We start from the raw sequence: 72,089 nt of genomic DNA on the forward strand, positions 1-72,089 counted from the left end.
CTGTTCACTAACGGTTTCTCCAGTTCCAATAGGCTTTGAAAGCGAACAGCATGGATCCTGGCCAGACTGCGCGGATGCGCAGGCTGGTCTGGATCCATGCTGGTCGCAAACCCACTATGTTAGTTTTCCCATGACACGGCTCATAAAATAAATATCAAAAGAAAATTGCAACAACCTTACACAGTATTACAGGCAAAGCAGGCTTAAAATATATTCGTGGTAGTAGTGGACCCCCTTCTTCCACAAACATGGTAGTGGGATTCACATCTTTGAAAAGTGGCACAAGTGGTTGCAAAATAAACCTTTCTCAACTGTTTGGTGAAAACTTTGGCGCATAATTCTCTATAAATAATAATATTATCCGTACCAAATTTATCTGTGATAAAAGAGATGGTTTTCATTTTAGTATATTTAGCTTAGGACATACCTCTTACAAGACATTAACGGATGCCAGTCAAAGAAAAGTGCAACACCCCTAACACCCCTAAACATCAGCATTTATTAGCAGATATCGCAAAGGAGAAGCGGTAATAACAATATGTCAGTCAAAAGAACCAGAATTAAGTCATATCTGGTTATTTTTATTCAAAATCTCAGATTACGAGTGTGATGAATTCTCTTTAGGGAAAGATCAAATTTCAAATAAATGACAAGATATTAAAAGTGCGCATCATAAATTGTTTAGATATTTTCTGTTGGAAAAATCCATAAGAAAACATTCTTGTAAGCAGAGAACAGAACGAAACTTACCAAGATAATAGCAGACTCGGTTTAAGTGAGTACGTCCATCAGAGGTTATGAAATATGCAACACGTCTGAAGCTGATCACAAAGCTCCATGCCGAAGTCACAGAGGAATAACATACTATTCTAAATATAATAAGGCAGTTACAGAATACGAACATTTCATGCATTGTTTTTGCTAATATATTTGAACTATTTATCACATGATTTTGTACTCCAGATTTATTTCTATGCCAACTAGCTAACAAAACAAAGAGATATATTGTATTGATTTTAAGCAGCACATGCACGTTAATTTTTGCTTTTATTTATTGAGAATACAAAGACTTAAATAGCCAAGTGGGATATAAAAGGAGGATAATAAAGTATGGGTGGTTTTTAAATCATTTCAGGTCAGGTGTATTTTTCAGAATTAGCACAACAAATTTATATATATTTCTTTCAATGAAAGCATAAGGAACTAGACCCGTAATAGTGTACCTCCTTTGGAAGAGTATTCAAGTCCTACCATAAACGCGTAAGTTCAAGCCCCACTAGGACCAAACTTTTTTTTCTTTATTTTCTTTTTCTACTAAGTTAAACTGTTTTTAATACTTATTATTGATTCATTGTACAAAAACGGATGTTTTTATTTGATGAGCAATTTCTTGCTGTTTAAAGTGCATTTTACCTCAGATACAGAAGGGTGCAGGGTAAGTCATCTTTGAAAACACTGAGTTACATGGGGTAAAAGGTCTTTATTTCACCTTTTCTCTTTAGTTTACATATTGTGAAAGAAATGTAGGACAGTCTCACAGGACTCGGCCATAATATTTTAGTACTTGGGCTAAATTTCTGTCTGATTAAATCCTTTTACTTGAGGCTCCCTTGAAAACATGTTCTCGACAGTTTAACTTTGTGTTTTTTAATTGTTCACCAATACTTTGAGGTTTCTTTTATAAAAAATATTGGTAAAATGAATTCTCTGTGAACGTTTTGTACAGTGGTTATCACTTTGAAATTTGTCTCTTTTTGAGTTGAGGAAATATCATATACATGTATTATACAAAAGTTATACAAACCGACACGGTAAAAGTTGTTTAAAAGCTACAACACAGTGCGAAACAATATTAACTTTAAGACTGTATCAACATGATCAAGTTAATGCAACTTTTTAAACATTACTATTATGGGTCCACTACCTTAAAACTACAGATTTTAAGTGCTGTCTGATGGTTGTAAAAGTTTTCCAGTACATTTGTACTTGGACTATGTGTTGTTATATTTTCTGTCCCTTCATGTACTTCAGTCAATGTTTCTATACTAGTGTTGCCCTTAAACAAATGGAAGGTGGGGGCGGGGTGTGTCGCGTCAAAGGTGTTGCATGTTTCATTAACTCTCATGAACAGATTCAATCAAACCAACATTCAGGCCTTCGTGGATGAGTGATTAAGGTCGCTGACGTCCTGATTACAATAACGTACTAATCTAATTTCCTAGTGTATTTTTGAATTGATTTTAAGATTTTTTATACTAACAGAATCTTAAAAATACGCTTTTTCAATAGTTTGAGTGTAGATGAAGCCTAGATAAAGAAGGAAGTTGAAAAATTCCATAACACAAGTAAGAAGGGTAACAAAGGATGTATTTGCCTGTCCTATAAACGTAAATAATTTTATCCATATGTTATGCAGTGCAAGATACTGATATTTACGACGTTTCGTATGATTTGTTTCTGTTTACATCTGTAATTTAACGATAGAGTCTCTGATCTAAGACAGACTGCCCGCAAATATCTATACATACATACAAAACAATCAAGTGCACAAACGTATACGCTTTATTTGTCGAACTTTCTAAGTATGTACTGAAGTTTTGAAAAGAAAGAGTTTAATCAAATTCTACATCGTAGAATTGTGTATCCAAACGTGCAGAACTACCATAAGCCTCTATGATGTGTATTGCACGTTTCATTGCCTTTTATGATTCTGCGTCAAACTCAGACTTTTAACATAATTTTGCTTAGGTGCGCACTACAAAAGGATTTCGCTTTTTTATTCTTTTAGACAAACCTGAACAATGTCACAAATAATGTATATTTTAATCAAAATCATTCGTGCTTTGTGTTTAATTCATCAGCAAATGGAAATGTCGCTAATATGCCTGTCAATGCATATAACGTGACGCAAGATTTATCTACCAAGTATTACTTTATTAGGTATGTTCATGATTATATCTTGGCATTATCCGAATACACAAATTTTCATCCAGACTGACGGTACAACCATTGATTTGACAATACTGTAACGTAGAAAAGATCACGATGTTACCATGTAAGAACTGGGCTTCGTACCAATATGGAAACTACTACACTATTGTTTATTTCTTGAAAACGAATTACTCTCCTCGGTTTCGCTTTCTGAAAGAGAAGTAATACTGGTGTCATATTTAGGAAGTAAAGACGTCAACCTTGGCAAGGTAGAGCGGTCGACTCATTATCAGCTAGACCACAGTTCCCATAATCCAGGTCAGAGGAATACCCTGAAATCCCGAAAATAAGCCGGTTTTGAAAATAAGCCGGTCTCGAAAATAAGCCATAATTTCACTACAGACAGAAAGGGCTCATAAAGTAGCCTCACTCAAAAATAAGCCGTCCATTTTTTTGGTATCAGAAATGTGCAGGTGAAACAGGATGGTTATATGCGTCAAATGTTTTTACTACCAACCTACTGACTTGTTTTAAATGAAAAGTGCATCTTGTAAAAAATCTTTGAAAGTTTTCAATTTATGCAATTACGCATAACTTGTTTGTTCACGCCTAGTCAATCGTTGGGCGATTAAATCATAGGTGTATTTGTTTGTTGGGCCAGACAAAACTTTTTAATGGGCAATTATGTCTCCCACCACACAGTGGTGTGAGAGACATATTGATTTACTCCTGTCTGCGTGTCTGTCTGTCTGTCTGTCACAAAACTTGTCCGCACTCTAAGTCGAACATTTCTCATCCGATCTTCACCAAACTTGAACAAAATGTGTTTCGCAAAAGGTCCTCGGCCAAGTTCGATAACTAGCCATGCACTTTGGAATTATGGCCCATGAAACTTGTTTTTGATAATCAAAGCACTGTGTATGGTTGACCAATATACTACTATTCAGATGATTGGGCAGTTGTGGGAGACATGCGCTTTTCTCAAAAGCAGTTCTAGTTATCTGTTAGCATCAGAATATTTTCATTAAGACATTGGAACAAAACAGGTTCGTCAGAAATATAAGTATTTACCGATGTCGATGGTTTTAGTAAAAGGCAAAATCTATGACATCCGTATCTGCAGAATTTTGATACTAGAAAATATGCCGGTTTTAAACCGTTACCGGATATATCTATTCAAAAGTTCGCCAGACTCAAAAATAAGCCGGTCTCGAAAATAAGCCACCAATTCCTTTCGAAGAATTTAAAAAAAAAACGCGGCTTATTTTTGAGATTTCAGAATATTAATTTAGTGCATGTACGTTCATTCGTGGTCTCTGATTATTGGGATAGCATGCAAAAATTCCATTTAAATAATAAACTCTGAGAGAAGATCTTTTGGATGCACAGAACCATTCCCCCCCCCCCCCCCCCCCACACACACGCTATAAAAACAAACAAAATATTAACAGACCCGGGTTGATTGAGTCTGTTCAAGAGAGCTAAAGAAATTTGAAACACACCCCATCCTCCCTAGCACCAGATTAAACGGAATTCTATTGTTTTAAAGTGCTTTCAATGATCCCACGCGCCAAAAATATACAACACTGAGTCCAAGTCCGGGTAAACTATATAGATCCGCCACACATACTGCTGTTGTGATGGTTAAGGGATCCTCGCAACCAGACATTATTAGCAGAATCGGACTGATTGAGACTCTCCTTTGGAAGCATTGACCACGACCAAGCAAAACAACTGCAGACTAGATTTGATCAAGTCTAAAGCCAGATTTTACTTATTAATGTATGCCTTGTTGTTTTGATCACAGAGACATATGAGGAAATTTGACAACAAAATTCAACAAAAAGATTCATTTTAGTATCATACGAGGCTCTTTTGTATATGTGAATTAATTTGTATGTAGTTTTTTATTTGGTTATTCGTCAGGTTCTTTAAAGGTATACTAGACCAAAAATTGGTGTTCAAAATATGAACAGTTTTTACATATATAAATTTATTTATTTTATTTTTAAAGATCTAGAAGCATCCATGCACGAAACAGGAATGTCTAGATTATTCGGGATATAAGATTTTTTATTTTTGTATATGAAACCACATAATTTATTTTGTAATAAAGTAGGTTTCTGAAAAAAAGAAACTATTTCTGCGAACTCATTAGATTGTGCAAGTCGGGGCCTTATATATGTCAAAATGTCAGCCTTCGTTTTGAGTCGGCCCTATGTAACTAGTTTCCATTGCAAATCGACCTTCATCATAGATTTAAGATTGAATCATGTCTGAATGCAATGCATTTCCCGTTTATTGAAATAAGGCATAAAATTATTACAGAAAGTATAGAATCAACTCACGCCATTTCCTTGTAATTAGCGCCATCTCGGAAGTATCACTGACTCCTTCTTCAACTCCAAAACAGAAGTGGAGCCAGTGTTTATAGGTGGTGATATTAAGTTTGCATTGAACTGTTTATTGAAGTCGGATTCCGATTCATTTTTGTTTCAGCGGTTCCTTTTGACAAAATGGAAAAATGATACCAAATCAATATGACGAATCTGAATGCTGTACACGTGTCGCTTGTGCTGTAACTCACGTCATACAAAATAAACTGCGCATATTTACAAAAAAACTATTATTAAGTCAAACAACCGTCATTTTCATTTTTTTCAACTTTTATTAAATTAGAAATCAGGATTTATTCTTCTTAAAATTAGGCGTTCCTCAAAGTCTTTTACTGAAACACTTTAAACCCACGATTTTTAGTACCACCTAGTTAAACCATTATGGAAATTCACAGAAATTATCCTGGAAGGCTGCGGCTGTTGGGTTACACATTTAACACCACCACCGCGTGAACGTTTTAAATTACGTCAAAGTGATCTGCATAAAATTGTCAATATACCTATGGTGTAACGACATAAAAGATATTCAATATTCTTTTCGACAACGCCAACAGAGTCTCTGTATATCCGAATAAAACCAATCCGAATATGAGGTTAATGAGCGGTTGATACGCTTCGTTTAGAACATAAAAATTACTACCTTAATTACCTTATCTGTTATACATGTATTTCATAAATATATATTATTATGCATTAAATCAATGAGAATAAAAGGTGATTCAGTAGTCACTACATACATGTATTTCTTGTTTATGACCATTTTGACTATTCGATGTTTTTAAAGGACAAGGATATTTGAGGTCGTGCCAACTTGATTAGTAGTTCTTCGGAACGATATCATCAAATATTTTTATGAAGAAAATCGAGCAGACCTGTTCTGGAATAGTCACCATATTTCAACAGTCAAGAAGATTGTATTTTATGGAGTTTGTACTGTATGAAACATCTGAAGAACCATTGATCAATTTATAATGGCCTATGTGAGTCATCGAAGCATGATTTTAGATCCGGTTTCCATTCCGGGTAAATCAAACGCACCCGTGGGAGGTTTATGTTCATAATCTTATCCAACATTTTCGTTATCATTGCTTGTTTAGATACTTAGCAGAATGGACCAGATTTTACGGCGAGTAGTGATTTTCTTATGCTGGACTTTTATTTTGTTTGAAGTCGCTGTGAGTACAACTTTTTAAATCAATAAGTGTTATGTTAGCATACGTAAAATAAATTGCGTTTCTTATCACGCATTACTGTATCACACAGGTCATGCCGATGTTATCACGGTTGAATATTTAATTTATGTGATAAAAATATGTAAATTTACAAAATCCACCCGCATGTATTAATGCCAGAATTTTTATTCTATATGGTCCGACTGACCATCCGTCCGTTGTCTACAATTGCAATATAGGATGTCTCCCCGTAACCCACTCAGTCAATTTCAGCCAAGCTTCACAGAAATGTGTCTTGGTTGGCCTGCTTTCCGGATCACTTTAAAGCTAGGTCATCTGTTGATAACTCTGGTTGTCATAGTAAGCGAAAAGCAAACATTAAAAATCTCCTCATCTGAAACCGTTGGCCATATTTCAAGATATTCTTTGGTGTGTGGGTGTGTGGGAGGAACGGGGTGGGGAGGGTTCGTGGGGGAGGGGGGTATATCAGTGAATGTAAATGCGATAAGTGTGAAACATATAAAATGAAACATTGGAAAGTTGGAATGTATGTAAGCAAGGAATACATTTTTATTGTGGTGAGGTGCAACGGGACACAAGTTAAGATTGGGGGAGAAGTGGAAGGTGGTGGAAAGAGTGGATAAGGGCATCTAAGTAATAAGATGTAAAATAAATATGTGTAAGAAATGTCAAAACACTTTTTGATGTGTGTGTCTGTGTGTGCAGGTGGGGCTGGGGAGAGAGGGAGAGAAGGTAGGTGAAATAGGGTGTAAATAGATTTATTTCTGCATTATATGCACACCAATATGGTAATAATAACAGAAATAGAAATAAGATTAAAGCAACAAGTATATGAATCAATAAAAATACATGGATGAATAAAAATTGACCACTTAAAGGCCTTGATTTTGACAGTGGGCCAAGGGATTTCTGTCTTCACCAGCACAGTTGGGGGCTAATGACCATCACAGTATGGTTCCAATTAACAAGGGTCAATGTTTATTGGAGAGTCAGTCTACCTTTCAAGTGTATCAATTAGTGAGAAGGGGAAACAATGTTATTTATCTTAAATTGATATATAATTGATAACTTGTTATACTAGTTTTTTTTTTTGGCATTTCTATGTAAAGAAAAATATTTGTTGATCAAACACAATAATAAGATAATCGGAAACTTATTTTCACAATAATGAAATAATGATAAACTTACTTAAAGAATATAAGTCTGTCTAGAGAATTGTGATATTTCAGAAAATTGCCACTTTCACTCATCTAAAGCTTGCAGAATACTGTAAATAACATTTGTCTAAAAATTGAAAACAGAATGTGCATTTCAAAGTAACAAAGCAAAGCATGAAAAAAAGTCACTTTTGGCAACATACTGAAAATGAAAATTCAGTATAGATGGAACACAATAATTTTAAGTTCAAATAATGTTGATTACATGAATACAAGAAACCCAGTTTCCAATTAGAAAAATATTGTTTGTCAGCACAAGGAACTCCTGAAGTTTTCACTATACTTGTGTTTTATTATCATTATTATTTTCAATATTATTACTGTATCTTTAATCATTCTTTATGTAATATAATAATAATAATAATAATAATGATAATAATAATAATAATTACTATTATTATGATTATTCTTATTCTTATTATTATTATTATCATTATTATAACATTAAAGTAATACTTATTATCATCTATATAATATCAAAATAATAATTAATATTATTATCGTTCCACATTCACTGAAGAAAAATTAATTTCTTTCAACTCCACTGCACACATCTTCATGGTCTAGTTGGGGTCCCTGCTGTGCTAATTGGCTTCTAATCAGTTACGGTTACATAATCGCTGATAAGCAGCAGATAAGATGGGAGTTGTATATTGGATTTTTTTTGGGGGGTTGGGGGGGGGGGTGACACTTATATAGTAGTAAATCTAGGCCTTTAAAGTTTCATAAGGCTTTTAATTTCCAAACAGAGACTTCACATAATTGAATACATGTAGTTAGAAAAACACTACTTTCAATACTACACATAAAAGTATGAAGTCATGGTCATAAAGAGAAATAATCAAAACAATGCATTATAATGTACTTTCTATTATGTTAATCATATAGTCAAACCTATGACAAGTACATGAGAAAACATTTATCAAAGATTGGATTAAACAAGAAAACAACATAATTATTTTCTGTTCATAACAAGAATCTGGCAGCCAGATTTTAATCAAAGACATTATGACCCTTTAATTAGAAGGATTACTGAATCTTAAAATAATATGCATAATAGAAGACTTATGTCTACCGCATATCAAATAAAGTATTACACAAAAAAGAGGTACAAATCTCTTATTTCCATTAAGGTCCTTAACAATTTAGTGGACCTCACATAGAAAACAAGGACAAATATCAAACAGGGAAAGTCATGTAATAGAAAAATGATATCATAGCTAAGATTTGTAAGACTAAAATTACAAGAAAATTACATCAGTTTTAAATTAACTGGGGTACTACTGGTTCTAGAAATCATGAAGAAAAGAGCGTCAGTCTTAAAACATTAAGTTAGCAAAACAGTTTCCACTGATATCTTAAAATTTCTTCATTTGCTAAAGAGTCTGACTGAAGAAGGCATTTTTTTCCACAGAATACTGCCAAGAAAAGCAAAATACTTACACTAAAACATTTAACTTTTAGGGATAGAGACAGATCCCTGTTCACTGAATCTGGTCTTATAGGAATGAATGGCGTTTTGAGGTATAAAATATCATCCATAAATTCAAGGGCTACAGTATTTTTTTATTTTGAAAACATAACATAAATCTGTCTGATAAGAAAATGTACAAAAAAAAATTAAATAGTCAGAATGAGTCGATTTATTTATTTATTTTGTTGGGTTCAACGTCGCATCGACACAGTTTTATGTCATATGGCGACTTTCCATCTTTTATGGTGGAGGAAGACCCCAGGTGCCCCCTCTGTGCATTATTTCATCACGAGCGGGCACCTGGGTGGAGAATCGAACCCACATCGATGGGGTTGGGGGGGGGTGGGTAGTGATTTGAAGTCGGCGACCTGAACCACTCGGCCACGGAGGCCCCCAAAATGAGTCGAGGGTCCAGATTCAAGACAAACCTAATTAATTTATTTTGGGTAATCTGGTGTTTTTTGTTTAAGATTTTATGTAAGACCATGGTACCAAAAGAGCATGCATGGTCAAAATGGCAATAAAAAGGGTAATAACTGAATGTTTCTTAGTATGAAGGGCAATGCATTCACGTTTCCTAAAATGAATGTTAAGCGGGCCTTAGCCTTATTGATAACAGACAAATTTTGATCTAATGTAGCTCTAAGGTATTTGACATGATGTTGATTGAATATCAGCGCCATCAATACTATGTTTAAAGAATAATTTGTCCTAAGGTTTGATTTAATTTATTTATTTATTTGGGTTTAACGGCGCACCAACACAGTATAGGTTATATGGCGTCAAACAGTACTACACAGTTTGGTTCCAAATCTCATTTACATCGAAATAAAAAAGTAGTAACTCTATGTAAAGGTAATATATAATTATGATTGCCTAATTAGAGATCTTCTGTCAGCTCATTTTCTATGTTCACCTGTTCTTACTAGCTACAACAATGGCAGAATCATCAGCATATTACTACAAAACCAGATCAGTGAAGATTAGGAATTTGTTTAAGGTATTTATTTTTAATAAAAACAAGGAAGAATATCCAACAGGGAAAGCCACGTTCTAAAAACGCAGCCTCCACAAACGCAAACCGGACGGGAAACATGAACAACACACACACACACCCACGCACACCACACATACACACAAAGCAAACACACACGGACAAAACAAACAAATAAAGGAACACAATGGGGCACCGCCTTGGAACGGTCAGTGGCAAAACCACCACTGGGGAGCTTAAACCGGTTTATGGTGCACCTAACCTCACTCTTACCCCCATCATGTTCCAAAGTAACAGGACAGTGTAAAAAAGTAATCCCCGCCAGGTGAAACCCTAACATACGCTAAGGCAACAAAAGGCATGTAATGTAAAACACAAAGATGCTCTTGTATGTTTTTCTTTTTTATTTATTATATACTTGTCCAGGAGTATCTTTTAATATTTTCTATTATATATATATATATATATATATATATATATATATATATATATATATATATATATATATATATATATATATATATATATATATATACAATCCTTAAGAATTTAAAACGCATGTACTCAGTGCCTTTGCTGAAGACAGAGCAACAAGGGAAACGCCCCTAAGGGCCCGACGAAACAGGCCAGGAGACGAAATCAAAATAGCTCAGTCCTGGTGGGATTTAAGAACTATTTATCATAGAGTCATCCACCTGTTCCGCCGGACACAATCAAAGAGGAACTGCGAAAGGCCTGAACATCAAGCATGCGGTGTGTCTCAAAATCGTCTCAAAACCTAGTCACGTCTGGCTTGTAACAAAGCTATCAAAAGATGACCACCAGGGGTCGTCGCTACTTTTCCTACATGTCTATACAGAAAAAGAGAGCGATCTACAGTTATCATGGCCCTGTTGTTTAATATTCCTTTGGATATCGAAGACTTTGGACAAACATTTTAAATTTTCTAAAGCCGTATTTTTCGTTACATTGAATACATGAATATTACTAACAGAAATGATTTTAAAGGTGTTTACATAATTATATGAAAGTAATTGCCTGTGAAATATTACCTTGGTTGTCACAACCCGTTTTGATATAAGTAGCATTCACCAGGTGTACTCATAAAACATTTTAATAAACAGGTAGGACCGGTAATAATCTTGTTTTCATGCATTTACTTAATGGGTTATAAAATATACTGTGCAGACGGGATTATCACATTTACTTTATAATTGGCTTTGTCCAAACGAATTAATTTAATTTTCCTCTTATCAAGTAATTCAGAATAAGTTACAACAACAGTGACATAGGACTGGGCAATTGCATTCTTATTTCAAGTTAAACAAAGAGCGAGCATGTTTTGAAAATCGTTTGTGCAAAGTAGCACATACAATAGGGTTATTATATTTTGCAAGATTGGAAACGCCGAGTGTGATCCACGAGAGCCAAATACAAAATCACAGATCTAGCTACTGTTATGATGACCCTTTTATACGTAAATTTACCTTTTTGTTTGTTGTTTTGTTATCGAACACTATCTTCCCTTTTTGTCGATGTTAGAATAGAGGGAAGTTTTTACGTGCGCTATTTATTGAACTGTGTCAAGTCATGCATATTAATTTAAAGTAGTCCGATAGCATACAATACAAAAGGTACAATCCGGATTTTTTTCTGCCTGTTCATATTAACTTGTGAAATACAAGCCGCATTTTGTCAGAATATATATAGATATATAATAAAATGAATTATTACAGCTTTAACTTACAGTGATATTCTTAGGATACGGGTAGCAACTATACCATTTAAATTTACATATTTTATGATCTGATCACATCCTTGATCGGCGCAAAACTTGTCGCAAAACAACATGCATATCCTGTAGGTATGATTATAAAGTACGAATTAACAAGAAATATCTTTAAAAATGATGGTCGGCGAATTGTAATAAGGTAAGAAGTTTATGAATTTTTCATCTAACATTCATCTTTCATCTAACAATTTTCAAATTGCAAAACTAAACATCGCACTTAAACAATTTAAATGGTTCTCTTTTATTTTTTCGCAAAGGTTTCGTAGGGTTGCAATTTTGTTTCGTTTATCCTTAGACGAATAATTACAGCAGTAGTTTGATGAAGATTCATGAAGCGGTTCATGAGAAGAGGTCATTAAACGTGTTTATATTTTTAGCTAAATTGATCCCTGTCCCCATTTGTAACAAAATAGCAGGAGACCTTACGATATTGTTACACATCGGGTTTGATAAAAATCCATTACATTTTAGTGGTTAATGCGAAGAAAGGCATATCTACTTTTAGCTATAGTGGTCCCTAATAGGGCCCAAGTTTCTATATAAATAAATTTGGAAGAGGACCTTATAATGATGCTCCAGACCAAGTATGACAAAGATCCACCAAGCTGTTCATGAGACGCTGTATAAAGGCATTTCTAGTTTTAGCTCTAGCAGCCCCTAAAAGGGGTTAAATGTCCCAGCTGAACAAAGTTGGCTGCGGGACTAATAAAGATGCTACAAATCAAGATTGATTAGAATACATGAGAAAAAAATCAAAGGATTTTTTTATTTATTATTTTTATTTTTTTCTAAAATAGACCAACTGATCCCGCTTTAACAAATGCATATTCGCTATTCATGAATATTTGGACAATGACGTCACACCTAAAAAAGTGAAGGTCAAGCAAAACATACAATAGTAATTATTTCAATATTTCTGTTTCAGATGCAAAGTTTGACCGTAGTCATATCACATAGATAAACTGTATGCAGTGAACCTTCATTTCAGTGTAATGAGATTCAATCATTATATAGCATATATATAATAAAACAGATTTCAACTGAGTTCAATATTTGCATACCATACTAAAGAAAAATATTCATATATAATAAATCAGTTAAATAATTTATAACAAATATATCAAAGCAAACAAGTATTCATTTTAATATGCTATCTGAATAAGTCACAAATGCAAGAAACCTTTTCATATACAGACGATAATTGTAACAAGGAAAATCTTTTAAAAGGCACTTCTCTACATAAGAGACTCTTATCACACCCTTATTCATGTGATACGCAGACCGCATTCAGCTCTTTCTTTAATTTGATATATGTTGGTATTTGAACAGGTTTTTATCATATTTATTAAACTTACTTATCATTTTGAGATATATCAATATCCTTGCTAAATATACTGAGCCAAAGTTAGCTTTAAAACTGTGAACAGCGTCATTTAGGATAAACGCTTTGTCTACATTTCACTCAGCGTAGCACAATCAACAGAGTGAAAGAAATTGACACTCTCGTCCAATCAGGTAGAGTGTTGCATAAATCTTCCATTTTGATAAATTATCTATAATGCGTTATCAAGTAGTTTGATTTGCAACTGAAGTCACGTGGTATAGGTAACGAAAACGAATTTAGACGTCGTCGCCGAAAAAAAAAAATCAGTCAATTCACATCCGTATATACACGTGTATCCGTTTAACGTTGCATATCCGGGTTAAAACGCATCTTCACTATGGATTCATAAAAAACTAAAACCCACGCAATATTTATATCACGTTGTAAAACTTTAAACAGTTCATGTTAAGAAAAGAGTCGTGCGCAAACCCCATGTTCTTATCACAAAGGTCAAGGTCACAGTTGGAGGTCAAAGGTCAAATTGAAGTTTGTCCTGAGCATTTCTTCTTCATGCATGGTGGGATTTTGATGTAACTTGGCATGAATGTTCACCATTATGAGAAGGAGTGTCCTGCGCAAGAACCAGGTCCCTAGGTCTAAAGTCAAGGTCACACTTGACAGCTGGCGGGCTCGACATTCTGCCCGTGGGCATACTTGTTTAAAAAACTTATAAAACTAGCTGACGGAAGAATGGTTTTAGATCGACCAGATCGTGCGGGTACCTCATTTTTACTCCGAACAGTATCAGTAAGAAAAACTAGTCTGTTTTTGTAGCCTTCATAGGTCCGAAGAACTGTTTTGATTTAATAGACAGAAATGCTGTTATACAAATTATGACCTTGTTCAAGAAATTAATGACCTTAATACTAGAATACAAATGGAAGATGTTAAGGTGTCACTCTTCTATATGCCGACGAAATAGTGTCAATAGCAGACAGATGATAATACACAATCAATGCTTAACACACTTCACCAATGGTGTAAGCGTTGGAGATTTATAATTATTACCAACAAATCGTTGATTACAGGAAACAGAAACTGTATTAATAATTGAGATATTGTGTTAGAAACAGTAAGTAAATGCGAACACCGATTTTTAAACGGTATATAAACTGAAAACTTACAAGACTTTCAGTGTGAACAGTATGTCCTCATGAGCAGATATGAAAGATTAATGCTATGTCAATTTAGGTGTGGGATCCAGAAACAAGCAGATACGTTGGCAAAACAGAAAACTTAAGACTTTGTACTTTTTGCTCACTTGGTGCTATTGAAGATGAAACACACTTTTTGCTTGAATGTAAAGTGTATCATGACTTGAGAGCTAATGTGGTCGAACATATAATCTCATGTGATTTATATTCAAGGTTATCTAGCGTGTGCCCGCCCGCTTAGCTCAATAGGGAGAGCGCAGACCTACGCATCTCAGGGTCGTGAGTTCCAGCCCTGGGCGAGGCGTATGTTCTCCGTGACGATTTGATAAAAGACATTGTGCCGTAAATCATTCGTCCTCCACCTCTGATTCATGTGTGGAAGTTGGTAGTTACTTGCGGAGAACAGGTTTGTACTGGTACAGAATCCAGGAACACTGTTAGGTTAACTGCCCGCCGTTACATAACTGAAATACTGTTGAAAAACGGCGTTAAACCCAAAACAAACAAATTATCTAGCGTGCAGAAACTTTCTTTCTTGTAAAATGAATCCCAAGAAAAGTATCAAAATTTAAACTTCAAGCCTACCAGATCAGGAAGACTGTTTTATATTAGTGAGGTTAAACTTTAGTGCATATTAATGATATTTCATATATGCCTCGTTCTCGTAATTCCGAGCCAGTTAGTACTTGCAGGTATTTCCTGTTTCTAAATTTTATGCATGTTGTGCCAAACGATGTCATTTAATGCTTCGAAGTGTAAGGTTGTTCGCTTCACCAGGAAGACATATCCTACCAAGGCGGCCTATTTCATCCATGGTAGCGAACTCCAAGTCGTCAAGGAAGGCAAGTACCTAGGCGTGTATCTTGATGAGAAACTCTCAATGAACACACATGTCGCAACCACTGCTAGAAAGGCGAACAACAGCCTCGCCTTCCTCAGGAGAAACCTGACGAGTTGCCCACAGGAAGTCAAGGCCCAGTGTTACCAGACCCTCGTCAGGTCTATCCTTGAGTATGCCAGCACTGCATGGGATCCGCACACTCAGACCAACATCGACCGACTTGAGGCTGTCCAGCGACATGCAGCACGCTTCGTTAAGGGTGACTTCCGCACTACCAGCAGCACAAGTCAGATGAATGCAGACATCGGTTGGCAACCCCTTCTCAATCGTCGCTCCAACGCCAAGCTGGTCATGACGTACAGAATCGTCCACTGCCTCGTCGATAACACACCACCAGTTTGGTTTTTCAATCCTACCTCGATCAACACCCGTGACCACTCCATGAAGTTCTATCTTCCGTTTTGTGGCAAAGATCCATCCGCCTCCAGACTATGGAACCAGCTCCCAGAAGAAGCCATCATGTCTGACAGCGTCGAGGCCTTCAAGAGGAGCCTGGTGACAGGGTCCCACTAGTTCAGCACTTCGTTTTTTATCTGCTTTTAACTCTGCACTATAAATGTTTGAGCGCCGCACACACCACCTTTTACATACACCACTGTACGACGTTGCCCCAGAGTGGGACCTGCACACAAATGGAAGAAGAAGAAGAAGAAGAAGAAGAAGAAGAAGAAGAAACCATTTACAGTTTAAAAGGAATAAAGAGGAAATAGTATTATTCATATGAAAATAGAAATACGCACAACAGAATATTCTGGCACAAAATTCGTAGCCGGCCAAAACATGTTGGAGTTCGAAATAGCTTCGTACAAAACACATCTGTGTCTTGACATTACACGTTTGATTTATTCTTCATTGATAATTTCTTAACTAAATAATTATTATGTTAGAGTGATGCGGTTATGATGAGTCAGTGTATGTAAAGCATCAATGCTTGCTTCATTTATAATATATAATAACAAAGCGTTTCATCTTATATACCGCACATTGTCGTGTTTTGCTAGATTAAATATTGTATGCACAGTTAACTACAGTACATTTAATGTTTGGTTCTTAAAATTTGCTTTTTATATAATTATACAGGAGCATTTTTGTGTTTTACATGCCATGCCTTTAGTTTCCATTATTTACACTATCCCATGACTTTGGAACATGATAGGGGTAAGAGTGAGGTTGGTTGGTTGCGCACCATCAACCGGTTTAAGCTCCTCAGTGGTGGTTCTGCCACTGCCCGTTCCAGGACGGTGCCCCACTGTGTTCCTTTATTTGTTTGTTTTGTCCTCGTGTGTTTGCTTTGTATATGGGTGTAGGTGTTAGAAGTGTGCACGTCTGTAGTAGACACATAGCGATCTGACCAGAGGGACAGAGTGAGATAAAGCCCTCAGAACAGATAGAGATCCTTTGTAGGCCTGTCCGGCTAACTTATCCTAGCTCTTTGCGAATAGACAGTCTGGTTCTTTAACGTGCCCGGTGTATAGCACCGATACACGCGAAGCCAGCCGTCTTTCCTGGGAAGAACCAGTACAGGTCTCTAGTTTGGTGGGAGACACTCAAGAGCATCTCAGAAATTTCCAGTGCCTGGACCGGGATTCGAACCCCGGACCTCTGGATTGACAGTCAAGCGTGTTACCACTAGACCACCGGCCCACCTATCAAATATTTATCCTTGTTTTTACATACTTCATCAAACAGCCTTAAAAAGCTAATATACCAGCGACCGATGATGTTCCTTTTATGCTTGCATCGCATACATTCTTATTAGCTTTCAACCCAGCGATTCATCCGTTGCACTGGACTTTTTTCCTGCTGGGAATATTTACAAATATTAACATTCACTATATCCGAGGGGCGATCGGAAAATATCCGGACATTCTTCTCTTTCTCAAATACCGTTCAATATTTTTCAATAATTACTTTTATTGTTCTTCAAAGTATTCCCAACCTCCGTTTATGCACTTTTGCCATTTTCGCCATATTCTCTCAGCAAACCGTGAAGTAAACCTAGTGCTTAGGTACCGATTTACAGCTTACAAGCCACCTTGGTCTCTTATTTGTTTCCATTGAGCCGTTAATTTTGTTCCGGAAACAAAAAACAACAATTGCCACTTGATGGAGTTAAGGAGTTAATACGTTCTATTGTAGATGTTTTTTGGTGGGTAGGGGGTGGGGGAGGGGGTGGGGTTAACGCCGTTTTTCAACAGTATTTCAGTCATGTAACGGCGGGCAGTTAACCTAACCAGTGTTCCTGGATTCTGTACCAGTAAAAACCTGTTTTCCGCAAGTAACTGCCAACTTCCCCACATGAATTATCAGAGGTTGAGGACGAATGATTTCAGGCACAATGTCTTGTATCAAATCGTCACGGAGAACATACGCCCCGCCCGTGGACTGAACTCGCGACCCCGTGATCCGTAGACCAACGCTCTCCATACTGAGCTAAGCGGGCGGGTTTTTCTACTGTAGATGAGGCAGTACGAGAGGGGACATTGTCATGCAAAAGAAGAACATTTTTCATGCAAAAGAAGAACATTTTTTCTGGGCTAGCCTTGGACGCAACTTTTTCAGTTTTTCTTGCAGTGTTTTCAAAATTACTTCTGAATATTATCTAGCAGTCACAGTTTGACCTTTTAGCACCATATGAGTCAGTCATATTTCATGTGAATCCCAAAAAGCAACCGACAAAACCTTACCAGCAGAGGGAGATATCTTAAACTTCTTGGGAGGAGGGGGGTGGGGGGGGGGGGGGGGCTGGGGGTCAGCTTGATTGAGCTTTTGTTTCAGGTTCAGCATAATGAACTTATATTTCATCCCCAGTGGTAAAACAGTCACCCTCGATGCCTTTTGGTCTTACTTATGCCAGCTGTTTTGGCACTCACCTCATACTTACCTTGCCCATACCTAGTTTTGCGTGTAAAATCTGATGTGCAGACGTCATACCCATCCTCAACTGATTAGATACCTCCTGCAATGTCACTGTGCAATCTTTGTTGACAAAAACATCATCATTCGCCGCCGTTGTAAGGATCATTACCTCAGCGGGCCTCCCTGACCTAGGCTTGCCCCTCACGCTTGTCCTGTCCTCCCGAAGCTGTGAAACAAAGATTTAAAAGGTTCAATTGGATATGCAGGATTAAGAAAAACGTTTTAGATACCTTTGAAAATGTGACAAGATTTTTCACCCTCTAAAGGCAAGATTTTTTACAGATCTCTGTTCCTCCAGCTTAGTGTCAATGGTAGCCCTAACATCTTTTTTAAACGCTCAAAAATTAGATTATATACACTTCTCAATCAAAATAAACTGGCCCATCTATAGGCGACGATAAAAGGTAGTTTGCGCTTATGTATAATATGTGTAGGTAGCTGCATGTGAAAAGGCAGGGACATGAAATATTTTGGATATTTTCTGGCCGCCCTTCGTATTTTGTATAAAAAGAAGAAAAAACGTTTATTTTCTTTTAAACAATTTCGGCTCTTTCGCGCAATCTGACGTCATTCACAAAAGTACGTGGACATAATGGCGACATTTGAAAAATTCTTTCGAACCTTGACGCCAAACTTTCAAAGCAGTAAATTATAGAGATCAAAACTGAATCGACACGACTATATGGTTTTACACTTGTTTTAACGATATTTTAGATAAAATCCAGGGACTGTATTTTTTTTGGAGTTCCAGTTACAATTGAACGTGGTCAGGTTCATTTGGTTGGCTGTTCTATTTAGATGTTCAAACGATCGATATCCTTACATATACTTTGATTTTCAGGTATCCCCCTGGAAAGCACACATTTTTGTAGCAAGTTACTGTAAAATGTAAACATAAGAACTAAATTTCTATTTTTGTACGTTTACACGGGTATAAACCACACTGGGAAGTTTTGACAATCCATATAGATCTACACCGGACATATAGATCTACACCGGATCCTGGAAAAGGGCTTTCATTAATCTATTCCGTGGTTTTATTAAAGTCTGTTTGACACTGTCCATTAAGAATATGTATTAAGGTGACCGCGGATCTATAAAACTCTATAAAACAGTCTCCATTTGATTCGTTAACGCTTACGTCATCAGGTAGCGCCTACGTCACCAGAGTCCGACGTTTCCTCCTCATTATTAATAGAAACTATTACTCCCTCTGTTTTAAGTGTCTGGTTTGTTTCTTTGAAATCGACGAACTAATAAAGGTTAACAATGGTCATGTTTTTGTTTTGACAGTTGGTCAATATATGTCGTTGCCTTTTTCGCCTCATAGCTATACAGACATAGAAGAATTCCTTTTTTCCTCAGTTTATGTTTTAGACAAAATCTGTAAGAGGAAAGAAACAAATTGTTTAAACTTGCATTCTTTTCGATCTCTCAAATCTGAAAAAATAAGAAAATTTCGAATGTTATAAAATATTTATTGAAAACTTCAAACTTAATGTCGGGCTTGACGTAACCTTCGTGTTGTATGCTGTCAAGATACAAGTTATATGACCCAGGGAAGTGCCTACGCCTTAGGTATCTTGAACAATGTAATGGGTCCAATCGCTAAGGTAAATACGTGTTAGACTAGCTGATAAACAATATAGAATGTCCTTTGTTAAAACGTTTAGCTGGCGAGACCAAATATCTCATACATAAATTTTCCTCTGGCTACCTTGCCTAAATGATTCGTGTACCAGTTATTCGTAAATGAGTTCAATTATGAGCTAGATAATTTCAGGGATCAGGCAAATCGCTAAATGTTTCAAACTAAAAAATCTCCAGTTAATAACAATTAGCTCAAACTCCTATAGACTGGAGACTCTAAACTTAATTGGTCTCTTTGTTGAAGTTCCCGTCAGACTATGTCTTTGAACTACAACGTACGAGTCCTATCGCATAGATGCTCAGCCTAGTATGTCCTCTTAATTGAAGCTGTAACTCAATATGATTGCCCTGTCTCCTACATGCCCTGTGCCTATATGCTATCACTTATAGCATTCAACTACCGTGTAGGTATAACCCCGCTGCCTTGGCTGTACTTCGCCAATAACGCTGAACCGTCTATAAGCTGGAACTCTCCTACTATCTCAGTAGATTACCAAACTCTGGGTCTCTGTCTCAGCTTTCCGATGCTCAGTATATATGTGCTATCGTCTATAGCATTCAACTACTCTTAAGGTAGTTATGCACGTTTGATAAACCGGAAGTGATGGCGTAACGTCATTTATCCGGAAAACGCAGAATAAAGCCTGGATTCGGCGTACGGAAATCAAAATCAGTTTATGAATTAATGGCAACCTTTGTTTAAATTTATAAAATTGTAAAAGTTACTACCTTTCTAAAGTTAAAACATGATATTAAGACATCTGACACGTTAAACAATTCAAAATAATGTCTTAAAATTAGCTTCAAATAGGCTGTTTACTTTAATCATGGCCAAATATCTCAGAAATAAACACACGGACCTATACATTTTATTTCACTATATTATAGGCCATATGTTTATTTACGACTGTGAGAAATTTCATTAAAATCTACATTGTAGAAAAATTTCCATTCGCGAAAATGTTATGAAAATTGCTATTTTCCCATAGACTCCCATTATGAAAAATTGCGCGAGGTCCAAATTTTTCAAATCAGTGTAGTAAAAAATCAACCACACGACCCTATCCTTTTTATTTGCTGAATTATCTAGGTACATTCTGAACTTCTGAAAAATCAGGGTTTAATCAAATTCTACATTGTAGAAAAAAGTTCGATCCAAACGTGCAGAACTACCTTAAGGTAAAACTCCTATGCGCTGGCCCTATAGCTCGAAACCTTGTTGAAATTCTGCAACTCTTCTGTAGCCTATGAACTTCAAACGTCTTCTTTTTGATAATTTATTCGCCCTGACAGGCTAGTTTCAATAACCTCCTTATCAAAGTACCGGGATAAATTTTTAATTGAATCCTCGATGTATCTATCGCTGGATACAGAATGATCTCTCTGTCATCCATCTACCTATTTATACCTTAGCAGAAGTGAGCTTTGATTGGTGCTATTTATAGAACTTGTTTCTGATTGTTCCAAGTCCGTACATAGTATTTCACAATGGGTACTTGTTTTAACAAATAACTGGTTCCTTTTAACTATTTTATATAACATAATGTTTGATGCTGGGCTCCAGCTAACACTATAATCAACCCAAATCGTCTATAAATGATCCAAATCCTATTATTAACAGCAATTCAACAATAATTATAGCAATGTTAGAATGAAAAGGGAGTAAAACACTATCTGTGCTTATGTGTTAGTTATCCATATATCAGATACATAAATTATTCTGACACATGCATATGTGTTACATTCAATTAATATTTACTAAACGGTTAAAGAAGTTCACTAATAGTTTCAGGCAGAGAGTATGTATAGGACTATTGTACATTATAGTTAATTTCTTTATAATAATAAATATAAAAGGTCTGACATTGATGTAATAAATTAAAAAAATATTTTTGCAGTACCTGCCATTTTCAGAAACTTCGAACTGTTTTATAATGATATACTTTAGGAGTAAATAGTTCAAGTGATTTTATTTACAGACAGAAAGGACCCAATAAAATATACAAATGTATTCCTTTTATTTTGCAGAGTTGTCTGACGTGCGGTCAAACAAAATGTTTAGGTAATTAAAGTTTTAGATTTTTAGCTAAACAACGTTTGAAGCCCCTCCATAACTGAATAGGCAGCGTACACACATGTTTTATTTCAAACAGACTTTGTTTTAGAAAGTTATTAAAATTGTTTTCAAAGGTATAATAAGTAATGCAAAATCATTTTTAATCAGAAATCAAATTTCATAACATAACTACACTTTTTCATTTTCTTATCTTATCATTGCATGTAACTGTTGTTGTTGTTTTCTTAAATTGGTAATTCATTAATATACCTTGCCTAGATGGAGAACATTGTTGCAGTTTGAATGGAGGATCAAACAACTGTTGCTGTAAAAAAGACGCCACAGGTTCCACAAGTCGCTGTCATTCCCATTCAGAGACACCTCCAAATGGAAATGGATTTCCAGGGTGTAACTATACAAATGTATAGAAGTATTATTTTTTTTCCTCAGTTGATGTTTTAGACAAAATCATAAAGAGAAAGGAAACTTGCATTCTTTTCAATCTCTCAAATTTGAAAAAAATAAGGAAGTTTCGAATGTTATGGAAAATTAATTGAAAACTTAAAACTTAATGATGGGCTTGACGTAACCATCGTGTTGCATGCATATGTATTACATTCATTTAACTTTTTCTAAACAGTTAAATAAGTTTTCTTATAGTTTCAGGCAGGGAGTATGGGACTATTGTACATTATGGTTAATTTCGTTATAATTATAATTATAAAAGGTCTGTCATTGATTTAATAATTTTAAAACAAATACTGCAGTACCTGCCATTTTCAGAAACTTTAATAATGGTATTCTTTAGAAATAAATAGTTCAAGTGATTTTATTTACAGACAGCGAGGACCCAATAAATTATACAAATGTATTCCTTTTATTTTGCAGAGTTGTCTCACGTGCGGTCAAACAAAATGTTCAGGTAATTAAAGTTTTAGCTTTTTAGCGCCTTTTTATGTCTTTCTGGAATCAACATTTAAAACCCGCTCAAAGCTGAACAGACAGTATACACACATATTATATTTCAAACATATTTTGTTTTTGAAATTTTTAAAATTGTTTATCAGATACGCGTTCAAAAATGCACAAAGTAGGTTTAGAAATTATAGATAAAATACAGATAATAAAATCTGTAAAAAGAAATGTAAGTTATGAAATATTATTAGGTAATTTAACATTGTTCTGTACAATACAGAGATATATTTGGACGAGTACCCAACTGAGAAAACCATATTGGACGAGCCGCTAGGCTGGGTACGAGTCCAAATATATCTCGTATTGTACAGTACAATATGTTAAAAAATAACCTTTTTATTCTATATCTATTTTATTTTAGTTAAAATTAAAATGATTCACTGAATATTGTATTTCTACCTTTTCTAATTTCAAGACGCATAATCAAACTCTGTACATAGAGCGCCAACTTCACCCGATCAAGTTACATTCGGAACATTTTCATGCGTTTCGGACTGAGCCGTCCAAATACGGAAAAAATACAGGTTTATTGTACGCACGTACGTCCAATACGGTAATTTATTCTATATCTATTTTATTTATCCAATCATGAACGTTCATTTGCAACACGTGACCGTACAATATATTACCTTATTGGACGCACGTGCGAACAAAAAAACCTGTATTTTTCCGTATTTGGACGGTTCAAAAAGTCCCATGTTAAACATACGATAAAGCCCGAAACGCGTAAAAATGTTCCGAATGTAAGTAGGCGATCTTTGTTCAGAGTTAGATTATGCGTCTTGAAATGAGGAAGGCAGAAATACAATATTCTGCGAATCATTTTTAATTTAAAATAAAATAAATTAGATATAGAATAAAAAGGTTATTTAACATTGAACTGTACAATACGAGATACATTTGGACTCGTACCCAGCTGGGAAAACCATATTGGACGAGCCGCTAGGCGAGTCCAATATGGTTTTCTCAGCTGGGTACGAGTCCAAATATATTTCCGTATTGTACAGAACAATGTTAAATAACCTAATAATATTGTACGGTCACGTGTCGCAAATAAACGTTCACGATTGGATAAATAAAATAGCTATAAAATAATACAATATACATGCATGAGATGCCATCGTAAAATTGTATTTAATAGTGTATCATAAATGAAAAAGTTAAAGACGGAACTGTTTCCAAATAGACTTGCATCGTTGGCAAAATATTTTTCAAAAGTACAATAAGCAATGCAAAATCATTTTAAATAAGAAATTATGGGGTTCATAGCATAACTACACTTTTTCACTATCTCATCGTATAATTGCATGTAACTGTTTGTTGTTGTTGTGGTTGTTGTTTTGTTAAATTGGTAATTAATGAATATACCTTGCCTAGATGGAGAACACTGTTGCAGTTTGAACGGAGGATCAAACAACTGTTGCTGTAAAAATGACGTCACAGGTTCCACAAGTAGCTGTCATTCCGAGTCAGAGACATCTACAAAATCTACAAATGGAAACGGATTTAATAGATTTCCATGGTGTAAGATCAAAGAGTCTGTAGTTGAAAATTACGTCTTATAAATTGCACTTGATAAAATTGTCTTGTTATATATTTTGATGGCGCATTACAAAATCAATTCTTTCAGTTAAATAGGAATATGTTACAATCTGCTAATGCAGTAAATGATATAGTTTAATAATTTGATGCGTTTGCTATATACACTAACCAAAGAGGTTGGCAAGCATATTGAAAACCTGACGAAAATTACAAACGCGCGTAGAGATGACTGACGTATTAAATTATTTGTTTGTTATTAGCGATACAGCAAAGTATAACCTCCCTGCTTTAGCGTGAGCTTTTACGTCAATTATAAATTATAAACTGCGTATTTACATTTAAAGAAAAAAAAAAGAATTATCAAAAAAAAAAAAAAAAAAAGAAAAACTAATATGCTCGGTATTTATATTTGGAAAATTTGGGATTTTTTGCTAGATTCATTTTTAAACATTTTATTTATTTTGATGTTTCTGCAGGGGGAGCTGTTATCATACTTGTTGTGATAGTTTGTACAGAATAAAGAAATGACAGCCACATCAACAACTGTAGACATGCTTTAGTTGTGATGCACATCCGAATACTTGGACACTATTCTTCAGTGTTTCAACTAACTGAATACAAGATTACTACAAGAATATTTTTTAAAATAGCATTTGGAAAATAACACCTGATATAGCAGATCTCAAATCGTCTAGAAGCCATCATTTTAAGGAAGTTATAGACTTTAATGACATGGAAAAGAATGTCATAATTAAGAAATAATACATCTCAAATAGTAATTTATTGTTGAATAAAGTCATTGTTTGGAGTTCAGATGCGACGAAATTATTTAGTCATCGTGATAGAATAAACATCTGAACGACAACTAGTGATCTTGTTCAAGTGAAGATAACTTTTTGAGATAGTAAAATTTCTTAAGATAAGATTTCTTAATTTCCTCCAAATTTGAAGAGTCACATACAATGTACAAAATGAATACAATGAACTAAGCAGAAAGGAGAAAATATAAATGCAAACATGGTAAATATACAGATATGATTATGATACACGATTATTTAACAAGTGATTAAATGATGTATATATACATATGAACCTTTCATAGTCATACAACGTTTATATTGCATTGAATAAGACTTGATGAAAGCATATCTAAGCATATCATAGAAAACGGTATTTACATTTGTGCAAAAATATTATGATATATTGTATTGAAAATACATGAAAATACAAATGTACATCTTTTGATGGAATCTTAATTATATGGACATCTCTCATTTATCAGTAGGCTTACCGAAACGAAAAGAAAGCATATTGCTGAGGAAAGCCATATAGTAAATGCATTGCGGATAATGTTCGTTTTATGCAAAGTGAAATTAAATATTTATTTTGTAAATCTAAATATTTAAAATATTGCACATAAAACGTAATTGTCTCAGAACCATTTTAAAGGAAGAAATCCCTTTACTGTCTTGCATGTAAAATGATGGTAAACCAGCTAGCAAGTCAATTAATTGTATATCTGGACTTAAGCTACAGAAAACCTCAAATTCTTCTCCTAATATATCATGTAGCGAACACCACAATTTATGACGTATAGCATCTTTTTCATTACAAAACATCGCTAAGTGAGTTGCGATTGGATTAGTTTCTATATAACACTTTTTACACACACATATAAACTGGCACGAGAAAACTATTATTGAAATAGCTGTTATACAGAAATTTACTTGATCTCTGTATTGTGGACAGAATTTCCATACTGCACATGGTACAAATGTACGGTGGATTCTGTTCAGATTCTTATGCTTTCTTCGCATATTTACTTATTTTTATATTCAATTCAATATTTTCATGTTTGGAGGTTGTTATCATTGACTTCCACTGCTTTTTTGTGGGAAATGAAGCATCTTTTATATACGTGTTCAGCACATGGGTTAAATCATACTTTCCCAAAATCCTATATATGTCCTGCATAAAGCCTAACGCTTTTTGGGGGTTCGCCATGAAAGTTAATAGTCTTTGAACAAAACTAAATTTAATGCTTTTTGAATTGTCAAGTGCTGACCAAATATCTGTAATTTTCGCTTGTCCATGAAAGACTCTATGGGATACATTCCGCGTAAGCTCAACGCAACATCAGTTTTAGTATACTTTGGCATACGTTGGATGAACTTAACGCACTGGCGATGAGTCCTCTCCAGGGACTGAAGGTGAGAATATGCCAAACTGATGCAGAGTTCGCACAGAGCTTTTGACAGAACAACAGTTTCATACAGATGTTTTGACGTTAAGTGATGTAAACCGTCACCATGAACACCGCAATCAGCCAAGCTGAAAAATGCTCTGCGCAATTTCGAACAGATCTCATTCACTGCCTTATTCAAATCCATATTATTTGTACATAACACGCCTAGATTTGAATATTCCGATATCTCTATATTGTTTGGTCCAAGATGCCACATAAGTTGAGTATTGTTGTTAATATTATTATTATAAATCATGACTTTTTTTTTCTTTTTGGAATTGTTTCACAAACGTGGAACAACCCGTTTATTTTTTCATTTCAACATATACATTAGTAATAACATACACTGACATTTGAGTATGAGACAATATATGAGATATACATCTGGGCAATACTTTCTTGATTATATAGTAACTTGAATACACAATCACATATTCTTTAAAAAAGCTTTCAGAGTATACGGACTAATATTCCTATTTTCATAATAGTTGATTAAAACTAAAATATCGTAATATAAAATGTTCCAAATGTTTAAAGCTTTTGTTCGTCTTTCGCTCATAAAATAAGTTTTGTATAAGTAATATGAAATACAATTTAGTAATAAATTTATATTGTCATATTCACGGAGTTCTATCTTGTATCCAGTAATCAAACATTTCAGATTCCTAAATAATTTTTAAAACCGCATCTATTAAATGTAACTTCAGTTTTTGACCAGAAGGTATCTAAATATTTACAACCAAGGAAAAAGTGATCAAAGTCTTCAAACTCATTACAATATTTACATATAGAGGATAATTGTTGGTTTCGGTGTAATATCACGTTATAATTTCACCGAGTGGGCACCAGAAGTGATATTTTCACGAGTGGCGCAGCCACGAGTGAAAATAACAACTTTTGGTGTTCACGAGTGAAATTACCGTGATATTACATCGATACCAACAATTTTTCTGTTTATTTTATGTCTAAAACTCTACTTTTGTTGTGTTTATTTCAATAAAATGTCGAAATTTGCGGGAAATTTTATCAGGAAGCATCGCAAAGATGACGTCATTTTAAAGACGTCATCGTCATATTGTTTCCGGCTTTCAGTACGCTCGGTAAACTTTTTGACATTAATCCGGGTATCAGATTTGATAATTTTCACTGAGTGGCCAGTGAATTTATCAGGATATAATTCACCGTTATATTTCGATAAACCACCGAAAAACATAAAATAAAATGGACTATTTTCTATGTTCCAGTTAAATAGATTAGCATTTGTTGCTTTTATTCTATGTATAGTCTTATATTTAAATTGCTTTGTTCGATTATCTACTACAACTTTATTTAATACGTAGTAAAAGGATTCCCATTTGATATTATTTGAAAATAGCTCTTCCCAATATTTGTGAATATACGGTTTGTTAAATTTGGCGTCTAGAAAAGAATTGTATATGTCTTTGTTTACTGTACTTTTGATTAATTTGTGTTTGACGTACGTATTAAAAGATGTTTTTACCTTCGAATTTATTGACTCTTCAAAAGTAAGAATTTCTTTTTCAATGACCAGGAATTGATTTTTTGACTATGCTAATCTCAGCAATCCAGTTGTGTTTGTTTATAAGTTTTCGATATATACTGTTTGTATTAATGTCACCATTGTCAAATATAATATCGTTTATAAATATTAAACCAGAGTCAATCCATGATTGAAATAACAGACATTTTCCATTGTATTTTATATAACGATTCCCCCAAATGATTTGTTTCCTTATGTCATAAAATGTTTTTAGTGTTTTTGTATTTGCTTTGTCGGTTTGTTTTAATTCTATCCAAATTTCAATGAGGTTTTTGTAAAATGATGGTATAGACAAACTTGTTGTTGGTAAGCTTTTAGAAGAATTAGTATTCATATTAAATACTAGGAAATTTTTACCGTATTGGTTTAAGAAAAATTTGGGTATCAGTTTCCAATTTGCATTGTCTAATACTTTTAAGCTTTTAACCCATTTAACTGTTATTGAGTTGTAATAGGAATAAATATCAATCATATCTAGTCCTCCTTCTAATTTATGACCGATTGTTGTTGTTCTTTTGATTTTGTCGTTTTTGCCTTTCCATAGAAACTTGAAAAATAACGAATTGAACTCATTCAAAACAGACTTTGGAGGGATTAGATTTTGCAGTAAATATGTAATTTTGGGTAATAAAATTGATTTAATGATTAAGATTTTACCGTACATAGTCAAATTTCTTTTGTTCCAGACGTTAATAAGAGACTGGCACGCTGCTAACTTTTCGTCCCAATTTAATTTATCACTTTCATTTTTGTCATTTCCAAAATAAATTCCTAAAGCTTTAACATGTAGATTTGTAATTTTTATTTGGTTCAAAGTCTTAATAGTTTTCGTTTTTGACTTCCCTATCCATAGACCAATTGTTTTGTCTTTATTTAGTAGTAACCCAGAATGTTTTCCAAATTCATCAATTACTTGTAAAGCAAGTGAGATATCATTTTCATGTTTTAGAAACAACGCAGTATCGTCTGCTAGTTGTGTTATTTTGATTTTTCTAACATTACCATCATAATTTACAGAAATACCATTAATGTTTTCACAATCACGTACTTATATTGCAAGAATTTCCGATATAATGATGAATAATAGGGCTGATAAGGGACACGCCTGACGAATCCCACGTGATATTTTAAAGAAATTTGATTTCCATTCATTATTTAAGACGTAACTTGAAATATAGGCATAAAGGACATGAACCCAGTGTAAAAAGGAATTTCCAAAGCCAGAACGTTTTAAAATTTTAAACATAAAGCTCCATTCGACCGTGTCAAAAGACTTTTGTTTTTGTAACATCGTAGAAGTACCTGTTTTTCAAAGACATCGTAGCAAATATTTAAGAGTTCTTGTAAATAGAAAAAGTGGAAACTCCACAGGTCGCTCAACACAACAAAAACGAAAATGCTGCAGGCTCGGTTTGATTGAGCCTGTTCATGGACGGTAGTGGAAATGCATGCTACCGTCCACGCCCTCTAGCCCCGGGTTGAGCAGAACTCAACATTTACGCATGTTAAAAGTACAAAAAACAATTTAGAGACATCCGCAAATGTGTTCTTACGGCGGTGCACATGGAACCTTCAATGCTACGCTAGTGTGTAATTCGATGAAAAGCGGCGTATGGTCCCCAGTTAAAATAATGTATTTGCTCTAAACGAGGAAACAATGAGCAGAACTAAACAAACTGGAATTTAGAAAGGGGATCTGAGGTTATGGAGCCTGCATATCACAGGAACTGCCAAAAGACAAAAATTAAAAAGCAGGCGCCATATCCAAGGGGTGAGCCATTTTTGGAAAGTGATAGTAAAACCATATCATCAGCTGAAGTTGGGCATCCAAAACTAGTGTTTTCTATCTTAAGGCTATGTCTATTATTCTCGATGGTATTCATTAAGTCATTTATGGAAATTAGATACATCAATGCACTTGTAACCTGGCCCTGTCTAGCACCTTGTAAAACTGGGAACCAGTCCGATGTAATACCGTGTGATCTGACACAGCTGAAGGCATTCTTCGTTAAATTACTGAATATCTTTAAAATTCCAAAATCAAGTCCAACACTGGAAAGTTTCAACATCAAGATATTATAATTCACTTGATCAAAGGCTTGCTTGACGTTCAAATAGCATGCACAAAGCTTTGAACAATTTTCTCGTGCATAGTAAATACATACTCCAACTGAGAACGATGTCATTAAGCAGTTTACATTTTTCGAAAGCCACCTTGGAGGGGATTTAATTTAACGGGGTTATCAGATTCTATAAAGTTTAAAAGCACCTTTTCATAAATCTTAAGTTGAACACAATGAAATAGCTATGTAACTATTCGATCAGACTTCTTTTTGCTTCCACCTTTATACATAGTTGTAAAAATTCCACGTTTGGGTTCAACAGGTATATGCGCAAGGCGAGCCATGTTTGTAAGGCAGCTCAGAATGAATGAACCTCCGTACATAAGATTTTCATAGTATACGTTGTCAGCCCCACATGTTTTCCGTATATATTCCCGTTTTCTGTCATTCATTTTCAGCATGCCGCTTTGAAGTTTCATGATATGACGTAATAATTGTAATGTAAAAACTGTGATTTGTTTTGCATAATATTGTCACACTTTCAGCTTTCTGTCTTTAGTAGTGAAAAAAATCGGGTCATGTTATAATATGCGTTCGTGTTTTATTACAAATTAAAATATGTGGTTTGGTGACGGGTTTTACTCGTCTGTGCATATATTTGACAATAAATGATTGGAGGGTGGCTTGTTGATTACTTAAATACTGTAAAATACGGACGTTAAATTGAATGATATAACATGTGCATTGGCTCAAACTCCGGTTCTGAGCGCCACCTTCCCGTCGTTTACTACACCTCTTATTTTAAAAAACTTCACCTGTCAAAAAATGCGCACAAACGGGTGGGAAGAGTAAAAACCACATAATCTGTTTTGTAGTTGGTATATATATGATTTTAATTGAAAACATTTATGTTTTTCGTTTGCTTATGTATCAGTTTCTTCGAATTGTTATAGATTTGATGATGTATATTTTTTAATTAGCTATGAGTTTTCCCTATTCTATTTTAGTGCTTATTTGCTGCAAAATAAAAAAAGCATCCTGGTAGTAACTATTTTCCATACTTAGAGCATTATAGAAACTTTCAGTAACTTTCTTTACACAGAGATACATTTAGATAATGAAACATGTAGATATCACTAGTACTATTTTACTTTATATATATGGAAACGCTTTTCTCGTGAATTAAAATCTTTGGTTAAAATGATTGTGTTCTTTTATTATGTATTATTGCTCATTTAAAGTGTTTCTGTCGATTTAACTTTAAGGAACTATATTAAGGAACTATATTAAAGCTATAAAAGCAAGATTAGATAAAAATTCATTCAGTGCTCGGATAGGATATATTTTTATTTTGCATTCTGTAATTTTCATTGAACAAATTTTGTTATAGCTAAAATTTATTGCTGCCTTTATTTCTATGTATCTTTGGCGTGTAGCAGTAATAAAGCATCGTTTTCAAATAATTGATTTTTTTGTGGGGGGAGGGGTTTAACGTCGCACCGGCACAATTATAGGTCATATGGCGACTTTCCAGTATTGATGGTGGAACAAGACCCCAGGTGCCCCTCCGTGCATCATTTCGTCACGGGCAGTTTTCCCAAGGAGTCTATCGACTGTGGGTAAAAGCGTCCTTTAGTTATTTAGCGGAAACCATTATTATAAAAGTTTGACGATTGCAGCTTAAACATTCTTTAGTTAGTGAGCGTAAACCGTTAAGTCTCAAGGTCACCAATATACCACCTCTTCTTTCAAGGGATGCATAATAATATTTAGTTATTTTGAACCATCTCTGCATGTTTCAGTGAAATTAATAGTTTGTGAAAATATGGTTGCAACTTTTATGGTCAAATGTAGAGATGGTACCTAAAAAATTCAGATTCATCTTTATAGGTTTCTTTCAGAGTGAAATGATAGCTAAGTGCACCAATTTTCTAAATATATTTATGGTTTTCCTCTTCTCCATGTCAAAAATAGAAATATTTGATATCTAAAAAATGACTTTCTCAAAATATCTGAAGCAAAATGGACAACTCTTGTATTGACCGTTTTTCAAAGATTTTAGGACTTCCCCAATTATAGTCTATATCAAAAGCTCTCACAGCTAAATAAATTCAATAGAGTATAAGGTAAGTTTACTCTACTTTCAACATTTTGAAAGAGCCTATACTGAACATCCTTTTGTCTTTTAATAAAGTCAAATTCCAAGACTAGCCAAGAGTCTAAAACGCTTAAAAAATTTCTGAGGGAAAGAGAATGACATGCTCTTTATTATAAGCTTACCAATACCATACCAAAATGTACCTTAATAAAGTTATTATAGATTTTATATTGTAAACAAACCCCTACACCATTTTACCATCAATATTTTCCACTCATGAATGCACTCAATTCAGGCGATAATTTTTGATATATATTTGTAAATGAGAGGCCCCAACAAAAACCTTTTTTCAAGTTGTGTAAGCAGTATAAGTTTTAAATTAATGTTGATATCTGAAATTATCCGATTACTTTGTTTTCAACAATAAATAAAACACCATTTAGTTTGTTTAGGGTAGTTGACCTGTAACGAAAATCATCAAATAAAGTAATCTCCATATGCTTTTTCAGCATTTATTCGTTTTTCAAGGAAAGTGATCGTGCTAGTTCCCTCCAGAGAATGTTTAAATTGAGAATTGCTTAAAATACATTACATAGAGTCATTACCTGTCAGCTACCTTAACATGTAGTAATTACAACCACTACCTTAAAACATTGTAATTATATTTGACGACAATGAATTTTTGTGTTACCAATTTAACTTTTTTTTGTTATTTCTCATTGTTTGATACATTTTACATTTTGATATATAAATGTTGTGTAAACCAATGCATCACCATTAAGAACAATAAATAAACAACTTTGGCTAAAAGATCAAAACTTAATAACGTTTCTTAATGTAAGCATTATTTTATATAATCTTCATGCATTACTAAACTTTCTATCGGGGCCTCACTACAACTTACCAAATTACTGTCAGTATAAGTCATGAGAAAAGCGTGCATATTTTGTATATTGAATACAAAGGGATTCAAACAAACGTAGGTCATATTTTGTCTGCCTGATAAGTTGTTTGAAAAAGGACCTATCTGATTTTTCTTTCCCTTTTGATCAATGTTTAATGTTGGCTTCAGTTTATTGATCAATTCAGAGTTGTCCCCCTTTGATTTATTTGGGTAGGTACCATCTCTATCAAATGTAAACGATGAAACATTTTAAAGTGGATCTTTTCTATAAGAGTAGCAATTTAAGTTCGTTTATATGCACAAATACATCCTAAAATTTACGCACACGGTCTCTTTGTGTCAGTCCAAGTTAAGGCATTTGAAATTTCTGAGATGCTCTTGAGTGTCTCCCACCTAACTAAGAGGCCAGAACTGGTTCTTTCCAGGAATGACGGGTTCGCACGTGTCGGTGCTTTACACCGGGCACGTTAAAGAACCAAACTGTCTATTCGCAAAGAGCTAGACAAAGTTAGACAGACAGGTCTATATCTAAAAGGATTTCTCTCTCTCTATCTCTCTCTCTATTTCTCTCTCTCTCTCTCTCTCTCTCTCTCTCTCTCTCTCTCTGTCTCTCTCTGTGTCTACTCTGTCCCTCTGGTCAGATCGCTCTGTGTCTGTACTAGTAAAGGATGAATTTGGCACCTTGAGTGGCTGCCTTTATACTATGTAAAGCGCCTCTGAACGCGTTTATCATGAGAATGGCGCAATATAAATCAAGTATAATATATTAGCCTGACGAAAGTAATCAAATATCTAATACGTTCAGATATATGATACACATTCATAAGCTGGTCGCTTGTTGATTACTTAGGTAATGAAAAACACAGAAATTCAGGTTTGTTTGATGAAGTTAAATTCTTTGAAAACTGTGATGCGTTTTTGTTGTACATGTGTTCATTGCGACACGTTCTGACGCTAAAATAGTCATGGTTATTGAAAACGCAGATTGTTTTTCTTGACAATCAAAACTTTCGGAATAAATTTTTTAAATCTTTTCTAGAAACAAAACGGTTACAAACAAAAAATATGACCTAATTCACTGACCAATGCATTCGGTTTGGATCAGGAATGTAGCAGCCGCAAGCAAAATGTGTAACATTATGCTTTCTTCTATTTAGTTTTTTTTGAATTTTTGAATTTGAATATAAGAATTTGTAGACTGATTATTATTTCAGAAATTCACTATTTTAAAATCTCTTAATGTCCCTATAGCAAAAATCATGTAATTTTACAAATATAATTTAAGTCATATAATGTGATCATTATTTATCCGACATAGTGGTATGCGAAAAATAACGAGAAATTCATCTCTCCAGGAAAATTGTAAATCGAGCCTACATATATGCATTTTTGTGTGTATATTTTCTTTATGTAAACAGTCGTTTAAGTACAATTTGATTGCGTTCTTTACACATGGTTGCTCCGTTTCGAGTTTTATTTTATCCTTGATATTTGTTCCAATAATTAAATTCAAAATATAAGACAATAAAAGTGCTTGCATTAAAAAAACGCTACTGCATATAATAGAAATTAAAAATTAAAATGAAACGAGAACAAGAGATCGTCTTTACATGAGAATTTCATATGTGTATGATTTTGATATTTCAAATACAAAGTGTTTAAATGAAAATTCATATTCTTAGAGACTGGAAAGAGTTTAAAAATAAAAAAACTGAATTCTGCTCAATTATATGCACATACTAGTATCTCATTCGTATATGAAGTTTCTATGTTCGTCATTCTTGCAAACTTCCGCTGAAAATACAAGTAATTCACAGTTAATTGAATCTTGATATAAAGACAACAACATCAACAACAACAATAATTATGATGATAACAATAGATATTAATGCACTGTAATTTACATTTACGACAATCTATGTCACGTAAATAGATTTTGCATTCAGACTTTTAAATGATCGTATTTATGTAAAACATGTGCACATATGTTGCCCCTTTTCCTTGTTCCCTAATTTGTTAAAATACCGATATGCCAAATTAGACCGCTCCATTCTTTAACATTCCTGCGTTTACAACAATATCCAGCTTGTGTAATATTCTGCCAACTTATTTGATCTATTTATCAAACCATTTTGTACTCCAGATATATCTCTATTCAGACAAGAACATGCAACAACGGGGCATTTTCTATTGATTTGAAACAACACCAAATGCCTATTGGGCGCATGCACGTGAATTTGTGTTCTTTATTTAATGGGAATTCTTGTTAAATGACATTTGTTTGTTTGTTTGTTTGTTTTGGGTTTAACGCCGTTTTTCAACCGTATTTCAGTCATGTAACGGCAGGCAGTTAACCTAACCAGTGTTCCTGGATTATGTACCAGTACAAACCTGTTCTCCGCAAGTAACTGCCAACTTTCCCACTTGTATCAGAGGTGGAGGACTAATGATTTCAGACACAATGTCGTTAATCAAATAGTCACGGAGAACATACACCCAGCCCGAGAATCGAACTCACGACCCCGTGATCCTTAGACCGACGCTCTACCAACTGAGCTAAGCGGGCGGGTTAAATGACATTTAAATAGCTAAGGTCTCTTAAAACAAGTCAGCGGGAATTTCATAAATTCAACTGCCTCTTGAGTAGAATTGGGCGTTTGAATTAAACAACGTACGGTATGTATTGCCTGATTAATCTTAATCTATCGCCAGCTATTTTACACTTTATGGATTTATAACACATCAAATTAAAGTTAATGTGCTTGAATGACAAATATGATATACTTTGGTAGTATCAAGATTTACTTTTGTTTGTTATTGTTTTAACTGTGTCTGTCTGTACATTTTTGTACCAGCTATTTCGATATCTAACAAGAGCTGTCACTAATGGTGACAAATGCCCCCGCAGCACCTTGACCTTTGACCTGGTGACCCCAAAGTAAGTAGGGGTGATGTACTCAATAAGTAATATCAGCATGTGAAGTTTGAAGGTCCTGGGTGAAGTGGTTCGCGAGTAAAATGCCTTCATGCAAAAAGTTAACGTTGGCACCTGTGACCTTGACCTTTGACCTGGTGACCCCAAAGTCAGTAAGGTTTGTGTACTCTTAAAGTACTATCAGCATGTAAAGTTTGAAGGTCCTGGTTGAAGTGGTTCGTGAGTAAAGTGGCTTCATGCAAAAAGTTAACGTTGGCCCCTGTGACCTTGACCTTTGACCTGGTGACCCCAAAGTCAGCAGGAGTGGTGTACTCTATAAGTACTATCAGCATGTGAAGTTTGAAGGTCCTTTGGTGGTGAGAGAAATAGAAAAGAAACGGTAACAACAAACAAGACAACACACGCAACACAAAATTCAAGACAGACAGAAAAGAAGTTGAAAATAGGGGCACCGCCTTGGAACGGTCAGTAACTATATAAAAGAAACTGGGGGGTTTAAACGTGTTTAGGGCATGCCAACCTCGCACTTACCGGTTTTTCAACAAGTTAGACAACACAATGTTAATAAAATCATTCCTCGCTGATGAAGGCTCTATCATTGGTGAAAAAATTCCAGATCATATTAAGTTAAACATAAATTATGGTAAAAAAAGGTATAATCACACCAATGTACTCAACAACTTGTCTGAAGTCGGAGCACCAAGAGTCTAACTTTTAAGGGCACGGCGACAAAAGTCCACTCCCTTCTTCCGTTTTATGTTGGATTTAGGAGAAAAGCGTCATGGAGTCTTACACTTTATTAGTCATCGCACCATCAAATAGGAAAGCGTACCAATTAACTGTAAAGTCTATTTAATGGTAAACTCTGAATCCTGAAGTGATTTTAAAAACAGTTATTAGAGAGTACTGGTATAAAATAACGAAATTATGAACAGAGTGTATCTAGCTTTTTTATTTTATAAAATGATTAAGTATTTATATCATCGACCATAAAATGCAGTTATCTGATTTTTGCTCATTGATACTTTTAAGTCAGCGATTTGAGAAGAGGTATGCTTTGTCAATGCTGTTTAAAAATCCATCCACTTTAAACTCGAAATGTAAACATATTTGTTTGCTTTTTTGTTTCAGATAAAATAGAAATGAAAATGATAGGTAGTGTTAAAAGCAGACCCCTGCGAATGTGAATAATCATTCAACAATTCTTAAAGAAAGCAAGCTATGCTTACATGTTGAAACAATTATAGGCAAACGTTCTTGTTGTTTTGCCGTTGACCGTTACAAGGTGGTCCTACAGTGTGTTTGCTTTGTCAAAATAGCTATTGTTTTACTAATGGGTTACTTTTTTTTCGGTCTTCATACATTAGTAAACTTGCCGAATTACGCATACAATGAACAAAGCCCTGAAGTGAACGTACTTCCGCACTGATTCTTTCAACGAATTTGATCTTCGAAAACTACCTTTTATCAAATTTTGGATTGAAACCATGCTCATCGGAAAAGAAAAGATCTAACTAAGAAAATGAGCACTCGCACAAATGTTTTGTTCAGAAATAAGAAAGTAATCGCTGTTTTACAAATATTGCTGAGATTGGTTTTGACACTGACGCAACACTGACATACGCGCATGGATACAAAAGGGAATGAATATTTGCCCCGGTTAAAAACTAGGAAACAAGTAGCGCGTCGTGATTCTTTCAAGTATCTTGAATTTAGTTGAGATCATCCTTTGGAAGCATAAAACACAAACAGGTAAAATAGTAACAGATTCGGTATTATTGAGTCTGTTCCTGAGAGGGAATGAACCTTGCATTACCCCTGACGCCCACGTAACAACGGCTTCAGCGGAATTCCATTACAATAGAACTGAATGGACTCCATGATCCCGAAGGACCAGAAAATATAAAATGACTTTGTTACATTACGAATACATTATCTTGACCTTATCTTCCTGTAATATTCGTTCGAATAAATTCAACCACTAGCATCATTCAGAGCTAGGAAAATTATGCGAATTTATATGATTAATCTACCACATCATTTTGTATTCCAGACTCAATTACTTTACAAATAAATTATCATGACCTTATCTTCCTGTAATGTTCATATGAATAAATAGAACCACCAGCATCATTCAGAGCTAGGCAAATTATGAGAATTTATTTGATTAATCTATCACATCATTTTGTATTCCAGACTTGATCTCTTAAATGTCAAACTGATTTTATAATAATGTGATATGTTTCATTGAGTTTAATCAGTAGCAGGGAAATATTAGTTTAGTTTATTAGACTTGCTTAGCTGGATTGTGAATTTTACGTTAAGCTTATTTGAATCACCCACGATTCTGCTTCCTTAAGAAGGTAATGATTCTAAGCTTGTAATTTCTGGCTACCTGTTTGAACTTTATGAGAACAAGTCTGAAACTGACCGATAGCAAAATTGGATTTTCAGTCTGGTCTCCAAAATTAGTTCTTCTGCAAAAGGGCCGTAAGGGAATTAGGCCGGAGAGAACGGGTCAGTGTTGAGTACTCGATACCTTAAGTTGATCCCTAATGACCACTGGTAATGTCCATTTATTATGTGTTCTATGCTGCGTTTCTTCGAACGACAATGCAGCCCATACGAGCACCTTGCTTTCCGAGCAAATATTACATAATCAAACGGAAATTTCCTAACGTCATTGCGCATCCAGTACATTAAATACTACATGACGACTCCATTGACCCAAACGAATATAAAGTGCATATATGAAATAGCATTTCAAATGGAAAAGAAATAAAAATTAAATCATACATATTCAGTTCTTATCTTTAAATATCACTAAGATAGATACAAAACATAGTAGAAACTCACGGTCGCACTGTCGTGAGTTTGATCCCCGGGCGATCCCCGGGCGATGCGCATGCATGTTCTACGTAACAATTTGATAAAAGAGATTGTATCTGACATTACTCGTCCTCTACCTCTGATTCGTGTAGAGAAGTTGGTAGTTACTTGCGAGGAACATGTTAGAAATAGTATAGAATCAAGGAACAAACTAGTTTATATTATTAACTGAAATACGCTAAATCTAAAACAAAGAAAGAAACAAACAAACATTCAAGTAGAACACAACTGTTTCATTGGAATAATTTCTCATCGTTAGGTTTGTATCTCTGTAATGTGGCTGATGTATGTGCGTAAATCGTTGTATGCTTTCCTTATCAAGATTATTGATACTGGTCACACTACAATAAATAATATTTCCTATATTTTCTATATAAAACTGACATTTTTAAAGAGCTATCAAACATAGCTAGACCCATTTCAGAGAACAAATCCTTACCTCATTTTAAAGAGTTATGATAAAACTGATATAAAATGAAGAAAAAAGTAGGGGTCGTATATCTTCTAAGAGAGAGTTCTTTTGTCACATATTACTGTAAAATCACATCAAAAATCACACTGCTATGACCTGGAAGTACTACTCATACTAAAATTGAGTTTCACTTCCCAATTACAACTTGCTCACCCATTTTTTTCTACCAAAATGTCAAAATTACATTTACTATGAAATTTAAACAGAAAACAGTTTTAATTTAGACCTCTGTGGTCATGCCAAGTGAAAAATTAGTGTTCAAAAACCTGTCCGCCATTACGCGACTAGACCAGATGGCTCCCACGCTGGTTCCTTTACTATAATTAGGCCTACTGGAAGATGAAATGCAAAACCTTTTTATCCGACCGCTTTCCGATTTACCGTTTACTTTTTGTGAAAAGTTTATATATAATAATCAGACTATCTACTGCTCGTGAACATCAGGTATTACATTGTGACATTCATTAAAATATAACATCGTATTTTCAGGCGGTGAAAGTTATTTCTGTAAAGTTATTAATGCCACATTTACCTCTCTGATAATCTGTTTTACATCTTTCTGTTCAACAAACACATCTTTATGTGCATCTGTAACAGATTATTCAGTAACAAGGCCTATTGATTTTAAACATTATCAGAGAAACATTGAGCACATGCACGTATAATAGAAAATTCCTCATGAATAGGGAATACAGAAATTAATTACATTTCTATAGATTAAATCTGAAATACCGTAACAGATGTTTGAATGCATACAGATAGCAACATTACAAGGATAAGTTGTATAAACATGGATGGTTAGGCCGTCACAAGAATTAATTTATCAACCGCCCCAATAGCTCAATGGTAGAGTGTTCGCTTTGAGTGCGGGAGGTCTTGGGTTCGATTCCAGGCCGAGTCAAAAACGTGAAACATGGTACTGGTAGCTCCCTTGCTTGGCAATCAGCATTTAAAGGGTAGTACCAGTACTACATAAGCACAGATAAGTCTCTGTTACTGGATACCTAGTTTGTCGCACAGGAGCTTTGTAGCTCGTGTTATATGTTAATTATATGCGACTTTAAATAAAGCTTACCTTTACCTTTAATTTAGATGAAGATACTTTGGATGTACGAAAAAAAGAAATAGCAGTCTCGGTCTTCATGAGAGGAAATGTAAGTCCCCACCCCGCACACACTCTCTAGCACCGCCTTAATCGGAATTCTACTAATAATCGCAAAGGTCTAGAAGATATAACAGCATTGAATCCAGTCCGATGGAAATTTTCACGACTACCACACAACACTAAAACACTACTACACTAAAATATAAAAGAAAAGCCTTTGAATATATAGAATGTGACGTATCAGAATGATAGTATACCCTGTTGAGTCTCTTCCAGATCCAAAGAATTAATTAGATATGTTTCATTTTAGTGCCAAAGCTCATATCACTGCCCCAATGGTAATATTAACTTTGGCCTTTTATAGTTGGTAAGCATTTACATGTAAAACACATTGTCAAAATGTGATTTTAACACTTTTCAAATAAAGCAAATACCGTATTGCCATAAAGTATTCATATTATATGTTTTAATCAATTACAGTAATAGTATTATGTAATAAACAGAGTATTTCCTTTATATTCCCACTTTAAGTTTCATTTCACAGTATATTGAGAAACAGTACTTTAGACAGTGATCATATAATCTAATTATTTTGAACATTAATACAACACTGCGACAATTACTGCATTTGGGAAAGTCAGAAACCTACTGTTAAATGGCAATTACTGCAAAATACATCTCAGTTTATGTTATAATTAATATAACAGTGTATCCATATGAAATATTTCCCTAACTTGTGTATCACGGCTATTTTTTTTATCACAAAATACGTTTTGGCATTGACCGTGTTAAGATGTCGGAACATTTTGTCAAAATGGGCAGCCTAAACCAGTTTTACTAACATATCCAGTTTATCAATTTAAATACTGTTTCTCACTGTATACTCATACAGTGTTGATCATACAACGTTACATTCTGTTGTCAGCAATCCTATTTAATAGTATCTTCGACCTGTACATGTTTTCTGATCATTTATTGCAGAAGAAAATGCCCGTTTTGTTTTATTTCCTCACCTGTTCCGCTTACAACTATAATTACAACTATTTTCTTTTTTTAACTTTTATTTTCTCTATCAATTCACTTTTCAACATGGCTGACTTAAAAAAACATGGTCATATTTCACGCAAGTACAGAAATTACAGTAAAGTAATTACCGAAAAGAGCAAAAATTCCCGTGCTCGGCCTTTTAGGCGCGTGAACCCTAAATTACTACTTGAAAACTTAACTAATTCTTCAGAACATACTCCCCCACCTTGATAAGTTTGATTCAATCTAACTTATCAATAACATTTGACTACAGAAAATTATTTTATACAAAAATGAACATTTTGGAAAAATAACAATTTTGACAAAACTACAAGAAAATATCTAAAGCTAGACACTTTTAATATACTTCATATTTACACTGATAACTAGAATATTTCACTTTACTCTTTATCATCAGGTAGAACCAATTCAGCTGCTTTGTCTTGTAAAATTATATAGTAAATAAAGCTTATGACAATTTGGTTGTTTCAGTTCAGACTTTGGACAATAATATCAATCCAGTCAACACCAATAATTATTCTTTCAGTTACATGTATACAAAATTCTAGCATTCAAAAAAGTCTTACAATGCTCAATATATAACCAACAATTACGAAACACCTAAAATTTTAAACCTATACATTTCAACTATTTACTATAATACTAATCGCTAGAAAACTTTACATAAATTTACTCTAGCAACAATTGTCATGTTAACATAATTTATTGAATAAAATATTGAGCACTATATTTTTTTTTACGCTATTCATGTGTACCGTTTATGACTAGTATTTTTGTTAATTAAACAATTCTTGACATTCTGCGTACTTACTAATGTACTGATGTTCTATCTATTAATTTGTCTTATAAAAAATTTGTAATATGTGATTTTCAGATGATATAGTCCCACAACTGTTTTACATAGTTACATACATGTACATTCTCAATAACATTAAACAATTAAGTTCATGACATAGTAAACTTTAAACAGTTCATTTTCATACAAAAAAATTGTTAATAACTAATAAAAAATGTACAATCTCCTAGAGACAATATTTTCTTCTAGAGTCTTTGTTTGTTTTACAATCTTCTTCATCAGATTATACAATTCCTGAAATAAGAAAAATGTTTGTCCTTGTGCCCAATCTTTATCTTAATTTACTGATTTTTAAAAATTACTGCTTCTGAGGGATTATTATGCCCTCCACTTATAATTAGCCACTGATATGAGGGATTATTATGCCCTCCACACGCGAATTATGAGTAACTGTAAACATTTTCTGCTTTAGTACGCGTTAATATTATTTAATCATCAGCATTTATTTCTAATGGGCACAGTTTTGTTTTTGGTCGCACAAATTCTTTGCCATTCATTAAAACATTTGCTGCACGCACATGTCCATCGCGACTTGTATGCACACGCGTAATACGCCCTAATGGCCACTGTGCTCGCGGTAAATCATTAGACGTAACAATCACGACATCGTTAACTTTCAGGTCTGGATTAATTCTATGCCATTTTTTTGATGTTCGTAGACTGGGTAACCACTCATGTAACCATCTATTCCAGAAGTGTCGAACTAACTCCTGTATTCTACGCCATCGCTTTCTAGGACTGAATTCTGTAGTATCCACACTTTCAGGAGCAAACTTTCCCCCGATTTGTCCATGCAGAAAATGGTTTGGTGTAAGCGGTATACAGTCTGCTGGATTACTAGTTTGATATGTAAGTGGTCTTGAATTGATCAAGCCTTCAGCTCCAGCAAATGCCGTCATAAGCTCTTCGTCAGTAACTGAAGCATTTTGTAATATTGCGTATGTTGCACGTTTAGCACTTTTGATCATTATTTCGTGTACACCTCCCCAATGAGGAGCAAAGGGTGGAATAAATTGCCACTGTATTCCTTTATTTGCTGTGTTTTCTTTAATTTTATCCTGATCAAGACACTGCAATAACTGTTTTAATTCTTTGTCAGCACGAACAAAATTTGATCCATTGTCTGATAACATAGTTTTTGGTAATCCCCGACGACTAACCATCCGGTACAACGCATTAAGAAAAGAATCTACATCCATTCCAAATGCAATCTCTAAGTGTACAGCTCTTGTACTCAAACAAGTGAATAAACAAAGGTATCTTTTTTCTCGACGTTTTCCACGGCCTTGAACAGTTACAAATGGTCCCGCATAATCTACTGCTACATGAACAAATGCTCTTAATGGCATATTGTGACGGATATTTGGAAGTAGCGCCATAATCTGTTCTTTTGGTCTTGCTTTGCGAAGTTTACACTTTGTACATTTGTTTTCTACTGCACGAATTACCTCCCTTGCAGATGGTATCCAATACTGTGTTGATAACACGGAAAGTGTGTAGTTTGTACCACTATGTCCTGAATCTTCATGAAAGTGACGAACAATTAGTTCAGTAATCCAATCATGTCGAGGTAGTATCACTGGATATCGACAGTCATACGATAACATTTCAGCGTATTTTAAGCGTCCATCACTTCTGATTACTCCTTCACCGTCAATTTTTGGATTCAATTTGATCAATTTGCTATCTTTTGGTAGTTCTTTTTGCTTAGATAAACATGTAAATTCTTCCTTATAATGAGACCTTTGAGCTTTTATTATTAATTTTACTTCTGCATCATGTATTTCATTCGCACCCAGTTGTCCTTCAATTCTTGCTGTTTTTGTACGTTTACAATTTTCCACGAAACGCATAACCCAAGCATATACCCGTACTAATTTTGTCCAACTGGAATATCGTTTCGGATCAAGCCGCCATTCTTCATTGCATGTTTGTACATCCGCGCTCTGTGTGTGCATTGTTTGTACTTCAAACTGCATTTGTTTTGACTTTTTTATTTCACTGTTCTCATGCGAAAATTCAACTTTACTTTTTGGCCATTCGCATTCATTTTTCTTCAGAAATTCAGGTGCGTTCCACCACAACTCGTTCGTTTCTAAATAAGATATTGAACATCCTCTACTTAAAATGTCAGCCGGATTTTGTTTTCCTTGTACATGTCGCCATTGTATAGGATTTGAATGATACTGAATCTCTCCAATTCTATTAGCAACAAATGGTTTGAAAATTGTGCTTCTATTTCGTATCCAATGTAAAGCATTCATACTATCTGTCCAAAATGTGCAATTGTTAATACAAATGTTTAGTGCAGCACAAATTGACAATGTAAGTTTCAAGCACAGAACAGCTGCCAAAAGCTCTAATCTAGGAATACTTATCGTCTTAACCGGCGCTACTCTACTTTTTGCTGCAACGAGTCTAACCGAAATGTTATTGTCAGAATCTTCACAGCGAGCATACACTACTGAACCGTAAGCTTTTTCTGATGCATCACCGAATGCATGTAATGTTACTCTTTTTGGCTGAACATAGCTTTCATGTCTTATACATCTTGGTATTTTGATTTGTTTAAGTTCTTTCAATTCAGATAACCACCTCAAAAATGTTTCATTCATTTCATTTGGAACAATTTCATCCCAATCTAATCCAGCTAACCATAATTCCTGCATCAGAATCTTTGCTTGCACGATATATGGTGCAACAAAACCATGTGGATCAAATATAGTCGCTATTTTTCTTAGAATTGTTCTCTTTGTCAATGTTGTATAGTTATCCGACTCTTGCACATTGAAAATAAAACAATCTTCATTAGCTAACCATGTTACACCAAGTGTTTTTACAGTTGGCAAGTCATTTTTGTCCAGTTCAACTTTAGAAGCTCTATGCTCAGTGGGGATTTTTTCTAGTACGTCAGCCGAATTTGACAGCCATTTTCTTGCATATATGTTTGCTTTCGCCCAAAGTTCTGATAGCTGATAATACAATTCAATACCTTCCTCTACGGTAGACACAGAATCCATACTATCATCCATGTATGTTGAGCTAAAGACCGTTTCTGCAGCACGTGGATATTCTTCTTTATGTAATTCAGCATTATGTCTAGAAACATATTGGGTTAGAAATGGTGATGCATTAACTCCAAACACCAGTGTTTTGAATTCATACCGAATTGGTGCTGAAGAATTCCAAAGAAACCTGTGATATGATCTGTCAATAGGGTTAATTCCTACACGTAAGTACATCTCTTCAATATCACACATAATTGCTATGGGCTGACTTCTAAATCTCAACAATACATCAAATAATTCATTCTGCAACTTTGGTCCCTGATATATCGCCTCATTTAGACTTAATCCCTCTGTTTTTGCTGCTGCATCGAAAACAATACGGACTTTAGTTGTCTCTCGATCCAGTTTAACTACCGGAAAATGTGGTAAATACCACTCACTGTCATTGAAACTTTCATTCGGGTTAACTTCCGTTATATAACCTTTATTTTGATATTTCTGTAGTGTGGTTTCATATGCTTCTTTCACAACTGGATCTTTCTCTATTTTCTTTTCTGTGTTTCTTAATCTCTGTAATGCCATTTCATAGTTATTTTTCAGAGACGGCTTTTTGTCATTCCATGGAATGGATACTTGATAATGTCCTTCACTACATGTTATCGTAGATTTTACTTGTTTCACAATGGATTCGTCTTCGACTGACATGGTACTCCCTTTTTGTGGAATGTGTTCTATTTCCCAGAATTTTTCTATCGATTTTTCGATATTTATATCTTTTTGCAAAAAAAATGTATGATAATTTCTACTTTCATTTTCAACAGAATTTTCAACGGATCCAACACAAGTCCAGCCTAAGGGAGTGAGACGAGCTATTGGTTCACCGGGTTCCCCTCTGACTTCGTGTAACGAGTAATGTAAATCTGAATAATCTACCCCAATCAATAAATCTATTGTATTTTTTCTCTTACACACTGGAAATTGTATACCATTTAGATGTTTAAACTGTCCAGATTGTTTATTCCAATCTACTGTTCTGAGATTTCCTGTTACACAAGTTGTTGTTGTAGCCTCCATTCCCATTTTCACTTGACCATTCAAGCCTTCAATATGAAATTTCACAGGTGCAGTTTCAAAAGTTTCTTTTCTACCATTCATAACATTTACTGTTATCAACTGTGCATTAGATACTATGTCTAATCCTAATTCTGCAGCTACATCTGCATTAATGTATGATTTTGAACTGCCATCGTCCAACAGTGCATTTACAGTCAACTGTTTACTTCCATTTTTTACTATTACTGGAACTGTGCGAAGTGAAATCCGATTTGGTACTGAGAAACGATTGTCATTATCATGATCCTGATGTTGAACATGATGACTTGTCGCATTTTCATTTGTAGTTACATTTTGTTGATTCATTTCATCTTTGTGTAAAGACAAACTGTTACCCGCATTTTGATAATTCATTTCTTCATTATGTAACAACCTATTATGGTTCTTTTTACAACCTTGAATTCCGCAAACTTTCATTCTATTACATGTACTACCAGCATGTCCGTTTCCTAAACACCGAAAACACAACTTCAGATCTTTAGCTTTTTCCCAACGCTGTGATGGTGATAATTGTTTGAACACGTAACAGTTCCAAACATCATGATTATCAAAACAGACTTTACAGACCTTTTGGCTTCCTTGACTTTTTTGTTATTTACAAAGTGAGTAGTTACTTGTGGTCTTGAAGGCTTCCACTTGTCTCCAGAAAGTCCATGAACAGTTTCGGCAGCAGCAACATAGTATTTAGCCTCCTGATTGAACCACTTTCTTAATGTTTGAACGGATTCATCTTCTTTAGATTCATAAATCCACCGATTATACCTCGTAAGCATTGTTTCAGGCAATTTTTTCAGAAGTTTCAAATACAGTGCTCCATCTCCTAAATCTTCTTCCTTTTCTGCTTCTATCAAATTAATCACTACAATATCTAACAAGTCCGCAAATTTCTCGATAGTTTTAGCACTCTCCTCTTTCATTACCGGAAATTTGTCTAATTCTTCTAGATATGCCATAACTTGCCTTCGTTTACCTCCAAACTTTCTATCTAAACGTTCTTTTGCTGCTTCGTAACTAGCTGCCGAATGCCCTAAATTTTCAATCGACTTCAATGCCTCACCAGATAAATATTGTCTTAACTGCAAGAGCTTATATTCAGCAATAGACGGTGCACTGTCAATACAAGCATTGAATGCCGCCTTCCAAGATTCATACTTTCTTTTCTCACCTGTGAATACTGGAATTTGTACCCTTTTTAATTGCTGCCACATATCTTTGCCTAAACCTTCGGTTGTAGCACTAGCTGGCAGTGAAGCCTTCGTAGACTTTTTAAATACAGTTTTATGGGTCTCACTATAGTCTTTTTCAATTATGTCAATTTCTTCCATAACTTTTCTTTCGTTTTCTAAATCATTTACTTCTCTGTAAGATGAACACAATTTGTGCATAGTCCCTAAAGCAACTTCATTTGCATCATCTAAATAGTCTTGATATTTTCGAATTTCTTTTTTGTCCAACTCTTCATCGATATCAACGTCTAAACACCGTAAAAGTTTGTTTTTTGTCTTTGTATAGATTGATTTATGTTTAGACTTTAACAATTTCAAGTCCGCAATTCTTTGCAAAACCACTTGTTTTTCTTCTTCGCTGAGCTCCACAGCCATTTTTACACTTCAGAGTCAATTTTGTGTTTATATTTTTTAAGTCCTATTATCATAACCTCGCTCTGCTACCATTTTGTTCCGCTCACAACTATAATTACAACTATTTTCTTTTTTTAACTTTTATTTTCTCTATCAATTCACTTTTCAACATGGCTGACTTAAAAAAAACATGGTCATATTTCACGCAAGTACAGAAATTACAGTAAAGTAATTACCGAAAAGAGCAAAAATTCCCGTGCTCGGCCTCTTAGGCGCGTGAACCCTAAATTACTACTTGAAAACTTAACTAATTCTTCAGAACATCACCCTTCATGAGCTCCACTCAATGTTCCTACAATAGTGTTGCTCTTAAACAAGTTGCAAGGAGAGGGTGGCAGGGGTGTGGGTGGGTGGGGCGGCGTCAAAGGTGTTGCATGTTTCATACCCACTAATGAATAGTTAAAATCAAACCAAGTCTGCTGTTATTTTGCTTGTGTGCCATCTATGCCTCTAACGGACCCTTCTTATAGATTTTAGCATAAATGCGGAACTTTCAATCCTTGGTACAACTTTGGTTTTCATGGTGAAAAAGTGATGAAAATTAATGTGAAAATATGAATTTTGTAGGGGCTTATATACTGGTTCATCAAGTCAGTTGTATGTATGAACTCGTCCATCTTTCAATTTGGACAGTATCGTTAACTGTTAAAATGGGTGCATACCACAAATAGTGACTGAATGGCCAAAAGAGCAGATCATGATCAGACTGAACGGATGTACAGGCTGGTCATAATCTGCACTGGTCGCATAGGCAGAATCAATTGTGTCTAGCATGATAGGTGATAGAATAAGGCCTCCGTGGATGAGTGGTTAAGGTCGCTGGCTTCCTGGTTACAATAACGTACTAATCACTAATTTCCTTGCGTATTTTAATTGATTTTTAAGACTGTTTTATAATGATAGAATATACATTTACAATACGCTTTTTCAACAGTCTGAGTGTAGATGAAGCCTACATAAAAGAAGGAAGTTGAAAAAATACTATAACATAAGAAGGATGAGTAACAAAGGATGTATTTTCCTGTCCTATAAACGTAAATAATTTTATCCATGTGTTATGCAATGTAAGATGCTGATGTACAACGTTTCATATGATTTGTTTCTGTTAGCATCGGTAAGTTACCTGCATATTCTCTGATTAAAGAAGGACTGCCCACCAATACTACATTTACATAACAGTCCAATCGGATGTTGGGGGATTAACATACTTACAAAACTAAAAACTTGAAATCAGACACACAATGTAGCCTTGTCATTGGTCAATTCTTAGAACCAACCGACCAATCAATACCGAAATAGATAATTGATGTTTTTTCAGTTAGAAAACAAAATGCAACGGTCCTGGTACAAATAAAAACAGTTTATATTATGTGCTGCAAAGTAATCGCCTTATGCTAACTGTAGCAAACACAAAATTATTTTATGGTTCTTTGGGATCATGGAGTCCATTCAAAGTAACTTTATAACAAAGTTTCGCTTAAGGTAGTTCTGCATGTTTGTTAAATTGAAGTAATGATGTAACGTCATTTATCTGGATAACACAGAATAAACCCTGGACTCTGAATACGGAAAGGAAAATCATTTTATGAACTAATGGCAACCCGTGAGTAAATGTATTAAAACGGCAACGTGACTACCTGATATTAAAACGTTGGAAACGTTAAATAAGTCCGAATAATGCCTTAAAATCCGCCTTAAGTATGCGAATCTCTTATCTCTTTAATCATGAGCAAATATCTCAAAATCAAGCATATGGACATATACATTTTATTTCACCATATTGTAGTCCATATGTGTTTTTACGTAAGAATTTTCGTTAAAATCTACATTATAGAAAATTTTCTATTCGCGAAAATGTTATCAAAATTGTGATTTTCAGATTGACTTTCATTATGAAAACTTGTGTTAGGTTCAATTTTTTCAAAACGGTCTAGCAAACAAGCAAGTGCACGACCTTATATGACTTATCGAACTTTCTTAGTATATACTGAAGTTTTGAATACAAAGAGTATAATCAAGTTCTACTTTGTAGAAAGTATTACCCAAACGTACAAAACTACCTTAAGCCTCAGCGTTTTAGTGGGCATGATGTATATCGCACATTGCATTGCCTTTTACGACTCTGTGTCAAACTAAGAATGTCAATATAAATTTGCTTAGGTGCGCACTATGCTTCAAAAGTATTTCACTTTTTTATTCTTTCAGACAAACCTGAACAATGTCACAAATAACGTATATCTTAATCAAAGTCATTCGTGCTTTGTGTTTAATTCATTAGCAAATGGAAATCAACAATCTTCTTATCACTAATATGCCTGTCAACGCATATAACGTGACGCAAGATTTATCTACAAAGTATTATTTTATTGAGCATGTTCATGATTATATCAATGCACAAATTTTCACCCAGATTGACGGTTCAACCATTGATTTAGACAATACTGTAACGAAAATATCACGATGTTGCCATGTAAGAACTGCGCTTTATACCAATATGGAAACTCTTTTTAGGAAGTGCAGACGTCAACCTTGGCAAGGTAGAGCGATCGTCACATCATCAGCCAGACCCTGGTTCCCGTAATCAAGATCAAAGGAATATTAGTTTAGTGCATGTGCGTTAATTTGTGGTTTCTGTTTATTGGGATAGCATGCAAAATTCCATTTAAATAATAAAATCTGCGAGATCTTTTGCATGCACAGAACGTAACCAAATCAAAAAGGACCAAATGGTCCTAGATCGCTCACCTGAGGAACATCTGGAATAAAATGTAGCCTCTAATTTTCCATGCACAAGGACCTCAGATGACCTACATTCAACCTCGTCCTAAATCAAAACAACCTGATCAATTTTTATTAATTCCCTTGTTTAACATAGCCTCTATAGCATACACAAGGTTTCTCTTTGATTTGACCTGGTGACCTAGTTCTTGATCACAGATAATCCATAACCGAAGTTAACCTAGATTTCATTAATATAAACAAACTGATCAATTTTCATGAATTTTCTGTAAAAAAATGCAGCCCCTATTGCATGCACAATGTTTTTCCTCGATTTGACTGGGTGACATAGTTTTGACCCCAGATGAGTGATATTCAAACTTGACCTAGATTTCATCAGGAAGATCATTCTGATCAAATTTCACGAATATCCAATGAAAATGCAGCCCCTATTGCACACACACACACACATTCACACACACACACACACACACACACACACACACACACACACACACACACACACAGAGAGACACACACACACACACACACACACACATAGTTTTTCTTTTATTAGACCAAGTGATCTAGTTATTGGCCAAGATAACCCATATTCGAACTTGGCCTAGAGTTCATTAGAGAAACATTCTAATCAAATTTCATGTAGATCCAGAGAAAAATGCAGCCCCTTTTACATACATAAGGGTTTTCTTTGTTTGACCGGGTGACCTAGTTTTTAGCCCCAGATAACCCATATTCAAATTTGACCTACATTTTCTCCAGACAAATATTCTGTTCAAATTTCATATAGGTACAGAGAAAAATGCAGCCTCTACACCATACACAAGGTTTTTCTTTGAATTAACCAGGTGACCTTGTTTTTGACTTCAGATAACCCATATTCAAAGTTGTCCAAGAAATCATCAAAGCAAACGTTACGACAAAGTTTCATGACAACTGAACTTAAAATGTGACCTTTAGAGTGTTCACAAGGTTTTTCTTTGATTTGATCTAGTGACTTAGTTTTTGATCCAAGATAAAACAGTTTCAAATTCCACCGAGATATAATCAAGATAAACATTCTTACAAGTTCCCATGACAATAAGACAAAAAATGTGACTTCTAGCATGTTCACAAGATTTTACCATTGATTTGACCAGATGACCTAGTTTTGACCACAGATAATCCAGATTCGAACTTGACAAAGAAAGGCAAATATTCTGACCAAGTTTCATGAAGATACAATAGATAATGTGATCTCCAGAGTGTTCACAACGTAAAATGTTGACGACAGACGACAGACGCCGGACAAATGTTGATGACAATAGCTCACCTTTGAGCACTTCGAGCTCAGGTGAGCTAAAAATAAATAGATAATAGCAGACACGAGTTGACTGAGTCTGTTTATGAGAGGTAAAGGAATTTGCAACACCCCTTATCCTCTCTAGCACCGGATGAAACGGAATCCTATTGTTTTAAAATTGAATGCTTTCAGTGATCCCAAAGGACCAGAAAATACACTACACCGAGTCCAAGTACGGGAAAACTTTGTGGAGCCGCCACACAGCACTTAAAGATTGCTGTTGTGATGGTTAATAAAATCTCTGAGAGGGATCCTTTGGAAGCAAAAAGGGCAACCAGACAATTTGATTGTGATTCTCCTTTGGAAGCATAGAACGCAACCAAACAAAACAGAAGCAGACTAGATTTGAAGTCTGAAGCCAGTTTTTACTTATTAATGCCAGTTTTTACTATGGTTATGCATCAGGTTCTTTAACCCTTACCATGCTAAATTTCTATAATGAACTTGTTCATCTTGCAATTTGGACAGTACCATTAACTGTTATAAAAGAGATGCTAGTCAAAACGAGATTGACTGAATAGCGAATAGTGCAGATCATGATCAGACTGCACGGATGTGCAGGCTGATCCTGATCTACACTGGTCGCAAAGGCAGAAGCAATCGTGTGCAGCATGCTAAAGGTCAAAGGTATACTAGACCAAAATTTGATGTTCAAAATATGAACATTTTTTACATATATAAATATACATGTACTTTATTTGTAAAGATCCAGAAACATCCATGCACAAAACAGGAATGTTCTGATTGTTCAGGATACTAGATTTTTTTTTATTTTTGTATATGAAACCACATAATTTATTTTGTAATAATGTAAGTTTCTGAAAAATAATCGATTCGAAACTATTTCTATGAAAACTAACTTTAGATTGTGCAAATCGGGGCCTAATATATGTATCGGGGCCTTTGTATATCCGAATAAAACCAGTCCGATTATGAGCTTAATAAGCGGTTAATACACTTCGTTTAGAACAGAAAAGTTACCACCTTAATTACCTTATCCATTATACATACATGTATTCCATAAATATTTATCATTATGCATTAAATCAATGAGAGTAAAAGCTGATGCAGAAGTCACTACATATTTCTTGTTTGAGGCCATTTTGACTATTCGATGTTTTTAAAGGATGACATTTCAGGTCATGCCAACTTGATTAGTAGTTCTTCGGAATGATCTCATCAAATATTTCAGGAAGAGAATCAAGCAGATCTGTTCTGGAATAGTTACCATATTTCAACTGTAACGAAGATTGTATTTCATGGAGTTTGTACTGCATGAAGTCCTCGGTTTAGACCGCACTAAATAAAATTTATCTCATTCATTCAATTTCTATATTTTTCAAATAAATTCTGAAGAACTATTGATTAACTTATAGTGGCCTAAGTGAGTCATCGAAGCATGATTTTATATCCGGTTTCCATTCTGGGTAAATTAAAAAATCAAACGCAACCGTGCGAAGTTTATATTCTTAATCTTATCCAACATTTTGGTTATTATTGCTTGTTTAAATACTTAGCAGAAGGAACCAGTTTTTACGGCGAGTAGTGATATTCTTATGCTGGATTTTTATTCTATTTGACATCGCTGTGAGTACAACTTTTAAATCAATAGGTGTTATGTTAGCAAACGTAAAAGCAATTGTGTTTCTTTTCACGTTTTACTGTATCATACAGATCTTGCCAATAATATCAGTGTTGAATATTTAATTTATGTAATAAATATCTGTACATTTACGAATTCCACCCGCATGTATTAGTGCCAGAGTTTTTATTCTATATAGTCCGACCGACCATCCGTTCATTGTCAAAAACTTTATTAAAGGATGTCTCCCCCGTAAACCACCCAGTCAAGCGTCACAGACATGTTCCTTGATTTGTCGTCTTTCCGGATTAATTTAAATCTAGGACATCTGAGGATAACTCTGGTTGCCATAGCAAGCGAAAAGAAAACATTGAAAATCACCTCATCTTAAGCCGTTGGTAATAGTTGTGGGAAGTCCAGGATGGGAAGGAAAGCGGGGAGAGGGGTAACAGTGAAAGTTTATGTGATAAGTGTGAACTTTACTATGTAAATTGAAACATTAGAAAGTGGGAATGTAGGTAAGATATATGTAAGTGGAAGGAATGTATTTTTATTTCGGTGGGGTACATGGAGACACAAGTTAAGCTTTGCGGAGATGTGGTAGGTGGTGGAAATAGTGGCATCTTTGTAATGAGATGTAAGATAAAAATATGTAAGAAATGTTACAATAATTTTTTGTGTGGGTTGCGGGGAGGGGGGTGAAATAGGGTGTAAATAGATTCATTTCTGCATTATATGTACATAACATGGTCATGATAACAAACAGATACAAGATTAAAGCAACAAGTAAATGAATCAATTAAAAAATACATGGATGAATAAAAATTGATCACTTAAAGATCCATAAGGGTTTTAATTTTATGTTAAAAACAGATAGTGCTGCTTTCCAAATAGAAACTACGCACAACTGATTAGTTATAAAAATGCTACTTTTAATATTACACTTAAAATTATGAACTCATGGTCAGAAAGATAGTTACTCAAAAGAATGCATTATACATTAATTTCTATTATTTAATCATATAGTCAAACCAGTGCCTAAAATATAAGAAAACAATTTTCAAACATTGGATTAAACAAAAAATAACACATTTTCTGTTCATAACAAAATATGTGACAGTCACATTTTAATCAAAGGCAGTATGACCCTTTTATTTTAGGATTACTGAATCTTAAAACAATATGCATAATAAAAAACTAATGTCTATGGCATATCAAATAAACAAATAAGTACTTTACATAATCAAGATAAAAGAAATAAGAAAAATTATGTTGATGGAATTTTATTTAAAAAAAAATTGATATACAGTCTTTGCAGTATTTACTTCTTTAGATATGTTGGACTGAAATGGGAATAACAACATACTTTAAATTTTTGTAGTCATGAGTTAATATGGGAATTATTCACTTGAAATAGCTTTTATCTCACTGTTATACCATCTGAGCTTTAATATTTTTCAACATTGTCATTGGCAACAAGGCTTAACATTTTTTTAGTGTATACCTTGCATTCATGTGTGATAATTTTTTTTCATGGTATTCTTTAATATGATATATGCTTTTCATCTTACCACGGATTAAAAAATATATATCTATTTGTCTGAAAATTAAGGTAAAAATCCTGATTGATTAAATTGCAATATAAGAAAGCTTATATGAGATAAAGGGAGATAATTCCATAAAAATCATGTAGAATGTAGATAATAAAATATAATGAAGGGAGGTAATAAAATATTGTGAAGTTAATAGTCTTCATTTCTTTGATGAGCTAATTAATTGTATTACATGTTGGTTTATTAACTACAAGTATGACCTAACATGTGTACCTGTCCTGCTGGAAAATAAAAAAAGGTTGTTTGATGTCCTTGTACTGTTAAGTAGTTCCTGGATTTGTTTACATTCCATGTCTAAATGAAATGAAGAAAAAGACTTTAATGAGGGTATCCCGGGAAAATATTTTTAATTTTTATATCAGCACATTTGATGGGATAGTCATTCAGGAGTTGTCTATCCTATTTCCAGCATGAAAAAAGTACACGTTAGGCAACTTATTCTTGAAATCGAAATTCAGTATAGATAGAACACAATATAATTTGATTTATCCAGTAATATTATATTCCAATAATGGTCATTGTATGTATATGAGAAAATCAGTTCCCCTTTCTTTTTTGTAAGTTTTCTTTATAAATATAACGAAGGATAAATTCATCGGTATGACCCTTTTCATTAAAATTATGATATTATAATTATAATATATTGTAAAAATGTCAACACAAAATAAGTTTTCACTTTACCTGAGTTTTCTTATCATTATTATTTCTACTATCATTACTATATCTTTTATTATTTTTTATTTATAATAATAATAATAATAATAAAAATAAAATGATGATGATTATTATCATTATTCCACATTCACTAAAGGAAATTAATTTCTTTCAACTCCACTGAACACATCTTCATGGTCTAGTTGGGACCCCAGCTGTGCTAATTGCCCTCTAATCAGCTACTGTTACCTAATCGTTGATAAGCAGCAGATAAGATGGGAGTTGTATATTGGATTTGGGGGCGGGGGGAGGGGGGGGGGGGGTTGGCATTTAAATAGTAGTGGATCTAGGCCTTTAAACATTTTCGAAGGTATTTGTATTAAACCCATGAATAATATTTTGTTATTGTTAATAGTTGCTGGTTTATCTTTCTGTTACTTTTATCTAACGTAACAAGAATGCGCAGAATTAATTATACATGTGAATTTAATTATAAATCTAGTTTGTTTTGTTCAGAGATGTAGTTGCTGTGGGTTTAAAAAACATTCTGGTTTCCAGTCATGGAATCTTACAGAATTTTCCATTTACTTCCATTCCATATAAGTTCCATTTATATAGTGATGCTGTAAGCAAAAGACAATTTTAAAAGAAATAGAGGTCAGCATGAATTACTAGAAACATTTCTTTTTATCTTTATATTTTTTTTAGAAACGTCTTTCGCTTTTCTGTCTGGTTATCTTTGGTAATAAAATATTTGGGAAACAAGTATTTTGAGCTAAATTAATTTTATTTTTTATTTTTATTTATTTTTTTTGGATTTGACATCGCACCGACACATGATAGGTCATATGGCGACTTTCCAGCTTTAATGGTGGAGGAAGAACCCAGGTGCCCGCTCGTGATGAAACCACCGACCTTCCGTAAGCCAGCTGGATGGCTTCCTCACATGAAGAATTCAACGCCCCGAGTGAGGCTCGAACCAACATCGATGCGGGGCAAGTGTTTGAGTAAAAGATCTTGTAAAATCTTGGGTTAGAATAGTATTACAAGAATAATGAACTTAGGTTTTATTCAGTGAAGATTTGATATCAACAAATTTGGGTTTATTGTGTTCAGGGAAACTGCTATAAATGCGCATTCAGAGTAATCTTGCAATTCATTATAAAAACTACAAAACCAGGTCAGTGAAGATTTCATTCAGTACTTTGATATCATATATTAGGACAGTATTTATTTTTTATAAATCTAGTCACGTCGGGCTTGTAACAAAGCTATCAAAAATATGACCGACAGGGGATCATCACTACTTTTCCTACATGTCCATACAGAAAAAAGCTGTGAAGTATAGGAAACCGATCTACAGCTATCATGGCCCTGTTGTTTAATGTTCCTTTGGACATCGAAGATTTTGGACAAACATTATCTTAAATTCGCTAAAGCCGTATATTTCGGTACATTGAATACATAAATATTACAAACAGAAATGATTTCAAAGGTGTTTACGTAAGTATAAGCAATTGCTAGTGAAATATTACCTCGGTTGTCACAACTCGTTTTGAAATAAGTAGCAGTCACCAGGTGTACTCATAAAACATTTTAATAAACAGATGGGACCGGTAATAATCTTGTTTTTATGTATTTACTTAATGGGTTAGAAAATATACTATGCAGACGGATTTATCACATATACTTTCTAATTGGCTTTGCCCAAACGTATTAATTTATTTTTCCACGTATCAAGTATTTCAGAAATAAGTAACAACAACAATGACATAGGACTTGGCAACTGTATTCTTAGTTCAAGTTAAACAAAGAGCGAGCATGTTTTGAAAAGTAGTTTATGCAAAGTAGCACATGCAATAGGGTTATTATAATATTAGCTCGATCTGGGATGCTGTGTTCGGCTCGAGTGGATTTTGCAAGATTGGAAACGTCGAGTGTGATACAACCTTGCAAAATCCACAAGAGCCAAGTACAAAATCCCATATCTAGTTACTGTTATAATGACCGTTTTATTATGTACCTTAGCCGTACCTCAACCGATTTGTTTGTTGTTTTGTTATCGAACACAATCTTCACTTTTTGTCGATGTTAAAATAGAGGCGGTATTTATTGAACTGTTTCAGGTCATGCATACTAAATGAAAGTAGTCCGGTAACATACAAAACAAAAGGTACAATACAGATTATTTTTCTGCCTGTTCATATTTACCAGTGAAATACAAGCCGTATTTTAACAGAATTTATATAGATAGATAATAAAATAAATTATTACAGCTTTAATTTACTGTGATATTCATTCTTAGGATACGGGTAGCAACTATAAAGTTAAATTCACATATTTATAATCTGATTACATCCTAGATCGGTGCAAAACTTGTCACAAAACAAAATGCATATCCTGTACTAGTGATGATTTTAAAGTAAGAATTGAACTTTCAATCAATCAATTCACATCCGTATATACACGTATATCTGTTTAACGTTGCATATCCGGGTAAAAACCATAATCAACGCAATGGAAATTAAAGATTATCACTATTGAAACACGAACCACTTTAAAATCCACGCAATATTTATATCACGTAAAACTTTTAACAGTTAGGGTAGTTCTGCACGTTTTGATCGAAATTGTTTCTACAATGTAGAATTTGATTAAACTCCAGAATATACCTAGAAAATTCAGCAAATAAAAAAGATAGGGTCGTGTGTTTGATTTTTTTTTGCTAGACTGATTTGAAAAATGGGGACCTCACGCAATACTTCATAACGGGAGTCTATGGGAAAATCATAACATTCATAACATTTTCGTGTATAGACATTTTTCTACAATGTAGATTTGAAACTTCTAACAATTGTAAATAAAGATATGGCCTATGATTTGGTGAAATAAAATGTATAGGTCCGTGTGCTTATTTTTGAGATATTTGACCATGATTAAAGTAAACCAGACATTTCACGCTAATTTTAAGACATTATTTTGAATTATTCAATGTGTGATATGTTTTAATATCATATTTCGACTTTAAAAATATACAACAGAGCCACTGTTATAAATTTACTCACAGGTTGCGATTAATCCATAAAATGATTTTCATTTCCGTACGCCGAATCCAGTCTTTATGCTACGTTTTCCGGAAAAATAACGTTACGCCATCACTTCCGGTTTATCAAACGTGTAGCACTACCTTAATGTTGAAAAAAAGAAGAAGTTTGAATCATTGATAACAAGCGCAAGTTCTCATCTTAAAGGGCAAAGCAATGTTATTTTGATGTTAATTCCACCTGCTGGGATTTTTTTATCATTTAAAGAAGTGAAAGAATTTTCAAAATCGACTTAAAAATGAAAAAGTTACGAGCATTTACATATTTGATCAAAATGATGGTGGCCATTTTGTTTCCATGGCACCAAAAAAACAAAATGGCGGATTTATAAAACCTTAAGACACTTATTTGACAGTATTTACTTATTTCTCTAAAATAATTTCTCTATTCTTTCCAGCTATAATGAAAGAAATTACCATGTTTTACATTTTACACTCAAGAAACATGAAATTAATCTATTTAAAAAGTTATTAATTTTTGCTGAAAAAAGAATTCAGCAGTGTGCAAATAACGTCATAAACCCACAAAATGGCTACCTCCATGATCAGCAATTTTCTTAAGTTTCAAACTGCCATATCTTCTTAGCTCACCTGAGCAATGCTCAGGTGAGTTTTTCTGATCACTCGATGTCCGGCGTCCGTCTGTCGTCTGTCTGGCCGTCAACGTTTAGCTTGTGTATGCGATAGAGGCTGTATTTTTTAACTGATCTTCATGAAGTTTGGACAGAATGATTACCTTGATGAAATCTAGGCCGAGTTCGAAAATGGGTTATCTGGGGTTAAAAACTAGGTCACTAGGTCAAATCAAAGAGAAACATTGTGTATGCGATAGAGGCTGTATTTTTCAATTAATCTTCATGAATTTTGGTCAGAATGATTGCCCCAATGAAATCTAGGCCGAGTTTGAAAATGGATCATCTGGGTTTAAAAACTAGGTCACTAGGTCAAATAAAATAAAAACCTTTTGTATGCGATAGAGGCTGTATTTTTCAATTGATCTTCATGAAATTTGGTCAGAATAATAGCCTTGATAAAATCTAGGTGAAGTTTGAATATGGGTCATCTGGGGTCAAAAAACTAGGTCACTAGGTCAGATAAAAAAATACTTGTTTTTGTTCAAATTTTTATGATAATTGGTCAGAATATTTTTTTCCATGAAATCACTAGGTCAAACATGTTTACACTGTTATGGTGTATTATGGTGTGTTTCTCAGATGAGCGACCTAGGGCCATCTTGGCCCTCTTGTTTAATACTGGTCCGATTTTAAAATTTCTTTCAGCGTTATGAAATGCTGGAATGGCTGTGGTATAAAATTAACTTGTTGTCAGGCTTTCCTGGTCCTTTAAGTTTTAAAAGCCTTACTTTTTCCCATAATAAATCAAATTAAATGCAATTATATAAATTCAGATAAATGTGTTCCGTTAAACTGAAGAGGTGATATTGTCTTGCATAAGCAAACTGTACAGTTTATTTATAAAAAGGAGAGTTGCAATGTGTATAAATCGTGCGAGGAACTCATTTTTACTTTGAACAGTATCATTAAAAACATGTCTGTTTTTGTAGTCTTCATAGATCTAAAGACATGTTTTGATTTAATAGAGAGTGATTTGCTGTTATACAAAGAAATGCTTAATAACATTGATGAAAAGATATACAACTCTGTTCTGAATATATATACTAGCACTGTATCTTGTAAGATTAACAGACTGGTTGGACTGCACAACGGACTTGAAACAGGGCTTCAATGTTTCGCCGACGCTTTTTTCAATATTCGCTTATGGCCTTGTTTAAGAAATTTATGGCCTTATTATTAGAATACAAACGGAAGACGTTCAAATAACCCTTCATCTATATGCCGACGATATAGTGTCAATAGCAGACAGACAATGCTTAACACATTTCACCAGTGGTGTAAGTGTTGGATACTTGTAATTAACACCAACAAATCTAGGAAACAGAAACTGTATTAAAAATGTGCGACTTTGTGATAGAAACAGTAAGTAAATGGAAATAACGATTTTAAACGGTATATAAACGGTATATAAAATAAAAGCTTACACGTTATTTATACAAGACTTTCAGTGTAAACAATATGTCCTAATGAGCAGATATGAATAATAAATGCTATGACAATTTAGGTGTGGGATCCAGAAACGGACATATACGTTGGCAAAACAGAAAACTTGAGACTTTGTACTTTTTGCTCACTTGATGCTATTGAAGATGAAACACACTTTCTGCTTGATTGTGAACTGTATCATGACTTGAGAGCTTATGTGTTCGAAAATATAAGCTCATGTCATTTATATTCAAGTTTATCTGGCGTGCAGAAACTCCCTTTCTTGTTAAATAAATCCCAAGAAAAATATCAAATTTATACTTCAAGCCTACCAGATCCGGAAGACTGTTTTATATTAGTGAGTTTAAACTTTAGTGCCTATCAATGATATTTCATATATGCCTCGTCTCGTAATTTCGAGCAAATTAGTACTTGCAGGTATTTCCTATTTCTAAAGTGTATGCATGTTGTGCCAAACCATGTAACAGTTAAAAAGGAATAAAAAGAAAATAGTATTATTAACATGAAATAGGAATACGCACAACAGAAAATTCTGTCACAAGATTTACATTAAATATTTGTTTTTCACTTTATGTATTTTATGCAACTAAGAAAATAATATGTCTGTCAGTTATTCCAGCAGGAGCCAACGATACACAAACTGTCTATACTTTATCACGTATATTATGTTTCTTGTTTGACTAGGTGACTTATAGGCCCACTAGGTCGAATGCTTTCTTTCTTTCATGCCTTTTAAAAAGAAACAAAATAGATATTGATAATATATGCTGCCACTTATAGATTTTATTATATATCATAACAGCAGTCTTTATGTTCAATGTGTCGGATGTGAAATGTACCCCTGTACTTTGACTCAGTGTTACTATATATTCTTGTTCTTTTGGGTCATGGAATCCATTCAGGTTTGCTATAATATAGTTCCGGTCGAGCAGTTGCTAGGGGGCTTGACAGATGTTACACACCTCACTACCTCTCGTGAACAGGTGCAATTAAACCGAGTCTGCTATTATTGTGCATGGTTGCGTTCTATATTTTAAATTCTATAAAGCCAGAAGTGGTCCTGAAAGATGTTGCACTTTTTATCACCTCTTATGAACACGCTAAATCAAAACGAGTTTCTTTAAAGTTTGCCGTGTTGCGTTCTATGCTCCTCGGGGATCTTCTTTGATCCACAAAGTCAGAGGTATTTTTTTGTAAATTTTACATAAAGATAAAGGGCCATCTTACTTTTACTGTAACTAAAATATCCTGAAAAGTTCATAAGGATTCTCAACAGCAGGTTAATCTCAAATGGAAATTTTAAAACATTTTAATGTCAGTATGAAATTTCAAGGCAAAACGCCCATCGAAGTCGTTGTTGACGATAGATTTAGAACAGTTCAGCAGTTGATTCCGTCTTCATGCAAGTTTGTGTCTGTTTATTACTTGTTATTATTATTGCAGTCGTCTGTATTAATGAATGGCACCGTTCCTATTTCTTTGTTGTTGTTGTTATTTTGAAGAGATGTGAAAAATTATAGAAAATATGACCAAAAATGGAGCTTTTTTTTTAAAGAAAAATCCATTTCTAACTTCTAACTTCACACTTCGTTTTTGTTACTTTTGTCAAATATCTAATCCTTGAATGAGAACTGGATAAACTATTTAATACCAGCCTATTCAAACATAGTGTTCGTGGTTTTACTGAATGATACGGGTCTTAGACCCCTAGCTCAAATATCAAGGTCGCATCTAGGTTTCAAAGATTTAAAGACATGTTAGTAAAGGAAATTCGTGTCCGGCCAAAAGTTTTGCCGTGCATGTTGGATTTCGAAATAGCTTGGTACAAAACACATTTGACATTACATAACGTGTCCTAAACACTCATTTACTCATTCACTAAACGTTTCATTAATTCTTCATTTATAATTTTTTAACAAATAACTATTATATTAGAGTGATGCGGCTTTGATGAGTCAGTGTATGTAAAGCATCAATAATTCTAGCTTCATTTATAATATAATTATAATCACAAAGCGTTACATCTTAAATGGACATTTTTCCTACTAGGGATATTTACACATATCTACATTCACTTTATAAGAGGGGCGGTCGGAAAATATCCGGACATAGATCTATTGCTCTGTCTCTCAAACACCGTTCAATATTTTTGAATAATTATTTCATTCTTTTTCAAAGTATTCGCAACCTACGTCTATCCATTTTGCCATTTTTGTGTGAGCTTTCCTTTCCATCTAGCAACATTCACCTTAAGACTCTTCAAAGCATTCCGTGGTTTCATTAAAGTCTGATAAACAGTTTTTCAGAAGTAGATGTAATATGGTTGTCCATGGATCTATTAAATAGTCTCCATTTGATTGGTTAGCGTTTACGTCATAAGTTAGCGCTTACGTCATGAGTTTGCGCTTACCTCATCAGAGTCCGACGTTTCCTTCTCCTTATTTTTTATGAAATCTATTATTTCTTCTGTTTTATTTGTCTGTTTTGTTAAAATCGACGGACTTATAAAGGTTGTCAATGGTCATATCATTGTTTTGACAGTTGGTTTACACATGTCGTTGCCTTTTTCGTCTCATAACTATACAGACATATAAGTAGGCCCTATTCTTTTTTTCTTTCATTTGATGTTTTATAAAATCATAAAGCGAAATGAAAACATTGTTTAAACTTGCACTCTTTTCGATCTCTCAAATCTGTAAAAAATAACAAAGTTTTGAATATTATGAAATAGTAATTGTAATAGTAACATATAACTAAATGGTGGACTTGACGTAATCATCGTATTACATGTACATGTATTACATTCAATTAACATTTGAGCTGCACCATTAGAAACCCAACATAGTGCATTTGCGAACAGCATGGATCCAGACCAGCCTGCGCATCCGCGCAGTCTGGTCATGATACATGTTGTTCGCTAACGGTTTCTCTAATTGCAATAGGTTTTGAATGCGAACAGCATGGATCCTAACCAGAATGCGTAAATGTGCAAGCTAGTCGGGATCCATGCTGGTCGCAGATATGTTGGTTTTCTCATGGTGCGGCTCATTTATATTTTACTAAACGGTTAAAGAAGTTCACCACTAGTTTCAGGCAGAGAGTAAGAAAATATTGTACATTATGGTTAAAGAATAATTATAAAAGGTCTGACATTTACTTCGTAAATTTAAAAAGAAATTACTGCAGTAGCTGCCATTTTCAGAAACTTTAACCTGTTTAGTAATGATGTACTGTAGAAATAAATAGTTCAAGTGATTTTATTTATAGACAGCGATGACCCATTAAAAATATACAAAAATGTATTCCTTTTATTTTGCAGAGTGGTCTGACGTACGGTCAAACAAAATGTTCAGGTAAGTAAAGTTTTGGCTTTTTAACGCCTTTTTTATGTCTTTCTGGAATCAACGTTTAAAGCCCCCTAACAGACAGTATACACACATGTTATATTTCAGACATATGTTGTTTTTGAAAATTGTTAAAATCGTTTATCAGGTAAGCATTAAAAAATGCACAAAGTAGGTTTAAAGAAAGTACAGATAAAATACAGATAACAAAATCTGTACAAAATGTAATATACGTGCATCAGACGCCATCAGTGTATCATAAATGAAAAAGTTAAGGACGGAACTATTTCCAAATATACTAGCATCATTTGCAAAGGTACAATAAGTGATGCAAAATAATTTTAATCAGAAATAGAGCGATTCAAAACCTAACTTTACTTTTTCACTATCTTATCGTATCATTGCATGTAACTGTTTGTTGTTGTTGTTTTCTTAAACTGGTAATTACTTGATATACCTTGCCTAGATGGAGAACAATGTCGCAGTTTGTATGGAGGAACAAACAACTGTTGCTGTAAAAATGACACCACAAGTTCCACAAGTCATTGACATTCCCATTCAGGAACATCTCCAAATGGAAATGGATTTCCATGGTGTAAGATCAAAGAGTCTGTAGTTGAAAATGACGTCTTATAAATGCCACTTGATAAAATTGTCTTGTTATATATTTTGATGGCGCATTATTAAATCAATTCTTTCAGTTAAATGGGAATATGCATGCTACAAACTGCTATTGCAGTAAATGATATATTTCAATAATTTGATGCGTTTGCTATATACACTAACCAAAGAGGTTGGCAAGCATATTGAAAATCTGACGAAAAATACACACGAGCGTAGAAATATCTGACGTATTTTACTATTTGTTTGTAATTAGCGATACAGCAAAGTATAACCATCCTGCTTTAACGTGAGCTTTTACGTCAATTATAAACTGCATATTTACATTAAAAGAAAAAAAAATGAATTATCAAAAAAATATGATCAGTATTTTATATTTGGAAAATTTGGGATTTTTCGTTAGTCATTTTTACGCATTTTATGTATTTTGATGTTTCTGCAGGGGGAGCTGTGATTATAGTTGTTCTGATAGTTTGCACAGAATAAAGAAACGACAGCCACACAAACAACTGTAGACATGCTTTAGTTGTGATAATGCACATCCGAATACTTGGACACTATTCTTCAATGTTTCAACTAACTGAATACAATATTACTACAAGAATACTTTTTACAATGGAATTTGGAAAATAACACCTGATATAGCAGATCTCAAATTGTCTCTATATAGAAGCAGTTATAGACTTAAATGACATGAAGAAGAATTTCGGAATTAAGAAATAATACATCTCAAACAGTGGAGGCAGTAAACCGTTTTCTGAGCTTCTCGGCCTAGAGTCGCCTACCCAACTTTCAAAACCTCACACAAAAGTCTGTAACCACACACCTGAAACAAAGATATTGCAACATTAGCATCACTGTATGTCTATCGTTACAAGCCATCTGCAATACATCTCTAATATCTACTTTTCTGTTTACAAGACCAGAATTTTGTGCTCTCCCGGTCGCGGAAACTGATGACGAAAAAAGCTAAATTTGCCAATTTTCAAATCGCTGTAGAAAATTTCCTGCAAATGATAGCCCCAACTGCTACACTGTTCCATACTCCAGCAACACTGTAAAATCTGAAAATAATCTCAAATATATGTGCCATCCGTACCGTTTTTTCACTATTCCAGTTTTCCTGAGGCCCCTGCTAAAATGACAACCCCACTTTAAGCTAACTCAGAGGAAGCATGTATACGCACCTGCAAGTCGTTACATCATACTATCAAGATCAAGGCTACTCAACTGATTTTCTTTAAATAAGTGGAACTCAATTCTAGCCGCTGAAACTTCAATTATAGCAATTATTATTGTTTGAAACTTCAAATATCCACTTCAATCCGTAAATTGCCTCTTATTTGTAAATTTGACCCTGGCCAATTCGACACTAACAGCTCAAAACTGTTTACTGCCTCCTTTTATTACAAATTAAAATATGTGGTTTCGGTGACGGGTTTTACTCGTCTGTGCTCATTTTGTACAATGAATGATTGGAGGGCAGCTTGTTTATTAGTTTTAAAAATACTGTAAAATACGGACATAAAATTTAATGATATTACATGTGCATTGGCTCAAACTCCGGTTCTGAGCCCCACCTTCCCGCCGTTTACTACACCTCTTATTTAAAAAAAAAATAAAAAAATAAAATAAATAAAACAAAAACTTCACCTGTCAAAAACAAATGCGCACAAACGGGTGGGCACAGTATAAACCACATAATTTGTTTTGTAGCTGGTATATATATGATTTTAATTGAAAACATTTATGTCGTTTGCTTATGTATCAGTTTCTTCGAATTGTTATAGATTTGATGATGTATTTGTTTTAATTAGCTATGAGTTGTACTTATCTATTTTTAGAACTTGTTTACCGAAAAATAAAAACATCCTGGTAGTAACTATTTTCCATACTTAGAGCATTATAGAAAGTTTCCAGTAACCCTTTTTCCACAGAGATACATTTAGACATTTTTCCGAAAAAATATGGAACAAGAAGATACCACTATAACTATTTTACTTTACATAACGGGAATCGCTTTTCTGATGAATTAAAATTTTTGGTAAGAATGATTATGTTCTTTATTATTATTGCTCATTTAAAGTATTTCTGATTTAACTTTAAGGAACTATATTAAAGGTACAAAAGCAAGATCAGATAAAAATTCATTCAGTGCTCGGATATGAAATAGTTTTATACTGCATTCTGTAATTTTCTTTGAACAAATTTTGTTAATGCTAAAAATTTATTACTGCCTTTATTTCTATGTACCTTTGGCTTGTAGCAGTAATAAAGCATCGTTTTCAGATAATTGTTGTTTTCTTTTTTGTTGGGTTTAACGTCGCACCGACACAATTTAAGGTCATATGGCGACTTTCCAGCGTTGATGGTGGAAGAAGACCCCAGATGCCCCTCCTCGCATCATTTCGTCACGTGCAAGCGCCTGGTTAGAACCAACGACCTTCCGTAAGCCGGCTGGATGGCTTCTCCACATGAAGAATTTAACGCCTCAAGTAAGGCTCAAACCCACGCCGGTGAGGGGCAAGTGATTCGAAGTCATCGACCTTAACTACCTTAACATCCATTTTTGTAATACACGATGAATGACCTTTATCACATGTGCACGTGAAGCTCATGTTGAAATTTATGTAACTAATGCCCGTGAAACTCATATTAAAACAATACGGTCATCTACTGACCACATGCAGTTTTCCTAAGCAGTCTATCGACTGTGGGTAAAAGCGTCCTTTACTTATTTAGCGGAAACCATTATTATAAAAGTTTGACGACTGCAGCTTAAACATTCTTTAGTTAGTGAGCGTACACCATTAAGTCTCAAGGTCACCAATATACCACCTCTTCTTTCAAGGGATGCATAATAATATTTAGTTGTTTTGAGCCATCTCTGGATAAACCCAGTTGAGTCTCTTCCAAATCAAAGAATTGATTATATATTTTCATTGTTTAAGCAATTTTAGTGCCAAGGCTCATACCACTGCCTAAATGGTAATGTAAACTTTGGCCTTTTATAGTTTGTAAGCATCTAAATATATTGTCAAAATGTGATTTTAACACTTTTCAAATAAAGCAAATACCGTATTGCCATAAAGTATTCATATTATATGTTTTAATCAATTACAGTAATAGTATTATGTAATAAATCGAGTATTTCCTTTATATTCCCACTTTTTTTTTACATTTCACAGTATATGGAGAAACAGTACTTTAGACAGTGATCATATAATCTAATAATCACATTATCATTTCTAGTCAACAGACAGATTCCTTTATTCGAATCAGATTATTCAATACATAAGGATTATATATTGATTTTAAACCATAGGAGAAAATATAAGGGTATACGTAGAATTATTGTACGATATTTAAATTAGGCAAACTCTTGAAGTCTGAATAGATTAACATATTCTTTAATACATTTATTTTGATTTGATTTTGATCTGCGGTAATTACTGCGCCAGGGAAAGTTATAAACCGACTGTTGAATGGCAATAACTGCATAATCTATCTCAGTTGATGTTATTATGAATATAACAGTGTATCCATATAAAATATTTCCCTAACTTGTGTATCACGGCTATTATATCTTTTTATCACAAAATACGTTTTGACATAAACCGTGTTAAGATGTCGGAATATTTTTTTTAAACTGGGCAGCCTAAACCAGTTTTACGAACATATCCAGGTTATCAATGTAAATACTGTTTCTCACACCCATACCTTGTTGATCCTACAGCGTTACAGTCTGTAGTAAGCATTCCTATTTACTAGTATCTTCGACCTGTACATGTTTTCTGATCATTTATTGCAAAAGAAATTGCCTGTTTTGTTGTATTTTCTTACCATTCATGAACTCCACTCAATGTTCCTACAATAGTGTTGCTCTTAAACAAGTTGCAAGGTGAAGGGGTCGTGGGTGTGGGTGTTCGGGGCGGCGTCAAAGGTGTTGCATGTTTCATTACCACTAATGAATAGTTAAAATCAAACCAAGTCCGCTGTTATTTTGCTTGTGTGCTATCTATGCCTCTAACGGACCTTTCTTATAGTTTTTAGCATAAATGCGGAACTTCCAATCCGTGGATGAGTGATTAAGGTCGCTGGCTTCCTGGTTACAATAACGTACTAATCACTAATTTCCTTGCGTATTTTAATTGATTTTTAAGATTGTTTTATATTGACAGAATATACATTTACAATACGCCTTTTCAACAGTTTTAGTGTAGATGAAGCCTACATAAAGAAGGAGTTGAATAAATTACCATAACATAAGAAGGATGAGTAACAAAGGATGTATTTGCCTGTCCTAAAAACGTAAATAATTTTATCCATATGTTATGCAATGCAAGATGCTGATATGTACAACGTTTAATATAATTTGTTTCTGTTATCATCTCTAAGTTAACGATAGATCCTCTGATTAAAGAAGGAATGCCCACCAATACTACATTTACATGAAAGTCTAATCGGATGTTTGGGAATTAACATACTTACAAAACTAAAAACTTGAAACCAGACTCACAATGTAGGACCAAGCGACCAATCAATACCAAAATAGATAATTGATATTTTTTCAGTTAGAAAATAATATGCAACGGTCCTTATACAAATAAAAACAGTTTATATTATGTGTTGCAAAATAACCGCCATTTTATGCTGACAGAAACAAAATGACTTTATGGTTCTTTGAGATCTTGGAGTCCATTCAAAGTTGCTTTATAACAAAGGTTCGCTTAAGGTAGTTCCGCATGTTTGTTAAAATGGAAGTAATGGTGTAACGTCATTTATCTGGATAACGCAGAATAAAGCCTGGACTCGGCAAACGGAAATGCATATCATTTTATGAACTAATGGCAACTCTTGAGTAAATTTATTGAAACAAGCAACGTGACTATTTGATATTAAAATGTTGGAAACGTTAAATACGTCCGAATAATGCCATAAAATCAGCCTGAAGTATGCGAATCTCTTATCTCTTTAATTATGAGCAAATATCTCAAAATCAAGCAAATGGACATATACATTTTATTTCACCATATTATAGTCCATATATTTATTTACGATTGTGAGAATTTTCGTTAAAATCTACATTGTAGAAAATTTTCATTTCGCGAAAATGTTATCAAAATTATGATTTTCCCATTGACTTTCATTATGAAAACTTGTGTTAAGTTCAATTTTTTCTAAAGAGTCTAGCAAACAATAAAGTTCACGACAGTGTGAGTTTTACTAATGGACTTACTTAGTATATACTGAGGTTTTTAAAACAAAGAGTTTAATCAAATTCTACATTGTAGAAATTACCGGTATACCCAAACGTTCAAAACTACCTTAAGCCTCTGCGTTTTAGTGGGCATGATGTATATTGCAAATTTCATTGCCTTTGATGACTCTGTGTCAAACTCAGACGGTTAATATAATTTTGCTTAGGTGCGCACTATGCTTCAAAAGTATTTCACTTTTTTATTCTTTCAGACAAACCTGAACAATGTCACAAATAACGTATATTTTAATCAAAGTCATTCGTGTTTTGTGTTTAATTCATTAGCAAATGGAAATCAATAATCTCCTTATCGCTAATATGCATGTCAATGCATATAACGTGACGCAAGATTTATCTACAAAGTATTATTTTATCAAGCATGTTTATGATTATATCAATGCACAAATTTTCACCCAGATCGACGATTCAACCATTGATTTAGACAATACTGTAACGTAGAAAATATCATGATGTTGCCAAGTAAGAACTGCGCTTTATACCAGTATGGAAACTACTGCACTATTATCTATTTCTTGTAAACGAATCAAAATCTGTTCCGCTTTCTGAAAGAAAACTAACACTTGTGTCATTTTTAGGAAGTGCAGACGTCAATCTCATCGTCACATCATCAGCCAGACCCTGGTTCCCATAATCCAGATCAAAGGAATATTTTTAAGTACTTGTGCGTTAATTTGTCGTCTCTGTTTATTGGGAAAGCATGCAAAATTCCATGCAAAAGGACCCCAGATGGCCTACATTCAACCTCGTCCTAAATCAAAACAATCTGATCTAATTTTATTAATTTCCAGCCTCTGTAGCATACACAAGGTTTCTCTTTGATTTGACGTAATGACCTAGTTCTTGATCCCAGATGACCCAAAATTGAACCTAATTTAGTTTTTATTACGACAAACAAACTGATTAATTTTCATGAATTCCCTGTGAAAAATGCATCCCCTATTGCATGCACAAGGTTTTTCCTCGATTTGACTGGGTGACATAGTTTTTGACCCCAGATGAGTCATATTCAAACTTGACCTAGATTTCACCAGGAAGATCATTCTGATCAAATTTCACGAATATCCAATGAAAATTCAGCCCTTATTGCACGCACACACGCACGCACGCACACACAGAGTTTTTTCTTTTATTAGACCGGGTGACCTAGTTTTTGATCCAGATAACCCATATTCAAATTTGACCTAGATTTCATTTAGACAAACATTCTAAACAAAT

At 34.2% G+C, this 72,089-nt stretch overlaps 2 protein-coding genes and 1 long non-coding RNA gene across 3 annotated transcripts; 2 read left to right on the forward strand and 1 right to left on the reverse strand.

The window, feature by feature from the left end:
• The first annotated feature begins 6,330 nt into the window (after window positions 1-6,330).
• On the forward strand, window positions 6,331-31,652 carry LOC123534306 (uncharacterized). Its single transcript, XM_045316482.2, has 6 exons — window positions 6,331-6,502; window positions 22,034-22,067; window positions 22,341-22,483; window positions 22,950-22,983; window positions 24,414-24,560; window positions 25,055-31,652. The coding sequence occupies exons 1-6, from the start codon at window positions 6,437-6,439 to the stop codon at window positions 25,096-25,098; spliced, it is 468 nt and encodes a 155-aa protein (XP_045172417.2). The 5' UTR covers window positions 6,331-6,436; the 3' UTR covers window positions 25,099-31,652.
• An 11,529-nt stretch (window positions 31,653-43,181) lies between these two features.
• On the reverse strand, window positions 43,182-47,291 carry LOC128547149 (uncharacterized). Its single transcript, XM_053518900.1, has 2 exons — window positions 46,748-47,291; window positions 43,182-46,534 (listed from the first exon to the last, which is right to left on the reverse strand). Exons 1-2 carry the CDS (start codon window positions 47,289-47,291, stop codon window positions 43,182-43,184), a joined length of 3,897 nt encoding a protein of 1,298 aa, XP_053374875.1.
• A 6,730-nt stretch (window positions 47,292-54,021) lies between these two features.
• On the forward strand, window positions 54,022-67,647 carry LOC123533075 (uncharacterized). The gene is made up of 4 exons (XR_006682808.2): window positions 54,022-54,182; window positions 64,948-64,981; window positions 65,439-65,567; window positions 66,036-67,647. It is a non-coding gene; the product is annotated as an uncharacterized LOC123533075 (long non-coding RNA).
• Window positions 67,648-72,089: the final 4,442 nt, after the last annotated feature.

The sequence above is a fragment of the Mercenaria mercenaria genome, chromosome 12 (genome assembly GCF_021730395.1).
Source record: "Mercenaria mercenaria strain notata chromosome 12, MADL_Memer_1, whole genome shotgun sequence".
Lineage (NCBI taxonomy): Eukaryota > Metazoa > Mollusca > Bivalvia > Venerida > Veneridae > Mercenaria > Mercenaria mercenaria.

Excerpts from the sequence above, each read along its gene's own strand:
- LOC123534306 (XM_045316482.2), top strand. The coding sequence starts at position 6,437 with ATGGACCAGATTTTACGGCGAGTAGTGATTTTCTTATGCTGGACTTTT. Across the intron at positions 22,984-24,413 it reads CGGTCAAACAAAATGTTCAG|ATGGAGAACACTGTTGCAGT; the intron begins GTAATTAAAGTT and ends TACCTTGCCTAG. Across the intron at positions 24,561-25,054 it reads ATTTAATAGATTTCCATGGT|GGGGAGCTGTTATCATACTT; the intron begins GTAAGATCAAAG and ends ATGTTTCTGCAG.
- LOC128547149 (XM_053518900.1), bottom strand. The coding sequence starts at position 47,291 with ATGAAAGTTTGCGGAATTCAAGGTTGTAAAAAGAACCATAATAGGTTG. Across the intron at positions 46,535-46,747 it reads ACAGTTTAAACATCTAAATG|ATATAAATATCGAAAAATCG; the intron begins GTATACAATTTC and ends TTTTGCAAAAAG.